At 43.3% G+C, this 72,089-nt stretch overlaps 1 protein-coding gene across 6 annotated transcripts; it reads right to left on the bottom strand.

The window, feature by feature from the left end:
• Positions 1 to 15,391: 15,391 nt before the first annotated feature.
• VRK1 (VRK serine/threonine kinase 1) lies at positions 15,392 to 57,166 on the bottom strand. Of its 6 annotated transcripts, none has more exons than XM_083438251.1 (14): positions 56,822 to 57,166; positions 47,884 to 48,042; positions 46,169 to 46,224; positions 43,727 to 43,796; positions 41,860 to 41,947; positions 39,498 to 39,606; positions 39,271 to 39,363; positions 36,166 to 36,298; positions 33,832 to 33,952; positions 31,870 to 31,928; positions 30,800 to 30,978; positions 22,594 to 22,705; positions 22,231 to 22,318; positions 15,392 to 15,756 (listed from the first exon to the last, which is right to left on the bottom strand). In XM_083438251.1, exons 2-14 carry the CDS (start codon positions 48,032 to 48,034, stop codon positions 15,657 to 15,659), a joined length of 1,359 nt encoding a protein of 452 aa, XP_083294377.1. In that variant the 5' UTR covers positions 48,035 to 48,042; positions 56,822 to 57,166; the 3' UTR covers positions 15,392 to 15,656. The 6 variants fall into 6 exon arrangements, with proteins under 6 accessions (XP_083294377.1, XP_083294379.1, XP_083294378.1 ...); XM_083438253.1 differs by having other exon boundaries at positions 47,884 to 48,037; positions 56,822 to 57,060; XM_083438252.1 differs by having other exon boundaries at positions 56,847 to 57,055.
• Positions 57,167 to 72,089: the final 14,923 nt, after the last annotated feature.

The following is a 72,089-nucleotide window of genomic DNA, read 5'->3' as shown; positions in this document are numbered from 1 at the left end:
GCGCGCTGAGCTCAGCGCGTCCAGGCTTCGCGGACCTCTCCGCCAGCAGCGGGAGCGCTCCCGCTGCTGGCGGAGGGGTGCCTGCATGCTGAAGCCTGCGCGCGCTGAGCTCAGCGCGTCCAGGCTTCGCGGACCTGTCCGCTAGCAGCGGGAGCGCTCCCGCTGCTGGCGGAGGGGTGCCTGCATGCTGGAGCCTGCGCGCGCTGAGCTCAGCGCGTCCAGGCTTCGCGGACCTCTCCGCCAGCAGCGGGAGCGCTCCCGCTGCTGGCGGAGGGGTGCCTGCATGCTGAAGCCTGCGCGCGCTGAGCTCAGCGCGTCCAGGCTTCGCGGACCTCTCCGCCAGCAGCGGGAGCGCTCCCGCTGCTGGCGGAGGGGTGCCTGCATGCTGAAGCCTGCGCGCGCTCCCGCTGCTGGCGGAGGGGTGCCTGCATGCTGAAGCCTGCGCGCGCTGAGCTCAGCGCGTCCAGGCTTCGCGGACCTCTCCGCCAGCAGCGGGAGCGCTCCCGCTGCTGGCGGAGGGGTGCCTGCATGCTGAAGCCTGCGCGCGCTGAGCTCAGCGCGTCCAGGCTTCGCGGACCTCTCCGCTAGCAGCGGGAGCCAGCACTGGGCTCCCACGGCTTGCAGAGAGCTGCCTGTTTGGGGGCTGGGGTCGGGGGAAGCTCGGGCTTCCCCAACCCCGCGCCTGGGGGGGAAATAATTTTTTTCCTTTATTTCCCCCCAAAAAAACTAGGTGCGCCTTATGGGACGGTGCGTCCTATAGGGCGAAAAATACGGTACTTGTTCACGGTTGAACTATGAAAGTCATGGAAATATATATATATATATATATATATATATATATATATAATGTCCAGTAGCACCTTAGAGACTAACTAAGTTTGTTCTGGGTATAAGCTTTCGTGTGCATGCACACTTCTTCAGATACACTGAAACAGAAGTCACTAGACTTTTATATACAGTGGGAGGGTGGGGCGGGGTTTTTCTCAGAAGGGTAGTGGGAGATAGGTGATTGACTCAATGGGTATGGTAAACCTGTGGATGACTGTTAATGACTGCAATTAGTCCTACAGGAAAAAGCAAGAGATAGTATGCAGATGATTAGCATATGCAATGAGACAGGAATCCAATACAGTGGTACCTCGGGTTAAGTACTTAATTTGTTCCGGAGGTCCATTCTTAACCTGAAACTGTACTTAACCTGAAGCACCACTTTAGCTAATGGGGCCTCCTGCTGCCGCCTCCAGAAAAGGGGACACAACAGTGGTTTGCAGAGGGTCACAGCTCAGAGGCAGAAGAGGGGCAACGCTGGGAAATAATGGGAGAAGCAGAGCAGGAACGGCTGGTTGACATGTTATCACTAGAGAGCATTCCAGACCCCCCTCCCCTTCTCACAGAACATGGCAAGCAATGAAAGTAGGAAAGCAGAGAGCCCAGAGGCAATTGTCTCTAAGAAGACACCATAAGGGGTGTGTGGGCTGTTGTTGACTGTGAAGGGATGGGGGAGGAGAACAACGCCATTACCCGAGAGGTGATATTTCTACATCTCTCTCTCTCTCTGTGAATATTGAATAAAAGACATTGGTAAGAGCTGCTTGTTGTTCCATTACTAGCAGCCTGCTGTGAGGGAAGGGGATCGGGTTCCCTGAAGCCTGACACTAATGGGGAGAGTCGTGTTGCATTCAGGTCCTGTTTGTGGACTTCCCATAGGCATCTGGTTGGCCACTGTGTGAACAAGATGCTGTGCTAGATAGTGTATGCTACAACAGCAGCAAGAATACTCATCGCGAAGTATTGGAAGACACAAGAATTACCCACTTTGGAAGAATGGCAGATGAAGGTAATGGACTATATGGAATTGGCGGAAATGACCAGCAGAATCCGAAACCAGGGAGAAGAGTTGGTGGAGGAAGATTGGAAGAAATTTAAAGACTATTTACAGAAATATTATAAAATTAATGGATGTTAGAATGATGTTGGATTGAGGTTAAGGGGTTTTTAGTAACAACGGTACGAAGGAATATGCAAAAATGGAATGTTAACAGGTGAAAATTTAAAGGTATAATATATTAAGATCAAGATAAGGATAAAGTAAAGAGGGAAAGGATTTGCTGAATAAATAAATTGAATTGGAATACAAGGAGGGGAGGTGTGGGGAGGTCCGGGAAACAAGCAAATGCAAGATCCGTTACGAAAAATTGAATTGTTTTTAACTGTTTTTTCTTTATTCTTTTTTGTATTTTTTTTCTTTTTGGAAAGTTATGGAAAATCTTAATAAAAATATTATAAAAAAAAAATAGATAGATCCGTCTGATTTCTTTACTCCTATTCCAGCGCACATGGAGTCGTTTGGAATCCTGATTTTCCAGGGTTTCAAAATACATGAAAACCTCCTCTATGAATACAGAAGGCTTCCTTGCTACTGACATTCTCGCTTGCATTTGTGCCTGTTCAGCTGAGCCACATCACAATGTCTGAACAAGACTTTGGTTGATGTATCAGCTTCTATGAAAGAAAGAGTTCGAAGACACCCTTGCTAGCAACAAGCAACTACTGCCTTTAAAGAGATCAGTTCCACTTTATGATCCATTCAAAGTCCTTTTGTATCTGTGTTCTTGGATGAAATTTTTAAAAATAGGCCATATATTCGGATCATCTGTTTAACAAGTTCCGGAAGGAATAAGGTTTAACTTTCAGATGCTTGAGAAATGTTTTGTTATGTAAAGGGATGGCTAAGGGGGGCGGGGACGAATGCCTCACACCAAGATTTGTATGACAGAACATTTGCTTTTCATTCAACAGTAGAGAAAGGGAATAAAACTGTTCAGTTCCTTTCCCCCCCCCAAAAAAAAAACCAGGGGTGGGGAACCAGTGGCCCTCCAGATAGAAGTGACAACTTCTCGAGAAAATGGGGGGGGGGGCATGCAATGCCCTGACATCACGTGTGCAATTTCCTGATGTTGCATGCGCAACATTGCGAGGAGCCAGGGTGCGGAGCCAAATGCCCTCTGAACATTGAAGGAGCGTAGCCCCCTTAAAGAAGAAAACATTTTGGGTTGCTTTGGTCCCCAGGAAGAAGAACAGTTTGGATTTGATATCCCGCCTTTCACTCCCTTTAAGGAGTCTCAAAGCGGCTAACATTCTCCTTTCCCTTCCTCCCCCACAACAAACACTCTGTGAGGTGAGTGGGGCTGAGAAACTTCAGAGAAGTGTGACTGGCCCAAGGTCACCCAGCAGCTGCGTGTGGAGGAGCGGAGACACGAACCCGGTTCCCCAGATTACAAGACTACCGCTCTCAACCACTACACCACACTGGCTCTCAATTCCTCCAGATGTTGCTGGATTAGTTTCCATAATCCCTGCCCTAAAAGCATTACTGTACTGTCCAAACATGCACAATGTGAATCTGTTTCCCATGGTGGACCTCGCCTGTTTCATACTACAAGTCTCCTTTTGAATTTTGCCAACACTTCTTTTAACCTTGCTGTACTATATGACAAGGGACACAGGTGGCGCTGTGGGTTAAACCACAGAGCCTAGGACTTGCCAATCAGAAGATTGGCGGTTCGAATCCCCGTGACGGGGTGAGCTCCCATTGCTCGGTCCCTGCTCCTACCAACCAAGCAGTTCAAAAGCATGTCAAAGTGCAAGTAGATAAATAGGTACCACTCTGGTGGGAAGGTAAACGCCATTTCCGTGCTCTGCCAGAAGCGGCTTAGTCATGCTGACCACATGACCCGCAAGCTGTACGCCGCCTCCCTTGGCCAATAAAGCGAGATGAGTGCTGCAACCCCAGAGTCGGTCACGACTGGACCTAATGGTCAGGGGTCCTTTACTATATGACAATGCAAAAGACAGTGTTAAGAGCAAATTAGCTGGACATTTGGGGATGAAATCTTAAAGAGGGATAAATAGCTTTATTTGTTTCTTGAAATAGTTCAACCACAAAATTTATATCAAAATCTTTATTTGCAAGTGGTCCAGGATAAAGGGGGGGGGGTAGGAATCCATCACCACCTGAAAACGAACAATGTTTCATTCATATTCAGATATAAAAACTCTAAAGTTGCTAGGCTATCCGTTCCATTTAGACAAGCTAAGAAGGAAATAAAAGAGACCTACTTTTTATATCTTTGTTTTTTAACCTGCAGAATTAGAGGTGACTAGATGGTATTCAATATATAGAATGGCTTGTCTGGCAGCTGAATGGAGGCTCTTGTTACCTTTAATCTTGAACTTCGACTTGACCTAAGCCAGTATCAAGTGATACCAGTTTACCATCTGTCCTTGGTCAGCCCGATGGAAGACTTCAAAGGGTAGATTTAATAGCATATAGCTTGGCCTTGATGTAGAGGCTGTATCTGTTCTTACTTACTGAACAATAAAACCCTGTATTTAGTTTCCCATCAACAGATGGAAGGCCAGCCCCTCACTCCATTTCGTTGCCCCATCTGGATGCCTTAGAAGTAACAGAAAATGGAAGTCGAGGCCACTGAAATGCCCTGGTCAAATCCAGAGAGTGAGAAGGGGAACACCAAGGAGACTGAGGGCTGTGCTGGGTCATGGCAAATTAAATACATTCCAGGCAGCCCTAAGCAATTGTCAAAACTAAATCAATATTGGCTCCAGGATAATGGCAGCGAAATCAGATGATGTATTGATGGGAATGCCCTGAAAAGCATTTTGCCACGATCCAGGTGCACCACCATTTTAAATTGGTCGAAACTCTCCCGTAAGGCACAATATTTATTTCTCTCAAAAGAAGGACACAGCTCTCAGGAGACACAATACCTCAAGGACTGTCTCTCCCTATATAAACTGACTCTGCGTCCATCATCTGAGGCCCTTCTTCATGTGCCTCCTCTATATGAGGTCCAGAGGGTGGCAACACGGCCTTCTCTGTAGTGGCTCCCCGCTTGTGGAATGCTCTCCTCAGGGAGGTTCGCCTGGTGCCTTCATTATATATCTTTAGACACCAAGCAAAAATGTTCACCTTCAACCAGGCCTTGGGCTGATGAATATTTTACAGCCTTTCAATATTCTGATGAATATTCCACAGCCTTTTAAATGTGATTGTGGGAAAGGGTGTTATTGTTTTGTTGCTTCTGATTTGACCATGTATTTGTGATTTTATCCTGTGATTTTCATCTTGTGAACTACCCTGATATCTTTTTGATGAAGTGCAGTATCTAAAACCTAATAAATATACAGTGGCACCTCGAGTTAAGAACTTAATTCGTTCTGGAGGTCCGTTCTTAACCTGAAACTGTTCTTAACCTGAGGTACCACTTTAGCTAATGGGGCCTCCCGCTTCCGCCGCACGATTTCTGTTCTCATCCTGAAGCAAAGTTCTTAACCCGAGGTACTATTTCTGGGTTAGCGGAGTCTGTAACCTGAAGCGTATGTAACCTGAAGCACCTGTAACCCGAGGTACCACTGTACATATTTATAAATCGGTGTTTGACTAAATTTTAAAATCAGCCTCTCCCTCTCTTCTGAACTTGCTGTTTTTGACACCAGTGCTGTTTTTCTAGAAAAAGAGGTGCCGGAACTCACCATGAATGCCTCCCTTGTTCTCCTATAATGGCAATGGCACCCAGTTGAGAGGTGCCAGAACTGAGTTCCAGCAAGTTCCGGCTGGGGAAAAAAATCCCTGCCCATACCTATTGCATGATTACCTGGTGGGAGTTCTCTGGCACAAGAGGTGATGATGGTGCTAAGAAAGGGCTTGAAATCTACTTGTAGTCTCAGTGGCTTTGCGGAACATTAATGGTCAGAGGCAACATGCCACTGAGTGCCATTCGCTGGAGAGAGATAGAGGGAGAGGGCTTTGGCATTCAAGCCCTCCTTGTGAGTTTATTAGAGGCATCTGATTGGCCACTAGTTTAGGATGCTAAACTACATGGATCTCAGACTGATCCAGTGGGGCTCTTTTTGCGTCCGCATCCCATGCCAACCTTCTGGCTCCACCTCTCATTAGCCACAGCCAGCATGCCTAGTGGTCAGCAACCATTGTGGGAGTTGCAGTCCAACACCATCTGCAGAATGACAGGCTCCCCATCCCTGCACTAGCTGGGATGCCCTGGTTATCTCCCGCTTGGACTACTAGAATGTGCTCTATGTGGGGCTACCTTTGAAGGCGACTTGGAAACTACAACTAATCCAGAATGCGGCAGCCAGACTGCTGACTGGGAGCTGCTGCCGGGACCACAAAACACCGGTCCTGAAAGACCTACAGTGGCTCCCAGTACGTTTCTGAGCAGAATTCAAAGTGTTGGTGCTGACCTTTAAAGGTGCATCTCTATCCCCATTGTTCAGCTTAGACACTGAAATTCATCTCTGAGTGGTTCCCTCACTGCAAGAAGTGAAGCTACAGGGAACCAGGCAGAAGGCCTTCTCAGTAGCCCACTCTGTGGAACGCCCTCCCACCAGATGTCAAGGAGATGAGTAACTATATAACTAGATACCTGAATGCAGCCCTGTAAAGGGAAGCTTTTTAAAATGTTTTATTATGTTTTTCATATATGTTCGAAGCCGCCCAGAGTGGCTGGGGCAACCCGGTCAGATGGGTGGGGTACAAATAATAAATTACAGTGGTACCCCGCAAGACGAATGCCTCGGAAGACGAAAAACCCGCTAGACGAAAGGGTTTTTCATTTTCTGAGGTGCTTCGCAAGACAGATTTTCAGCCCTGCCTCTCCTGTCATGGCGACAGTTGCAAACTCGCTTCCCCGCTCCTCCGGCTCCCTCCCACCTTCCTGCTGACGGCTCCTCTGGCTCCCTCCCACCTTCCAGCCGACCTTCCGACCTTCCGGCTGCCTCGCGCAGCTGCCCACCGCCCTCGCGCGCTCCTCTGAGAGAGCCATTGCCACCAGCAGCCAGCGCTGCAGCCGGAGTCGCGCTCCTGAGCCCCGCCGCCCTCCAGCAGCCGCGCCGCGCGGTGGCCACAAGGCGCGGGTGAGTCCAAGGACCGGCTGCGGCAACTGCCCTGCTTCTCTCCACCCCTCCCCGCCGTGGTGCTTCGCAAGACGAAAAAAGCTCTATGAAAAAACTCGCGGAACGAATTAATTTCGTCTTGCGAGGCACCACTGTATTATTATTACTAGTACTACTAGCTGGAGTTCCTGCAGGCACTGAGTACGAAATAGCCACCTGGAGCCCTGTCTTTCTCGAGCTGTGTAGGCAAAGCAGTTTTGCACAACGTACAACAATGCTTTGCTTCCGCAACCAACGGAGGAATGTTTTCCATGTGAAACAATATTTAAGATTAAGAAAAAAATCACAATAATAAAACACAGGCCAATGACAACAAGGTCAACTTTATTATCCTCTGCAGCAGAAAGCAATGGAAAGGTAAAGATGGAACACTTTACCATGCATAGCAATTATTCGGCTTGATTACCTCCTGCCCACCAGCACGGAATGTACACTTCCAGAGGTTACGTTTAACGTTGATAGATCTAGAAATGCTGGATATTGCCGTTCCCTTCCCTCAAAATGCTGCTACATCTGTGGGAAGCTATTTGCCAGCAATCTAATTTCCCCCCCGCAATTTGAAGAAATGTAGCACAATATTTATTTTTGTTTCCTCTCAAAAGAAAGGAGAGAGAGAGAGAGAAAGTAGAGTACAGCTATTTTATTAGCATTGAAAACAAAGCACCTTCCATTTGAAACCTAACTTAGATAAACAGCTGAAAAACGTTGTGCTTTTATATGCTATTATGCTCAATAATATTATTGGTTATGCCTTTTTTATATTTTTTTGTAATATATTGAGGAACTTGCCGATGTTTGTTCTCTCTCTTTGCCCAGACAAATGAATTCCTCGCAGCCATAATAATACTTCAAAAAGCTGCCAAATGAAGAACTGGTTGGGTGTAGTGTAGTGGTTACAGACTGCTGGACTAGGTACAAGGTAAAAGGTAAAGGACCCCTGGACGGTTAAGTCCAGTCAAAGGCGACTATGCAGTTGCGGCGCTCATCTAGCTTTTCAGGCCAAGGGAGCTGGCGTTTGTCCTGGTCATGTGGCCAACATGACTAAACCGCTTCTGGCACAACAGGACACCGTGACAGAAGCCAGAGAGAACAGAAACGCCATTTACCTTCCCTCTGCAGTGGTACCTATTTATCTACTTGCACTGGTGTGCTTTCAATCTGCTCGGTTGGCAGAAGCTGGGGCAGAACAATGGTAGTTCACCCCATCGCGGAGATTCGAACCACCGACCTTCCGATCGGCAAGCCTTAGAGACTCAGTGGTTTGGACCACAGCAAATCCCCAGTCACTGCCTCTCAGCCTAACCTACCTCACAAGGTGGTTGTAGGATAACACTGGGGAGTGTAAGTCACCTGGAGCTCCTTGGAGGAAAAGTAGGATATAATAACAATTAAAAAACAACAGCAAATTAAATGATTGAATGGGAAGGAAACAACACACCTCCCTACCTACCCAGGCTTGCTCTACCTGACTGACATCTGATGCCCTTTTAAATGTGTTGTGGGAGGGGCGTTATTGGTTTGTTGTTGTTCCTGTCTCTATTATGTATGTTGTATTTTTTTATCTTGTATTTTTATGTTACTAACTGCTCTGAGATCTACAGTGTTACCTCAGGTTAAGTACTCAATTTGTTCCGGAGGTCCGTACTTAACCTGAAACTGTTCTTAACCTGAAGCACCACTTTAGCTAATGGGGCCTTCTGCTGCCGCCGCGCTGCTGGAGCACGATTTCTGTTCTCATCCTGAAGCAAAGTTCTTAACCTGAAGCACTATTTCTGGGTTAGCAGAGTCTGTAACCTGAAGCGTATGTAACCTGAAGCGTATGTAACCTGAGGTGCCACTGTACGGATGAAGGGCGGCATACAAATTGAATAAATAATAGAGAGGAGCAGCCAGTTTTTTCCAGGGCTGCCTCTACCAATATTGAATACCGATGGCTGAGGAGCAAAGAAGGAGAGTGAACCATTAGGCAGACTGAGGCAGGTGCTGGGTGTTGAACACAGCAGTGAGATGGTACAAGACAGAGCAACGTTGGCCAAGTGGCCTCCACTGTGCTCCCCAATCTAATCTGCTGCCTTCAAGTACCCCCCTAACGGATGCTGGGTCCTCACTGGTGTCGAAGTAAGATTCAGCTGCCAGCTTGGTTGGCTTCTCTATACAGAACAGTGGCCAATGTCTTGAGATGACCTAGATTCCTATTTTGGACATTCAACAAGGTTTCAAAAGCTCGGGAGCCCCTATCCAGGCCAGCCTTGTTTACCATCAAGGTGTAAGTCGCTTTGGAAGGGGGGGCTCCCAACTTCTGCAGGCTCTGCGCACATCTCATATGCAAGACCCACACCCCAGCTGACGCTTTAATTCAAATGAGAGGACCCTGGAGTCTTCAAATGCATCTATTGGCAACCCAGGGAATTTCTCTTTCTCCACCCCCCGCCCCCACTCCCTCTCTCTCAGTACATCACACTTCAAGCCAATTGCAGAGTTTAAGCTTGATTGCAGAGTTTAAAGCTATCTGGAACAGGCATTCCCAAGTGATTCCGGGCACTTTGCAATCGGTGACACGAGGAGTATCAAAGCAAGGCACGAACATCAGGCCAGGAGACTGACTGCTTCAAATGACACTCCAGCCTCCCAACAGGAGCGAGTAGGCAATGCTATGGAAATGTAGCTAATTGCAGCTTTTGTCATTTGCCAGTCCCCTTTTAGCCCGCAATAGTTTCATTTCAGTAATTGACTTCCACGCGCTACTTACAAATGCTCGTGTTTGCAGGTGGAATCTCAGAGTGATAGGAGCACGTGACGCAGCCTGGTCACGCATAGAGTTAGGAAGAGATTTCCAGCATTTCAATATTCAGGCAGTATTAACCCAAAGCGATCCGTCCATGCAAGGGAAAGCGGGCATGAAGCCAGACACTGTGTAGGGCTACGTGAGATGAAAATAAGGCATCCTAAGTCAACAGGAAAGCAAAACCCCAAATACTGACAGCCTGGAATGTTTAGTCAAACTTGCATTGGTCGATTTTAATAAAGAATAAAATAATTTCAAGATGTAACCCACAAATCAGACCTATGCTGTGTGAGTTCCCCCAATGAGTTTGCATTCAAACTGGCCAGAACAAGATTCTAGTAGTTTCTGGCTTTCTTTCATTGAGCAATTTGGTGAAAATGTTGCCTGTATATTTTGGGGTGTGTGGGGCATTAGGGGAGGAGGAGTACCTCTGGTGGGGGATGCATCATGCTCCTTCTGGGGTAGTTTCTCCACCTTTGGTCTGCATCCTGCCCTCAGATCTCACCTGCGGCTCCTAAAAGCTGTCAGCATGCGACAGCAGCCACACCCCAGGATCAGCTTCGACTGGCCAGCTAAACCAGGTGAAGGTAGCTGATGGGTCTCAAACCCTTAGAGCGTTAGGGACTTCCCCTGTATATGAAGATAGGCTACAGTGGATTGGGCAAACGAGACCGATAGTGGTTCCAGCTGTCAAGATGGCAGTTTCTGCACATGCTGTAGAGGGATGTGAGGGCCACACGGAGCCCACCATCAGCCCATCTAGGAGAAGAAAAACTCTGATCCTAAACCTCCACCGCCTTGCAGGCTATCCCCAGGAGAAGAAAAGGCTAAGGAGGAAACCCTACACAAATCCAGAGCCGAGTCCCTAAGACAGTTGGATTGTGACATGTACACCTCCTTCAAGCAACACCTGCAGCCAAGCTCTGCTTTCCTTTGGACCACATTAGAGAGGCCAAGAAGCAGGTCTTGTCATCTGGGCAGCCAAGAACCTCCATACACATTGCCCAGGCTAATGCATCTGTTTGACTTCACCCCCTGGTCACCCACTGTGAGAAGAAATGGATGAACAGGTGGTTGATTGGCCTGATCCAGTAGGCTCTTATGTTCATATGAGCTAAGGACAGAATATTTCTTCTTTCAAGAAAACAAAAAAGGCAAGGAAGGGGCAAATAAAATAGCAGATGAAGATGGGGACCCCTTTCCTTCCCCCCCCCCTCTCTCGCACAGGGCATTTGAAATGGGTCAGTCCTAGGATCATGAACATAAACATATTTACTGGGGCATAAATTCTATTGATTAAGATTGCACTGATTTCCAATCCATTTCTCCCATGTCATTAGCAGTGGATGAAGGAGGGGAGAAAAGACTGTGAAGCAGGAGTGCGTGAACTGTGGCCCTCCAGATGTTGTTGGACTCCTGCTCCCATCGATCGCAGCCAGCAGGGCCATCAGTCACACATAATGGCAGTTGCAGCACAACATCTGCAGGGCCTCAGGTTCCCCTACCCTGTTGCAAAGGAACGGCCTCCAGAACAAAACCCAAATGCTCTGGTCTGCCAAAGCGGCAGCCATGTGCAGAAGGGCTTCTGGGCACAGCTGAAAAAGACGCTGCATTATGATGCACATCCATGCACCGCTGAACTGGCTGGATGCACCCATTGTCTGGAGTTGTCTCAGTTGGGACAGAGGTCTTTAATTAAGGAAGTTGCATCCGCTGACTGCAAGCTGGTATAAGCTTCCTCTTTGGCTTCCTGGCAGGGTGTTTCGCAAAGTAATCTCTGCAAGATTTACCGTCCCACCAGAAGGTGCTTCGGATGTTTGTGCTAACCGTTTTGATCAACTAGATGAAACAGAGGGAAAACCATCATTCCTCCGATTAAAAAATAAATAATAAAATCAAAACAAGACTCCAAGTGGAGAATTAGCTAGTAGAGCCTTGACACCTCCACCTCAGCTGCTGCCCCCCTCTCTCCCCCTCCCTCCATCCCTCCCCCCATCTCTGAACATCTTTGGTTTCCAAAACTAACAGTGCAATCTTTTGCATGCTTATACTTGCAAAGGGACACAGGTGGTGCTGTGGTCTAAACCACTGAGCCTCTTAGGCTTGCTGATCAGAAGGTCGGCTGTTCGAATCCCCGCAATGGGGTGAGCTCCCGTTGCTCTGTTCCAGCTCCTGCCAACCTAGCAGTTCGAAAGCATGCCAATGCAAGTAGATAAATAGGTACCACTGCAGCGGAAAGGTAAACGTTTTCGTGTGCTCTGGCATGCACCAGAAGCGGTTTAGTCATGCTGGCCACATGACTTGGAAAGCTGTCTGTGGACAAACGCCAGCTCCCTCGGCCTAAAAGCGAGATGAGTCGCCTTTGACTAGACTTAACCGTCCAGGGGTCCTTTACCTTTGCCTTTTTACCTTATATGACAAGGTCTTCTCCATTCACTTCTCCATGCAATCCTTTGCATGCTTATACTTGCAAGCAAGTTCCACTGTGTTTATTGGGACTTACTCCCAGGTACATATGCATGGGATTACAGACTAAGCCTGTGGACTCTCTGGCCACATCTGCACCATATATTTAAAGCACTATTATACCTCTTTAACAATCATGGCCTTCCTGCAAAGAATTCTTGGAACTGTAGTTTGTTAAGGATGCAGAGAGTTGGTAGAGAACGCTATTCCCCTCACAGAGCTACAATTCCCAGGGTGGTTTAACGATCAAGCCCTCCTACCAGGGAACTGTAGCTCTGTGATCTACTAAAAACTTTCAGGACCCTCAGCCAACCATCGTTCCCAGGATTTTCTGGTGAAAACCATGACTGCTTAAAATGGTATAATAGTGCTTTAGACATGTGGTGAGAATTTGGCCTCTATGCGTTTCCCACTCAGAGCAACGTGGAAGGCATCCCTTCCAAAATTTCTACTGAAGTCTGGCATTGCGAGAGCTGCAAACATAAGCACTGGCTGCCATATATTGCCTTTTTGCTTTAATAGCCTTTTAACCAACTTTCTTAATGGACTGAATACAATTTAGATATGGAACTTGGCTAAAACGTAGCTTCAATTGGCTATTAAAATTTAAGAGCCAACTAAGACAGCTAATTACAAAAAAAAAATAAGAGAGAGAAAGAAAAAGAGCTCCGGTGATAATGCTAAGCAGAATTAGTAATAGCAAATGACAGTCTGTCTAGTCTTATTCCCAAAGGGAAGCGGAATTCTTAACTGAGAAGTCAAGCAAACAATGTGAAAACCCCTCCCCACTACCACTACCACCAAAAAAACCCCATCCCTTAATTATATTACTGGTGTTATGGCATCCCAAATCTGGCAGCTTTTTGGGGCAAACCATGTTAGCATATCGGCAGGGGTGGGCTGCCAAAGCTATTCAATTCTGGGCTGTCAGATTCTTAAGAGATTAGATATACACACACTCATTTAAGAATTATTACTGGGGGAATGGGAGCAAAGAGAGATTAAAATGAAACCATCAGACCAGCAGAGTATTGGGTGTGTGTGTGTGTTTTAAGAGAGAGAGATGGAAAGGACAGAACCCAACTCCTTATGCCTATAATTAAATCAAAGTCTCCCCTCCAGATATTTTAGAGAGGGAGGGGACCAAAGTACACGAGGATCTGCCTGCTGAATGTTTTGGCACCACGAAGCGTTGTACGATTCATTATCAATACCCTCATTACACCATCAGCTGAAGTGCATACTAGTTCTCCTGTGAAGATTTATCATGTATGGTGGCTACTTTGAAAGGGGTGGGGGAAGAGAAGATGGGGGAGGGGGAACCCCACGTAGGTAGTGGAGTCTTTAACATTCCCGACTCAAGTGTCTCCCTGCTGTGCCTGTAAATGTCAGTCCGGTTTTTTCACGGCTGTGCGCACAGATTAGAAACAGCAGGAGAGCTCGGGAGTATGACTACAATACCGGTAAGGACTCTTGTCTTCATGGCAGTGCTCAAGTGATTCTTGGAATGCAGGACCCTGCTGTTTTCTAATATTTACACACAACTGGAGTCATCAAGAGCAGTAAATGCAGTCTATAAGGAAGCTTGCTTCCTTTGTGTAAGGGACTTTACATTCAAATCAGGACGCCCCAAGTGCTGCCGCCCTCCTTCAGCTCCCTCCCACCCTACAGACAACAGGACAGGGCAATACTTTTTAACCATGTCGTCATAGCAATGCGCTTCCTATCTTCTCCCTGGTTCTTTAAAACACCAGGCAGCAGTTCCTAAGGAACACCTCTCCTTAACGCCGTGGGGTTTTCGTTGGGCAAACAAACTTCTTGCTTTCCAACACCCCCCCCCCCCAATTGTCTTATCTCCCTCCATCTCTCCACTCTTGGATCTGAGGACATTTTTGGAAACTTGGTCAGTTCTGCCATCCTCAAGTCACTGCAAGCCCTGCTCCCGAATGTCAGTCCTCACTCTCTTGCTGCCCCTTTGGCCTGGAACTGCTTCCCAGAGACACTTTCATGCAAACAAGCTCCATTAATTCCTTCAGCTCCGTTCCTGGACTTTCCAGGGACGCATAGGAAGAACCAATACCAAAATGGACCAAACTAAAGTGCCTGGGATTAAAATGACTGCATATCCTTCCTGTTCGTTCTGGCCTTGGTCTGCTCCCCACCCCACAAACTTCTTCTGTGGCTTAAACTGTAAACTCCTTCGGCACAGATTTGTCAAACCTGCTGCTAGTATACCCCTAGCCATGTAAGTATGTACATCAGGCACAGGGAACCTTTCTGAGACTGCGCACTGCATTACCACCTGAGTAATCTTCCAGGGGCCACATGCCAGTGTTGTGCAGGGCCAGAGGTAAAAATGGCAGAAGAGCTGAGAATTTTTTCTTTGCCCAGTAGGCTTGTTTAGACACACACACAGGAAACCCCGAGGCACCAACGGAGATCAAGGGCACATTCCAGCCAGGAGAAAACACCCAAGGAGAATAAGAGCTGGGGAAGGGTTAAAATCAGAGGGCCAGAATCAGAGTTCCCTTGCAAGAGGGATTGACTCCTAAACCACCTTGAGAACTGTTTTTCTGTGAGGGGAATAGGGGTCTGCTAACCACTCTCAGCCCCCATAACTGCAGTGTCCAGCGTCTTGTAGTGGCAGCCATAACCACTAAATGTGGTATGATACTGCTTTAAATGTATAGTGCAGATGGGGCCTTAGTGGGACATTGTTGTTGTTTTTGTTGTTGTACCACCCTTCGTCAGAGGAACATGGGGCAGTTTACAATATAAAAACCACAAAACATAACAAGCCAAACAATAACTCCTCCTCCAAAAATAAATTTATCAGTTCTTCCAATTATTATTTTTTAGTTTGTTTTGGTTTTTTACCGTGCGTGGGAGGTGCTAGTTGGTGCTTCTATTTGTTTTACGGGTTGCAGCTTTGACCTCTGTATTTTTGTTCTTGTTTTCTGTGAACAGCAGCACATAAGTTACCCTAAATAAATGCATATTGCCAGTCTTTTCTTGAGCTAGCAATTGCAATCGCACCCCAGTCGGAAGCACATTTATCTTGCATGTACAGCACCTGGATCCCAACACAGCTTGCACCCGAACACACTTCCACTTCAGCCTCAGGTTTCATTTAAACAGAGACCAGAATTGGGACTTTATTTTTATTCAAGTTTGACATAAACTAAACAGTTAAATGAGCAGGTGCAAAAACAGCCATTCAAGATTTTTGAAAACTTCTGTACTAGTATTAAAACTGTACATAAAAAAACTTAAAAATACCCCTTTTCCAGTTTCAGCTACAAAATGCAGTGCCGCATTGTGACTGCCTATAGGCTAAACACATACAGAAAAAGGGAAAAGCCCATGATTACTGGAAAAAGAAGAGTAACTAGTAAAAAGCAGCAAGCACTCATCATTTAGACTTTCCTATTTCTGGGTCCTCTTCCTGGGGGTCAAGGTTTTCTTGGCTTTGGGAGCGGTCTTCAGTGCCTTGGGTTTCGTGGCTCCTGCCTCTACAGTTGTTAAAAACAAAAACAATTTAGAGGTTAGCAATAACGACTACGGTAAGGTGGTCAGGATACAATCAGAACGTTTTATATTAACAAAGGAAAATCCACGTGAATTTGCTACTCATTTAGACCAGACATTTAAAAAAGAAAAAAGGAAAGGAAACCCAACCTGCTCACATCAGCTTTAGGACACTCTTGAACCCCACAAAATTAATTTATAGCAGTAAAAATCGTATAAGTAGTTTATAGTATTTTGAGCTATACAAACTAACTAGTCTGAAATGGCAGCCTATGGGCAGTACCTAGTCCTCTATGCGATTTCATCTGGCCCCTGTTAAGATTCCTGGATAGTGATCCCTGTGTGTCTACACTGCCAAAGGAGAGGACTATGTGAAGGCAGCTCTTAGGCACACAATGGGTCCTTTCCTCTATTCCTGAGTCCAGTGTTTGGGGAGCATTCACTTCCTACAGTCCTGACACCAAGAGCATTTCCCCAAGCATCCACAGGAGCTGCCAAGGCCCCGGGGTTAGGGAGGGGAAGGATAAAAAGGTGGGAAAGAAATATATTCCGGCTTCAAGTGAGGAGGGAGGTGCCTCAGGTTAGCCCCCTATCTTTGCATGAACCCCACCTCTAAAATGAATACTTTCCATGTATGCTCCTGTACTGTAATATTGGTGATAACACTGTAAATGCATGTAGAATGGTCTCACAGCAGATCCACAGCCACGGACCTGCAGCTGTATAGATAGGTGTTCACACACAGAGTTCTTTATTTGCTGTTGTTGCAGCACCCCTTCCCTCCCAGCCGCTCGTCTTATGTCTTCAGAGATCAATAAAAATACCCCACGACTGTTTAGAAATCTGAGTTGCAGGTAGGGCAGGGAGAAAAGAGGTGTTTGGCTAACGACAATGAATCCTCAATATATATTTGCAAGCGTGTAAGTCCCTCTCTGTGAGAAATTGATGCTCCAGCGAGGGAAATACATTTGGGGTAAAGCAAGGGCAGTTTTGGATAGTGGTGCCTTAGCAGGTAAAGAAGGAGCAGAGGTGATTCTTGCATTGGTTGTTCTCGCTGATATTCCATTGTCTAAATCACTTTGAAAACACAGAGATCTCTCACCTTGCCTGCTGTCAGATCTGATCTGTGTATTCCAAGACTTTTCAGGGCACAAATATGACTGCAAATGAGATCCATGTGCCAGTTAAGTAGAGTGCAGTCAGTTCTCCCTTCTGCTACTCCTATCATCCTCATATCCAAACTTGCTCGAAAATGAGCAAATCAGCTTCACATCCAACAGTGAAACTTAAACAAGGGAAATGAATTGGGGAGATTTCATATTTCTAAGGAGGACACAGAAGGCAAGGTCCAGAAACAACTAATGTTTCTCAGTACAAAAAAAAAAAAGATAAAAGAAGCATACAAACACTCATGCAGCTTTAACTAGGGAGCAGTAGGCAAACATCTCTAGTATCTAGTAAGAGCTGGAACGGTCTCCCTCAGACTCTTCTTCCTTGGAGTTTTTTAAGCAAAGGTTGGATGGCCATCTGTCATGGATGCTTTAGCTGAGATTCCTGCATTGCAGGGGGTTGGACTAGATGACCCTTGGAATCTCTTCTAACTCTACAATTCTACAATCTCAATGATTTATTATTTTTTTATATGTGTTGTAAGCCACCCAGAGTGGCTGAGGAAACCGAGCTAGATGGGTGGGGTATAAATAATAAAACTACAATGGTACCTCTGGTTACGAATGCTTCTGGTTGCATATGTCTCGGGTTATGAGCTCCGCTAACCTGGAAGTAGCTGCTCCTGGTTGCGACCTTTGCCCCAGGATGCAAGTGGAAATTGTGCACAAGAGGCACGCATGCAACGGGACGCCCCATTGCTGAAAGTGTGCCTCAGGTTAAGAACAGTTACCGGTTACGAACGGACGTCCAGAACGGATTTAGTTCGTAACCGGAGGTGGTGTTGTTGTTTAGTCGTTTAGTCATGTCCGACTCTTCGTGACCCCATGGACCAGAGCACGCCAGGCACTCCTGTCTTCCACTGCCTCCCGCAGTTTGGCCAAACTCATGCTGGTAGCTTCGAGAACACTGTCCAACCATCTCTTCCTCTGTCGTCCCCTTCTCCTTGTGCCCTCCATCTTTCCCAACATCAGGGGCTTTTCCAGGGAGTCTTCTCTTCTCATGAGGTGGCCAAAGTACTGGAGCCTCAGCTTCATGATCTGTCCTTCCAGTGAGCACTCAGGACTGATTTCCTTAAGAATGGATAGGTTTGATCTTCTTGCAGTCCATGGGACTCTCAAGAGTCTCCTCCAGCACCATAATTCAAAAGCATCAATTATTTGGCCTTATTTATGGTCCAAACCTACACTCAATATGCCAGCAAGTTTGGAAAACTCAGCAGTGGCCAGAAGATTGGAGAAGGTCAGTCTACATCCCAATCCCAAAGAAGGGCAGTGCTAAAGAATGCTCCAACTACCGCACAATTGCACTCATTTCACACGCTAGCAAGGTTATGCTTAAAATTCTTCAAGGAAGGCTCAAGCAGTATGTGGATCGAGAACTCCCAGAAGTGCAAGCTGGATTTAGAAGAGGCAGGGGAACCAGAGACCAAATTGCAAACATGCGCTGGATTATGGAGAAAGCTAGAGAGTTCCAGAAAGACATCTACTTCTGCTTCATTGACTATGCAAAAGCCTTTGACTGTGTCGATCACAGCAAACTATGGCAAGTTCTTAAAGAAATGGGAGTGCCTGATCACCTCATCTGTCTCCTGAGAAATCTCTATGTGGGACAAGAAGCTACAGTTAGAACTGGATATGGAACAACTGATTGGTTCAAAATTGGGAAAGGAGTACGACAAGGCTGTATTTTGTCTCCCTGCTTATTTAACTTATATGCAGAATTCATCATGCGAAAGGCCGGGCTGGATGAATCCCTAGCCGGAATTAAGATTGCTGGAAGAAATATCAACAACCTCAGATATGCAGATGACACAACCTTGATGGCAGAAAGTGAGGAGGAATTAAAAAACCTTTTATTGAGGGTGAAAGAGGAGAGCACAAAATATGGTCTGAAGCTCAACATCAAAAAAACAAAGATCATGGCCACTGGTCCCATCACCTCCTGGCAAATAGAAGGGGAGGAAATGGAGGCAGTGAGAGATTTTACTTTCTTGGGCTCCATGATCACTGCAGATGGTGACAGCAGCCACGAAATTAAGAGACGCCTGCTACTTGGGAGGAAAGCAATGGTAAACCTAGATAGCATTTTAAAAAGTAGAGACATCACCTTGCCAACAAAGGTCCGTATAGTAAAAGCTATGGTTTTCCCAGTAGTGATGTATGGAAGTGAGAGCTGGACCATAAAGAAGGCTGATCGCCGAAGAATTGACGCTTTTGAATTATGGTGCTGGAGGAGACTCTTGAGAGTCCCATGGACTGCAAGAAGATCAAACGCATCCATTCTTAAGGAAATCAGCCCTGAGTGCTCACTGGAAGGACAGATTGTGAAGCTGAGGCTCCAATACTTTGGCCACCTCATGAGAAGAGAAGACTCACTGGAAAAGACCCTGATGTTGGGAAAGATGGAGGGCACAAGGAGAAGAGGACGACAGAGGACGAGATGGTTAGACAGTGTTCTCGAAGCTACAAACATGAATCTGACCAAACTGCAGGTGGCAGTGGAAGACAGGAGTGCCTGGCGTGCTCTGGTCCATGGGGTCACGAAGAGTCGGACACGACTGAACGACTAAACAACAACAACAACATGGTCCAAACCGGAGGTACCACTGTATTATTATTATTATTATTATTATTATTATTATTATTATTGACACATAAAACATGCACTATGAAAAGTCAAAATCTTATACTTCCCACTAACAATTGCCTCCACCTCAATTGAAGGCCAAGCTCACATATATTAACAGCAAACTCCTTATCCTGATGTTGGATCCTCATGTCGCCAAAAGGACACCATCCACACAAAATTACGAGACATCGGCAGGCTTGGAGTAACTCCAAGGTGTTCAGAAGGACAAAAAATAATAATAATCTGGGAGATCTCAAATGCAGGAGCCCAGTGATGACTGACTTTGCTTGGTAGACAAGGAATGCCAATTGGCTCTTGGGAGTGAGGGAATGGAAATTGAGGGGAAAGCGAAATGGGACACAGCATCCTGGAATAAGGAGAGCTGGACCTGAGAAGGAGCACCACACACTTTTATGTTGAAATTCCCACTGCAACCTCAGACATCTGAAAAGGATACATGGGAGAAATGCCAGCCATATTTCAAGAAATTTAAAACAGGAGATGGGGTACCAAGACCAATTCTCAACACCACGTGATTGGTTTGTTACTGGGAACAGAAAATAAAGAAATTGCAGCTGTGCAAAGTTGTATTGCTGGAGAAACACCATGGAAAATATACGTCATATGGCTGGGAAATCCTACACTGAGAGATTAGCCAACAGCTTAACAGGGAAAAAAACAGACCAGATAGTGTGTGGGGTCTCTAACTGAAAAAGGCTCATAATGGATTAGAGGCCCTGGACACCGAGGGCCCAATTCAGGCTTGAAAAGCGGAATGGCGCTGAAAGAACGTGCGCTCAGGGCCATAAAAATGGAAAACTTGCAAGTTAAGACTTCAGTGCTGGGCAAACTGGATACAAGCCGCTGCATGTATGGATGAGCAGTATATGCTAACAAAAAGGCTGCATCCGTTATGTAGAGAAGCAAGTTTCACATAGTTTCAAGTACTGTACATCGTGTGGACAAGGGTAATCTAGTGGAAGACATACTTGGAAATTCCCTCCCCATCTAAATTCTCCTCTCCCCTGCCCCATTACCACCACTCCAAAGTAGTAAAAGGAGGACGCCAGTCACTTTGAGAGACATCTTTACATTTACCAGCTCAAGAGGGCCATATCACTACACTAACCATGCAAAAGCATTTTTCTTTCACAAAGGTTTTCGCTGCGTTAGACCCCTTTTCTCTGCAACCTATACCTTGTACTGTCTCTACCTTCTACACTGCTAAAGAACCTCTCTAAACCCCTCTCTGTTAATTCTCTCTCTACCCCAGAGCATACATATTCTTCCTTTTGCATGTCACCTCTCTGTTTCTCCTTTTTCCTCATTAATTCTCTTCCTTCTTGCTTACTTCTTCCAGGGTCCAGAGGCACAAGCTCATGAATCTTTCGCTCTGCTAGCCATTCACACACATGCGGAACTTCAAGGCCAAGACATTGTTATTAATGGATTTGTTTATACACCGCTTAATTGTAAAGGGGGAAAATGCTGAAGCCACACACTCTTCACACTGATTTCCCATAAAGCAGGACAAGTGGGGTGGCTGTTTAAAGCACATCAGGAGCAGGGTGGAGAGGAATGTCAAATCCTTCCCTTGCCTATGTTTCACACCCTAAACAACTTCACTTCACACACTTGATGGCGCCCTCCCATCAGATGTCAAGGAAATAAACAACTACCTGACTTTTAGAAGGCATCTGAAGGCAGCCCTGTTTAGGGAAGTTTTTAATGTCTGATGTTTCATTGTGTTTTTAATATTCTGTTGGGAGCCGCCCAGAGTGGCTGAGGAAACCCTGCCAGATGGGCAGGCTATAAATAATATGATTTGTTGTTGTTGTTGTTGTTGTTGTTGTTGTTGTTGTTGTTATTCCACCAACAGGGATCCATTGCAGAAAAGGCCCGTTCTCATGTTGCCACCCTCTGGACCTCTCATGGAGGAGGCACACGAGAAAGGACCTCAGACGACCATCACAGAGTCTGGGTCAGTTTATATGGGGATTGAGGAATTCCATTCCTCTGAAGTACCTCCTCCACCCCAAAAATAACCAAGCAGAAAGTTTTTGAAAGCTTTTTTTTTTTAAAAAAAAAACCCCACTTCTCTGACCCACCCACCCCCAAACTAAGCTAAACAATCCACAACTTAATTATAATAGTTTCATGTTTAACAGAAGGTGACAGATTCATTTTAAAGCTGGGTTTTCCTCTTAACACGTTTCCACGTGTTAATAAAAGCTCAAAATAAATAAAAAGTTCCAAACAATTTTTTTAAAAAACCCAAACACACACAAAAACCAAGCAATGGATTTCATCCGTCCCAGAGCAGGCGATACCAGGCTGGATAAGAGTAACAGACTGGGTGGAAGTCGAGTCCATTGAGTTATGCATACACCATGCATCTTCACTTGGAAATGGTATCACCTGCACCGATGCCTGTCTCTTAAGGATAGGCTCAGTAGCGGAAGGTGTGTGGGCTCTGAAATCTAACCTCTGGCATTTCCTGCTAAAAAGATCTTGGTTGACAGGGCTGGCAAGTCTTGCTTTCAAAAGTTCTGCTGCTGCACGTAGCCTGGGTCGTAAGCTACCAATTATGCCAAAGCAGCACCAAGGTTCTTTTTCAGTCTATCTGGATAACTCCCTTTTCTTAAAGTAGCTCCACTCACTGTTGAATACGCTGGTGGCTGCGGCGGCTGCTGCTAGCCTCTGGCTGTAACCTGCTGTGATGAATTGGTCCTGGGGAGCGAGCACTTCCTGACAGTGAATTGGACAAGATAGGGGAGGATGAAAATGAGAACAGAGAGGAAAATAAAAGGCGGGGAAAGGGGCTGGGGACTACAACCAACCACAACCATCCGTTTTATATGCTGGGCCAAAAGCATATTTCGCGTTTGCTGCAGATAGACAACTGACAACCTTACATTCCCCAGGCTGCCCAGTATAAAAGAGTGACATTTATTGCAAAACTTAATGCTTTTTTATTTTCAGCAAAATGAAAGATCTATGACAAATACCAATGGGGTACTTACTAGAGGTAGCACGTCTTCTGCTTTTGATGTTTTTCGCATCTTCTACAGCTGTTTTGTCGTTGTCTTCATCAGCAGAGGCTGGCCCTGATGCAGCAGCTGCTTTTCTTTTCGTCTATCCCCGAACAAAACAAGAAACAAAGCCACACTTTATACAAAGCAGAAAAGTGCATGCAGACAAGTTAAATCACAAAATGATGGTGCACTGTAGTAAACTGTTTGGCATGTTTCTCCATCTTTGCCCTTGTGTGAGTAACCAGATCAAAAGCCCGTAAGAGGGATAGTATTTTGTCATAATTAACACACCATGGTTTTCATTCCCTCATTTTGAAAGTTTTTGGGGTTTTTTAAATGAGCTTCCTATGCAAACCCATAGTCTGTTGGAGAACAAGGTTGTAGTCGCAATACATCAAATGCTGTATCATTAAAATGCATGTGGATTGCATTCAGAGACAAGGGTATTCCGCCAGCCACAGACTAGAAAATGAACTTTGCGGGATTCCTGAGTAACTGAGCTCAAATGTTTATTTTAAAGTTTCTTGTCTTTGAGATCACAGGGGACAAACTACACAATTTTTACAATACGTGGACAGCGTCAGCTAGGAATGCACAAGAACTCTGATTTTTGCAAACTGCTATACAAAATGAGCAGACCTGCACCTCTCGGACCAATACAGTATGTGCATTGGAACTTTGCTATGCACCTGAATTCACATTTCTCCAAATGGCACGACACAGTTCTCAGCTAATTCAAAGTATGTGTTATGAACACGTTTTGAGAGAAAATGCATACGTTTAATATTTGTAAGGATTTCTTTCTTTCTTTTCTTTTTAAATGCAAATTAATGCAGAAAGAGAACTTAATCGTGTGGGGAACATGTTCAAGTGACACGGATCAGAAAGAGACAGATTCCTTCCTTCCTCATCATGGGAACTGAGCCTGAAAAAATGTCTCTCCTTTATCTCTCCCCACCCCCTTGCCACATCACCCTATGGGAAGACCTGGTTCTCAACCAAAGATACATCAGGTTAGACATATTCTAAAAACAACAGAGCATGCAAAATACTTTAAAATAAATCGGGTGTCTCTCTTTTCCCATCACCCCCCCTTTTTTTTGCAATGAATGTCGACAAGCCAATACGTTTTGCCAGACACACAAACACATCTTCACCCATAAGCATAAAAATAACTGCGAAAGTTCAGCCTGCTTTTGGGGGGTAAGTTTGACAAACGTGTAGCTTTACTGAAATAGCTGCTGAAGTGCTTGCAACCTCACATAGCTGATGAGAGAAGGGGAGAGTGCATTACATCTTTCCAAAGTGTTGCTTCATGATTACCATCTAAACCCTGCTGGGCTGAACAGATTGGTTCGATAATTACATACAATAACTGCAGTGGGCAGGTAACCCTCAGCTGGCACAGGGCAGCTCCCCTGTGAGAACTTCCATATGCAAACTGCACTGATGGAGTGCATTAGGTACATCTTTCCTGCCGGTGCACAGGCCTGATTAACGCCAACCAAGACTCCAAGGTTAGCATGTCAGCAGATTTGTGATGCATTAGGCAGGAATAAACACAGACACTTTTGTTCGTTCTGACCAAAATTAAGGAGGAATATTTCACCACTGTATTGCTTTTATATTCAGGATATAAACGCATTCCTCCTGGTTGCACCGAGGAGAGATTTTTAAAAGGCTCATTGTGAAAACAGATATCCAATACTTCCCACACAAAAAGCAAAAGGACATTTATCTTGTTTCCAAGCTTATTCAATAAAAAAAGGGATTTCTTAATCTTGATGCAGGTGAGTTACATGGCAAGAGAAGTCAGGCATCATTCTCTGACAGAGGCAACACCCATGTTTGATGCAGAGTGCAAGGCAAACTATGAATCACTAATTCATATTTATTTCACTTCAAATGTTTCCTAACAGTTATCGAGTGCCATCAATGGGCCCATCACCGAGCATAAGACATGCCCCACGGCTTGAGTAGTTTACAGGAACAATAATGGATGCTTTCACTGCGCCACAATGAGGATAACTTCTCTTTCAGCAGGAGCTAACGGAACCCATGCAAATATTAAAGTAACATCATCCATTACATATGAAAGTGAATTAGATTCAAGCCAAGTTGGAAACAATGGCTCATTAATAAATCGCAGAACTAGAATCATTTTAAAATTTATAGTAGAGGAGAAAATGTAGATCTCTTAGCGCGAAAGAATTTCAATTAAGGTAGGCGGCAGATGTTGCCGCTGTTTCACAATACTGGCCATTCTGATATGTCATATATACCCTAGCACAAACTGGATTAAAGTTCACCCAACAGTTTAACATTTGAGAAGCCTACCATGCTATATGCATACTTACTCAAGATGCAGGTCCCACTGTGATCAGTGCAGCCTACTCCCTAATAAGTGTGTTTAGGATGCAAATTATGAAATAGCAGAAGAGGAGTCTACACATTTAAATATAGTTCTCAACTGAATTTCATTTTTAGGAAGGGATAACAACAGCTCATCTTAGAGTTGTCTGAGGTCCAATTAATATGCAAGACTGTCTCATCTTCTAATCAAAGTTAGATTGAAAGTGCTTATTAACTTCACACACTCCTCCCTCTTTCAATCTAGCAATAGGTCCAACTTTGGGTTTGGAGCAAACCATGCTTAGCATAAAATAGTGCCATGCAAGGAAGCCCGAGGTGATACTTTTAGAAGCCACTTTGACACTCAGGACTTGCATGCAATTCGACACCATGCTGAGGAAGCATACAAAGTACCATCTGGTCCAACTAAATTGGATCAATTTCAATTACTACAGCCCACGAATATCCTTGCAGGAGTCTGAGTGACCACACATGGCTCATCAGGGGGATTGATGGGACAAGAGGGATTAACATCAAGACTTTGGAAACTTAGCGTTATGCGATGTTAGCTGCTTCCAACACTTTCTCCTCTATTCTAAAAATAGTCATGCATTACCAAAGATTCCTGCATTGCAGGGGGTTGAACTAGTTGACTCTCAGGGTCCCTTCCAACTCTATAATTCTTCGATTGCTTTTTAAAAAAAGTGCTGTTAGATTTATCAATCCTTCCTTCCCCTGACGCGCATAACAGTCTGTCTCATCTGAAAAGTAGTCTTATAACAATAAGCAAAGTGTATTTTCCCACCTATAAATGCTGTTTGACTTGATAATGACAAGTGTTTACTGGAAGTACTTCATAATTCAGAATACCATGATCATTTCTTCAGATTAACTGAAAGTTATTTTTTACCAGTCAGAAACAGGACAATTTTTCTTCTAGGAATTTTTCTTCTAGGAAACTAAGCTTCTGAGAGAGAGCTTATCCACGCTTATCTTTTGCCCTGCTCTTTCCAGCCACACTTCCGCACTTTAAAGCTCGCTGTCCGAGCACCCTTTTTCTTTGCTCTGGATCTTCCCCCATGAAAACACAGTATTTAAAGCTGAATTGGAACAAACGTTAATTGGGGTTTTTGTGGGGAGGGCTCCGGAGCAAAAAAAAAAAAAAGTGGGGATGCTCAGACATGAAGCTATAAAATGCAGACTGTGCCTGGAAAGAGCAGAGAAAAGGTGTGTGTGGATAGACCCCAGAATGGGAAGTGTAAAAATCAGTGCTGAGCTAGGAACAAAATCCAGATCAAGCTGCACTTTGAAATCCAGTCGAGACAACTGCTAAATGCTGAAAGTCCCTTCGTACACTGTCCTTTACAAGGATCATGTCGATCTCACACGCCAATCATAAGTAAACTAATAAATCAATTATGAAATGGCTAACACAGCCTGCAGGCATAATAGTGTGATCATGTGATCAGCAGGCTCTTTGAGAATATGAGTTTTCACTCAGAAAAAGAGGTTCTAGTTCTTAGGATGGCAAGGCTGCGTGCCAAGATGTTGATCCTATAAATTCTCAAAAAGGAGAGCAAGGAAAGAAAAGGTGCAAAGCAAACTATGTTACTAACCAACTTTTTATTTATAGCTACGAGTCTTAGTTTTGTAATAAAGTTGGCAGCCTGGCAAAGCGTGAATGGAAAGTATTTTTTGCCTAACTTGTTACATCCTGTTGGTTCTTGACCTCTGAAATGGCATTCTTCTGGATAAGCTATCTGAGTTTGGGACAAGTTTATGGAGATGTAAGGCTCATAGTCATGATGGCTGTGTTCTACCTCCAGCACTATTAACTGGGACTGAGAGCTGTGATCACATTACAACTGTACTTTGCCAGCTACACAGTGGTGTCTTCCTGTTTTAGTTTTAATGTCATATGACCTTTCCGTAAGCCATCTTGGGAATTTGATGATCAGCACGGTACAAATCTCTAAAAGTGAATAAATATTCATCAGCTCTTCAAGAGATTATCTCTATTTTTTAACCCAGTGCTGCTGTGAAGCATGGCACATCTATTCTAAAATGAGTTAGGAAGAAAAAAAAGTTTTGGATTTGTGTATATATTTATATTCATTCATTCATTCATTCATTACATTTAGATCCTGCATTTTCTCCGCGAGTTTTTCCTCCTCCCCTCTTTTTCATCTTCACAACAATCTTGTGAGGTGGGTTAGGCTGGAAGACAGTCACTGGCAAGTGGGGATTTGTACCCTGATCGTCAAGATCCTAGTTCAAAACTAACCATTATACTATGAACGGTCCTAGTCCAAAACTAACAGCTAGACTATGAATCCGTTCAACTACATTATGTGCAATTCTCCCACCCGCTTACGGATACGTTACCATACCAAACAAGTGAATGCTGATTGGATTCACGATTCCCACCAAGCTAAATGCCAAGATAAACCAATTGAACAATTCTAGAGAGAGTAGGGTTGAGTGCATTAATATATTAATTGGTTCAATTAACTAAAGTGTGGCTTTTTTACCTGAATTGTAAATCAGAGCACTTCCCTTTCAAAGATCCTCAGCACAGAGAACGCTTTTTAAATCTATATACAGCTCTCGATTCAGGCAAGGCATTTGAAGATTATCTTTCAGAATACAATTTCCCAGTTTGGGGAAAGGAAAAGGAAACTTACAAATAGCATACAACCATCACCTGTATTTAAAGTCAACTTAGACGGAAAGATCAACAACATGATCCCAAAGATATTTACTTGGATGCAAGACCAATTATTTCAGTGCAACTTATAGCTTCAATTAACTAAACATCAATAGGCTAACAACCTGAATCATAGACAAAAATCAATTGCCAGGGTGGGGGTTGAGGGGGATGAGAAGAGAGTCACCAGCTAAGATTAATTATTGTTTGATTGAGGCTTTATTCTCCAACTGCCTGTTTCAATGCAAGAGCAATCACATCAATTTACACTGAAGGAGGCACAAAAAGTGATGGGTCCCAGATATTTATTTAGGTAGATTTATATCCCACCCTTCTGTTGCAGGAAATTGGTAGTATCAGATGAAAAGGGTCTTACAGCACTGCTACAAGATGGGCTGTGCACAACTGCTGCATTAGTGCAGCAAAACATCCAGTGCAGTTAAGTCAGGGCCACGCAAATCCAAATGCAGTATTTGCTTTCAACATTTTAATGCATTTCATAGAGATCTGCTAGTGTATAGCTTCTGCTATTGTTTGGCTCAGGCAACAGAAGCCAATTGATTGCCTGTCCTTAGCAATATTCCCTTGAAGTCTCTGGAATAATGATTTCTTGTTCCGGAACATACGTTATGTGAACGGAATGGAAAGATAACAGCTTCTTCTCTAAACTATCCATTTTTTAGTCCACTTCAAATTTCTCTCCTCTTCGTTAAAATATGGTTCAACTGAAAGATTAAGAAACTCTAGCTTTTAAACATATAGGCTACACCAGTCAACATGTCAAGCACGATCTATTAATTTCAAGTATGCTAATGAACATTGTAGACAGTGCTTCCTGGTGACAGGACTTCAGTATACAATACTGTTAATTCCACAATTACTGCTATGACTATTCCCATATATATTTCAGGCTGTACTAGCCGACAAATCAATATTGTTTTGCAGTAAACCCCTGGATGGTTTAGTCCAGTCAAACCTGGCTATGGGGTGTGGTGCTCATCTCGCTTCAGGCTGAGGGAGCCAGCGTTTGTCCACAGACAGCTTTCCGGGTCATGTGGCCAGCATGACTAAACTGCTTCTGGCACAACGGGACACCGTGATGGAAACCAGAGTGCACAGAAACACCATTTACCTTCCCACTGCAGCGGTACCTATTTATCTACTCGCGCTGGTATGCTTTCGAACTGCTATGTTGGCAGAAGCTGGCAGGGTGTATGGGGTGTTAGAGGAGGAGGAGTACTTCTGGTAGCAGACACATCATGCTCCTTCTGTTATAGGTTGTTGACTTTTGGTCCCTACCCTGCACTCAGCTCCCACTTGTGGCTCCTAGTAGCTGTCAGCTCATGACAGCAGCCACACCCTGAGAAATGGCACACCCGAACCATCATCCTATTGGCACATCCCATTGGTTGAAGCATTCCAGCGCTCAGTCTAGTACTATCACTTCATCCTTCTCTTCAGTCGGTTGCTCTGAGCGCAGCCATTTGGTGCCAATGCTTTCCTTCTTATCCAACTTCCTTTTACAGCTCTTGCTTTCTGGGTCATCAGCATTAGCTGAAAAACCTTCCTCAGTCTCAACTATCAGTACATCATCATCTTGAGCTGTGGGTGCTGATTCCTGTATATACACAGCAGCCTTCAAATAAATCTTACACTTGAATCATAAATAATGTGATTTCATGACATCTCTGTCAATACATATATTCGCTGAAGGTTTTTCCTGTTTATGAATAACAAAGCAGTCAAATATGCTTTTGCAAAGAGATGGACTCTAAAGAGGAAAAGAAGAAAGTGACCTCTCTTTCTTTCTCTGCCTCTGCCTCTGCCTCTCTCTCTCTCTCTCTCTCTCACACACACACACACACACACACACAAACACACACTTGTAGATAAGAGTTCTGTTCAGAACTACAGGCATTAAAATCAGCATTTATACAGAGTTCATATGAAAAATATTGAAATACACACATTTGGTGCATCAATGTTTTACCCATGGGATACAACCAAGTAAATATCCATCACAGAAATGTATCACTACGACAAACCCAAAATCCCACTTCTAATCTTTTTAATTACTGTTCATGAACAGCATTATGCTAGTACTCAGTAATTATATTCTGATCAAATAGCCTGGTGTCCAATACCATGCTTATGGATAAAATTCTGGTAAGTAAAATATTGGATATTATATAGAAGTACAGTGGTACCTCGGGTTACATACGCTTCAGGTTACAGACTCCGCTAACCCAGAAATAGTACCTTGGGTTAAGAACTTTGCTTCAGGATGAGAACAGAAATCGTGCGGCGGCAGCGGGAGGCCCCATTAGCTAAAGTGGTGCTTCAGGTTAAGAACAGTTTCAGGTTAAGAACGGACCTCCAGAACGAATTAAGTTCTTAACCCGAGGTACCACTGTAGACTGAATGCTTGGTTTACATGCCATTACAGGAGTAACACATCTGGTGGTTTATCTGTAGAACAGTCTCTCTCGCTGTTCAGCTATCACGTCAATTAAATATTTGATAGCCTACAGCAGGGATGGGGAATTTGTAGCCTTCTGGATGCCCCAAACAGTACAGTCTACATTCAGAGATAGTGAGAGCTGTAGTCAGCATTATCTGCGGGACCACAGGTTCTCCATACCTGAGCCACACAAGGACTTCCTGCGTGAAAACTGTATCTACCATGTTGAAATGCACAAAAAAAGAAAACCTTCTGGGTAGACACCAGCCAAGATCCAAATAGCTTTTTCCTAGCTTTCACATGAGTTCCAAGGAGACTTGGGTGGATGTGTGTTTTTCCACTTCAGCCCCTTACACTGTGTGAAGTGGCATTTCAACAGCAGTTTGTGATGTGGCACAGAGGTCTCCATAAAAGAGAAGGAAAAAAACCTCCCAGTGGCGCACGTGTAAGCTCTTGGGCAAGGCTAAAGTAGCTCTTTGGACTCAGGCCAGTGACAATAAGATGGAACAAGCCTTTTGCTCATGAAATATAGTCAAGTCTCAAGTGTGCATTTGTTCCCTTTCGTCTTCCAGTCTGGATTTCACCTACGTGACACCCATTTCCAACAGCACTCACTCGCTTTCCAACTGAAAAGAAGAGGCATTAAATACTGATCTGAATTAAAAAATAAAGACCTTAAGTGCAGGCTTTGCTGGAATGTCTCCATTCTCTGAAACATCCAAGTCCAGTATACCATCATCCTTCTGACCAATGTCCTTGAGACCCCGAAGAAGTATTTCCCGTAGCTGCTCGTATGGTGGTTTCTCAGCATAAGTCAGAGACATCACCGTTTCCATGTATTTGGCTATTTCATCTGAAATAAACAATAGGTGTCTATCTAAGGAGATTGAATTATACTGCAAAGACATTCTAAAGTGATTCACCTAGAAAATTCACACAATTCTATGCTACCGCTCAGCCATGGCTATTGTGCAGAATCTGATTTCAAGGGTTTACTCGGAGTAGGACTTACGCTGAATATCACCCTTCGTCATGAAAAAGCCATCCTAGCATTTCAGTAAGAAAGCACTACAAACAACCCTGCAATTTTACTTTGGAAGGAGGCGTTTACAAAATACACTAGTCTTGCTCAGGAGTGTTTATTTCAATGAAAATAGACTTCAGCCCAATGACTTACACTTTCTAAGTTCAATTCGTTCAGGAGTTTTTAAACTTCCCGGAAATTATATCACATTTTCCAGTATTTTAGACATAAAGTGCTTGTTTTGTCTGCAGGCACAAATACACACATCTCTCCAGCAAGCAAAAATTGTCATGATCTGAAAGCCAGACATGTTTCATGTGTGTTGCACGCTATGACTGAAGAATCTGCATCCTTCTGGCATCCCAAATCCCGCTGGTGGTCTATATGGGAACGCTAAATGATCTTAATAGCTGTGAATTTTGCCCCCCTGCATTTAAAAGAAAAAATATTTCCTTGCAAGCCAATCCTTTCATCCTGCAATTTCATGACAACCTCAACTATATTTCCAAAATGCAAAATGTACAAATATGTAGCAAGTTGTTCAAGGGTTTGTTTTAACTTTGTTTGGAAAATGAGTACCAGAAGCTCTTCAAAAACAAGCAGATCCTGGACACTTTTTGTTTCAACAAAACCCCTTTGAATTCTTTTTTTATAATTCTTGTAAAAAATTTTTTTACAAAAGTTTCATTATGGGTTAATATGAAAATTGAATCTTCTTACCTGGTTTATCTTTTTTAGAGAAACACTCACTCATCAAGTCGGCAATATTATCTGTATACCTGACGGGGGGGGGGGGGGAAGCAGACAAGTTATGTTTAAGAGATCAGCAGCTAGTATTTTTGGTGAATTTTCTCCCTTAGGTAAATAAGTGTGTATCAACACAATGATGAGAGTAAAAATGGGGCAAATCCGTTAAATTTTAAAATTGTACTTCAGTACTGAATAAAATATCTCATTTTCTAATATAGTACAATCTCATTTAGTAACGTTTGCTCAAAATATACAGGCAATCAAAACTGTGGATGAATGAAAAGATTATTGCATTATATTTTTGATGGATGTGTTACTATATCATGAAATTCCCAGAGAATCATGCATGTATATCAAACAGGAAAGCCAGGGCCTTTAATTAGACCAACCTGTGTTGGGAAATTAGAGAAAGTCAGAACTTTCAAACAGAAATAATAGGCAAATTGAAATTACACTGACGTGAGAGGCTGGAAACATTTTCAGAGCTGAGGGCCACATTTCCCCAGCGGAATGCTGTGAAGAGGCCCCACACCAGCAGATCTTCTTCCAGAGGATGGACTTGCAACCACACACTTTGCACAACAGCTAAGCCCCTTTCCCTCCCCACAGATGGTTGAGACAGGACCCAGAGAGCTAGATGAAATCTGGCTGTGGGTTGCAGCCAACCCACAGGTTCCTCATTCCAGCTATGCAGAACTGTAATTCACGAAAGCTAGGGCTAAGCTGCTGCTAGCAAATGAGGAACACTGTGGTAATGATTTAGCATCTAGGTTATTTCAGGGCAGCTTGTTCAAAAACAGATCTGAGCCCAACGTTAATAAAACTATGGTCATGCTAATCACGTCAGGAATCTGTTGCAAACTAAGAGAGATGTGGAATGAGTAGGTAGTATGTACTCATTGCCTAGAAATTTTCAGCAGTAACAGATTATACTACTGTGCCCTTGTTTGCAGTTTCTGGCTACCAAGGCCCCATCAGACTATTGCAAAAAGAAGAAGAAGAAGAAGAGTTTGGATTTGATATCCCGCCTTTCACTCCCTTTAAGGAGTCTCAAAGCGGCTAACATTCTCCTTTCCCTTCCTCCCCCACAACAAACACTCTGTGAGGTGAGTGGGGCTGAGAGACTGTGACTGGCCCAAGGTCACCCAGCAGCTGCAGGTGGAGGAGCGGAGACGCGAACCCGGTTACCCAGATTACGTGACTACCGCTCTTAACCACTACACCACAAAAAAACAGCAGTGCACAGGTGGGTGCATTTAATGAGATTCCTAAGTTTGGATGATATGTGCAATGAGAATGATGAAAAGTGGATGGTGAGCTACTTGTTCAACAGCTACACTTTCCATTTGCTGCATGTTCAGTATGTTCACCTGTCAGGGTTGGCCCGCCCATAAGGCGGATGCCTCAGGGCAGCAGGCTCCTGTGGGGGGCGGTGCCGCTGTGCACCTGCTGCTCACTGCTGCCAGATGCTCGGCACCTCCTCCTGCTCCTTTGCCACTGCAGCCACGTGCCACTGTCTTGGCCACACCCCTGCAGCCTGCCCGCTGCTGCACCTCCTTGACCACCACCCAGGGAAGCCTCAGTGCGCTGGCAGAAGCGAGGGGCTGTGGAAGAGGAGGGGGGTGGGGAGTAGACAGGAGGGGTTGCCTCAAGTGGCAAAATGTCCTGGGCCAGCCCTGTCATCTGTTTTCTTTTATGTAAAATGAGGAATACCATAATCAATGTGAATACCTTATCGTATTATTTAAAGAAGGGCTTTTCATTCAGTTAGGTGAGTATTGGAAAATAGAGTAATCTCATTCCTTTTGGGTAGTCAAGCCGAAACATCTGACTAAAATTTTGAATTTGGGGGCCTCGCTATCAGCCGAGCTGAAAGATTACTATTTTGAATAAGACAAAATTGTTTTTGAAAATTAAAAATAAAAGTTTTACCTAATTTTTGAGTCTTTGACATAATTGGGGTCTTTCAGATTGTCTTCCCAAGGGAGTTTACCACAAAGCCAACAGATCATACAATAACCCAGAATTTCCAAGTCACCACGCCTTGATGGAGCTGCAAACAAAACAGAGCATTAACTTCACAGTTATGTTTTATAGTCAATTTAAAGATATACAGATGATTTATAAATCATCTGATTTATAAATTTATAAATCAAGTTTGGGAACTATAAAATATTTTCTTAAGAATCGAAAAGGAGCCATCAATGTACTGTCACAGGGTCATTCAAAACTGATGGACGGGATCTCTTTGGAATGTGTGGAACATCGGCAAAGATTTGGCATGGTACTATTGGTCACAGGCCTACAGGCGCTCATAGTTCAGGGTCTTCTAAGGGTGGATCATTATTCCAGTGTCATCAGTGAATAGAGAGGTGAGGTATGGAGAGTCCCCAGTTGCGGTTCTGCCTGGTTGGAGATTAAATGGTGCAGGGAGAAGAGGTGTGTAATTGATGAGGTTTCTAAGTGGTGTCAGAGATTACTATGGCTGGGATCCAAACAGCTACTTTAGTGGTACCCAAGGATTTGCACCTGTCCAGTGGGGTTTCTTTTAGAACAGAAAATCCCATGCTGTCTCACAAATTGCTTTTGAGACTATCCTCAGCAGCATGACAAGAATGGGGAGCCACTCATTGCATTAGCACAAGTCCAAAACCTCTTTGGGTTCAACATTTTCAAGATCCTGAACCTAGTAAACTTAGAAGAGGCACAGTGACCCATGCCACACTTCCTGATGGGGCCCTTTTTAGTTTTAATTATTATTATTTTTACCATTGATCTCTGACTGTGGACAGCACGAGAATGACACCAACCCCCGGAATTGTACTTTTAAAACTTCTGTCTTACGAGAAGAAATGCAACAATGTGCCATTGCTCTCACCACTGTAACGTACCAATGCAACTCATCATCTGAAAATCAATCAAGATTGCTTTAAAAAGCCTGGATCTAAAGAACATATATGCATGCATGGAAGAATGGAAAGCAATGCCTCCAAGGCAGTTTTCCACCATATGCACCTTCCCAGACACTGAGATCATCCTCGTGTGCCTGCTCCACGAGACGTCTGGAAGGTGGCAACACGAGAACAGGCATTTTCTGCAAGGGCTCCTCAGTTGTGCTCTCCCCAGGGAGGTTCGGCTGGCACCTTCCTTACACACCTTTAGGCGCCAGGTGAAAACATGCCTCTTTAACCAGGCTTTTGGCTGACTGACATCCAATTCCCCTTTAAATGTGTTGTGGAAAGGGCGGGGAATTATTGGTTTGTTTTCGTTCTTACTTTTATTAAGGATTTTGTTTTTCGTATATTGTGATTTTATGTTGTGAACCGCCCTGAGGTCTACAGGTATAGGAAGGCATACACATTGTAATAATAATAATAATAGTAAGCAAGAGCTTTGCTTTTATCCATTGTTTTCAGCAGCAGTACCCACCTGAAGCCGAAAGCTTGTGAATTTAAAAACAGCTAACCTCTTCTGTACTTAGAAATCCTGCTTAGAAAAAAAGGAGCGCCCTGGCTATGTGAAAGTAGCTGGGTTCAGAATGTGCTTCGCATGCAGAGAGTCCTGGGTTCAAATCCTACCATTTCCAGACAGGGTTGGAAAAAGACTCCTGCATGAAACCCTGGGAATGCCCTGTCAGTCAGTATAGCCAACACTAAGCTAGATGGACCAACAGTCTGAATCACCATAAGGCTGCTTCCTCTCTCATCTTTGAATGTACATTCATCCATTCTTTACCATCTAAGATCTAAACATATTTTTTAAGAGCTAATATGTAAAAAAAAAAAAAAAGTAGTCTTGTTTTATATACTTGGCAATATGATAAAATATATTAATATTTGATTGGCCAAGTAAGACAATCTGTACAAAGATTTCAGCATGCAGATGTCCCGTTTGCAGACAATTTTGGTACAGTGGTACCTCCAGTTGTGGACAGGATCCGTTCCAGAGCTCCGGTCGAATCCCGAGGTTTCCGCAACCAGAGGGGCCGCTTCTGTGCATGCATGCATGGCTAAACACTTCTGGGTTTGCCGCTTTCGCAACCCGAAGTTTACATTACTACTACAATCTGGCTTGTAACATTGTTTCAAGTTATTCTGCTAATTATTCACAGCTTTGTTCCTACTGTGGGATTCTAAATTAATTTTTGATATGTAAGTGGGCTACTTTAGACCAGTATTTCAACATGGCCACATTTTCAAGCTCGTTACCTTGCATTCACAGCAACCACAAGAAACGTTATGCAAGAAGCAAAGCAAAACTACTTACCCACCCCCTTGTGAGCATCAATACTAGTAAATTCAAGAGTTCCATCATGACACCTCTTGGGATTCTCTTTATAATCTTTGTGGTTACCTTCCGGACAGTATCGATAGGCGAGGCCATAATCCACCAAGTACACCTATTAAAATTCCAATGCACCAAGACAAGCGTCATCCAAGAATTTATAAAGATGCTTTTACAATAATTTCAAAAATTCTCTTATCCTTCAGACTTCAAATGCTTAGGTTATACTTGAACAAACATCTACAAACTATTCATTTTTACTTATTGCTTTATTAAAGTCATTTATATACTGTCATTTATATATTTATATATTTATATACTGTCATTTACATATTTCTAAGCAATCCACATAAACATAAACCATGCAGAATATAAAATAATAAAAAATCATCATAAAACGGAACACTAGCTTCTACTGCCATGCATGTAAAGTTCAGCAAGGAGGTGCCTGTCTAATCTCAGTTGGGAGGAGAGCTCCATAGGTTTGGGCCCACAGCTCTGAACACATGGCTTCTAGCAGTTATGAGCCATGCCACCTGAGCTACAGGGGATCGCCAACAGAGACGTCACAAAAGATCTCAGTGATCAAGCTGGGATAGAAGGGATCAAGTGGTCCTTTGGATACTCTGGACCCATGTTGTTAAAGGCCTTGTAAATTAATACAAGAACCTTGAACCTGGCTGGGTAACATATGGGCAGCCGGTGCAAGTTTTTAAGCACCAGGGTTATGTGCAGGTTGCAATGGAACCACTGTAAATCAGTGCCTCCAATACCTATCCCAGAAAGCCACCCTTGTCAATTGTATCAAAAGTTGCAGGTGGTTTGAGATGCAGGAACAAAAGATGCATCCCGCCGTCCCTCAATCAATCCAGGTCATCTATCAGGGTGACCAAGGTTGGTTCAGTCAAAAATCCTAACCTGAACCCAGAATGAAATTGATCTAGCTAGTCCACATCTTCCAGGAATTTCTCCAATTGCTCTCTCCACTACCTTGCCTACGGAAGGGGCATTCATGACTGGGTGTGACTAATCATTGATTCCACGTACTCCAATATAACACAATCCCTAGTGAGATACTTGCTTTTTGTTGTTGTTTAAATAAAGGAAGAAACCAAGTTAAAGCAAGTCTACCTGTATGCTGTGTTTCTATCTAGAGCAGGGATGGGAAGACCAGTGGATTAAAACAACCTTGCAAATAAACCCACAAAAGTTACTAGCCTGCAACAACTTTTTGCTATCCTGCTGGGGACTGGCACAGGAAACTCTGTCTCTGCTGCAGCAGCCCGCTGTATTTCTATGATGGGCATGGAAGAGGGTTTTTTTCTCTTCTGGCAGCCTGCTTGGTTTCTATGGACACAAGGCAGGGAAGGAGCACTCCATCTCTCCTCCAACAGTCTGTTTGCTCACCTGTATGCAATTCTTTGTCACTTATGGCTACCAGGCTACTGCTTAAATGCAAGGCTGGGATTCCACTCCCAACATCTCTGGCCGTGCTGGCTGGGACTGATAGGAGTTAAAGTCCAACAACAATGGGAAGGCCACAGATTCCTGGTCTCTAATCTACAGCAATCCAATACAAGCTTTAAAACAACAGTGGGGGGGGGGGGGATATTTTAAACTATATAGGTAAATACTATATTGTCTTATAATCCTTGAAAAAGAAACATTTGGTTGGCTGCATGGATCTGACCAAATTGCTCCAGGTGAGCTGGTGGAGACCCGAAGGCTCCGATTTGCGTCAAGTCACCAAGATAAGTTTGATCTATAATTTCTTTTTTAAACCTATCACGAATGATCAGTAAGATGGTAAGTGCTTTCACTCAGTTACAGAAGACTCCTGCTCATTTTTTAACAAACCAGACACTACCCACTCAGATGGCAGAGGATGGTTTGCATCTGTTTGAGACTCACTAACTGGCACAGTGACTCCAGTCAGTATCAGTGCCATCTTCTTCCTTATAGCTTAAATGGAGAATGCTCTCCCTTCCTCCAATAGGACCAAGAGTTTTCTGCCCACTGGTTGAATACTTAATTTGATATTAAAGGATTTAACAAATTATTCAACCGTTTTTAATAATTATATTTTCATCCTACCTTTCGGACAAAAATATTGTCTCCCAAAGCAGCTCACATCAATGAAAAATTCAATACAGTCCTGGTGGGAGGCACTGTACATAAATTAAAATGAGACACAGGCCTTGACCTCAGGCTGGCAGACTAAAAAACACAAGACATCCAAGGGAAGAGAAGGGAGGGAATAGGTAGAGGATGGAGATCAGTTCGGCAATGCCAGAACAGCAGTGAACTTTAAATGGGTATGTTTATTAGATGAGGGCAGGAGCTGATCTTTCCTTGCTGACACTCTTGCTTGGGTATATATAAAAAAATATGCAATTGCCCAGTGACATTTAGACCTCTGGCCAGTTTAGTTCATATACATGTGGGTAGCAGACTAGTAAAGCTTTTTTAATTTTTTTTGTAGACTAGTAAGTGTCACAAATTCATTTGCATGGCTAGTTGGGCCACTTTAAAAAAAGTATAACATTCGCTTATTCCCTCCAAGATAAGCGCTCAAACAAGGGGAAATTATGGACTTTGTATGTGCATTTGCCAAACACTAAAGATGTAAAATAATAATAATAATAAAATTAGACAGCTACAGATATTTCTGTAAACCAATTGATTTGAACAATCAACATGTTAAAAATCAGGTTTTCCAAGTAACAGAACACTTATGCTTGATGGATTCTTCAAACAAAGGAAATAAAAAATTGACAAAGCAGACAGGCAAATGTAATTCACCGGTGTACTATATAATTTTAAACTTCCACCCCCAAATAGCTATTTGAAATTCATTTTGTATCGCAAGCATTCTCCTGAATATTATTCAGGGCAGAATAGCCAATTTGATCAACTGCCAGCAAAGTGAATAAAAAATGTACAACATTAACTAGATATAAATGTCAAGCAGAAATATTAATGCTGTACACATTCATAAAGGCAAGATTTCTGCTGAGGTTCACAGCAGCTCCATTAAAAAAAAAACAATAGGTTAAACAATGAAGAAAGAAAAAACCTGGAAGTTACCTGATGTGGAGCCTTGTAGCCCAGGAGAAGATTTGAGGCCTTGATGTCTCCATGCACATATTCATGTTCATGAATGTATTCTAAAACATCAAGCTAATAAAGACATAACAGAACAATTTCAGCATATATAAACCACACACAGCAGAGGGCAACTACTCTTTATAGGTTAACTTTAAAGCAAAGAAACTACATTAGATAGCATTAATAATACTTAATTTTCAACTTACTATTCTCAAGCCCAACAGTAATACTGTTTTGCGGGTAAAGTGCTTTCCTCTCTCTTCAAAAATCTTCTGGAGATCTTTCCCAAATCTGTCCATTACCATAAATCTGTAGCTTGTTTCAGAAAAAGAAAACATAGCCTTTAAGAAAATGCATACGAGATACCTTAATATATATATACCTTTTTAGTGCAAGTATTTTAAATTTTAGGTTGCTTTCCAGCAAGGGGGGGGGGGAGCCCCAAAGCAAAGTACAAAATGAATAAACATGCACATTTAACAACAGAAATTTAATATCTACTGTAGATACGTTAAATGTATTTATTTAAATTATGTAGCAACAAAAGATACACACAATAAGCCACTGAGAAGTCTAAACAGGAGGACAAATGGAACAGTGAAGGACTGTCAGAATAAGAAGAGCTAAGCGAGTTTCCTAAGGATGAACAGGGACAAGACTAGAGTGTTCCAGGGTCTGGTCTCCTGTCCCATGATAGCGGGTGAAAGAGATGCTGGTGGGGCAGAGGTCTGGGCCTCACCAAAATATCTTAGGAGGCAGGAATGATTGTGTGGAAGCAGATCGTCCATAAATACTATGATCTCAAACTGAAAATGTAATTCTTTCAAGCTGTGGACGTTGATCTGTTACAGCCAGTGGGGCACTGCCCCACCAAACTCAGCAAGATTCAATTGCAGAAACAGGAAGCTGTTGACTAAATGGGAAGGATCCTGCTCTGTGTCAAATGACAAGGCTGGGTCAGGCTGCTTCTCTCTCCTCTTCTACTTTTTTATTTAATAATTTGATGAATGGCTATTTCATAATTTCCATTTCTACGTACCATTCCTTCTATATTTTTGAATTGCTCACTTTAAAAACAAAAAACTGAAGGAGTTGAAAAAGCAAATCATGGTGGTGTTGAGCTGCTTTTCCAAAAAAATGCCCTATAATGCTTGTGAATATTCCATGCTCTGAGCAAAAGCTGGCTGTACAGGAAGCAATACATAATTGACTCATTTTTATTTTGCTTTGGGTCTGGCTGGTGCTAATGCCATGCAACGAGGTCAGAATGCCCTGATCCCACCGAGGACTCTATCTGGTTCACAGCCATCGAAAATGCACTTTTAACAGATTGCTTTAGTTTTCATTGCTTTTGAGCAGCAGGATACGGCATTTCAACGTTTTATTAAAAATGAAAACACCACTACGGAACGCACAGCACCCACCCACCCTTTCAGGGTGGTACTCATAACAAGCTGCTGCTGAAAGCTGAGGAACATTCAAGCAACTATTCCAAGGAAAGGAGTACTGGTCAGAAACCAGAAAGCAAAATTACGGAAAGCGTGGAGTGCACATGGGGGGGGGGGGGGCTTTTGTGACTCACACAGAAATAGAAGCTGTATTAGTTGACTGTGAAAAGTTGCTCCTAGAATCATAGAGATGGAAGGGACCACAAGAGTAATCTAGTCCAACCCCCTGCAATGCGGGAATCTCACCCAATGTGGGGCTCAAACAACATGACCCTGAGATTAAGAGTATCATGCTCTAATGACTGAGCTATATGTAAGGGTGTATCTTCAGAAGCCCTTGGGTTGGTTTTTTTAAAAAAAGAGCCACAAAAGATAGAGGGTTATAGACAAATTCAGTCTCTCCCTAAACATAAGGGCTCTTTGATCATGTAGAATCTTCTGTGAGCTGTCTGGGTGGGTGGTTTTTTTTTTCTTTTTCAAATGCCCCCTTTCTCCTGCAGCCTCTTGTGCTACTTCCCCAACCCTCTGGAGAAGACTTTGGGAGGTGCAGGAGGTTCTAGAAAGGAAGGGAGAATCAGATAAAATTGTATTTCCAGTAGTGACATAAGCTTCTACTCAGCGCCTTTTTTCTTAAAAAAAATGTTTCGGGGTACTCTCATTTTCCTACTCATATTGGCCTCAATGAGGCCAAACTTAGATTCACAAAAGGTTTAGGGGTATGCATACCCCTGCATCCCCCCAGAAAAAAAACCCAATGCTGCTACTACATTCAAGAGTTTCCCATCAAGTAGAGGGACACAACCGGATACAATTCAGGGAAAAAGTTCTAAAATTCATCTAACAATGGCTTTTGCATGCATCTGTCCGTACATATTTCCAATAACATTGATCTGTTCATCAGTAACATTAATTTAACTGAGTTTTAATTCTCTATATAGAATTTTTTCTCACATGGCAATTCCTCTGATATTTTCACATTGATCAACTTTTAAGTCTGAATGCTGACACAACACCAAAGGCCATCAGTTACTGAGATGTGCTAAGAATGTGAGAAACTCACACAGGGGGAGCAGTGGCTATGAAAAATCCTATAAACTCAAAAATAAGAAATGGTTTGTACCTTTTGCCGTTCTTTTGATGCAAGCCAGAACCCCAGTACTTGGGTACACCTAAGTATTTCAGTTTGTGAGAAGAAATCCATTTCTTAACTGAAACAAGAAAAAAGTTTCCAAATATGAATTGTTACAGCTTTCTGCAAAGCAATTATTGCCATATTTGTGTAAGGATGTGATTAGTTAAATCAGACAGAAGACAAAATTATGAACGCCTATGGATAAGTACTAAACATTTACTACTAACTCACTAAGGGGGCAATCTTATGGCAAGATCTGCCTAGTTGAAAAGATTAGGATGCAGCGGATCTCTGGCTCAACCAGTGCTAAGTCCCCAATCATGGATCAACTAAGGATATGCTCATATAACTTGCTCATCCCAGCTCGGCTAGCAGAGCCAAGGTCAGTATACCCAAAAAAGTGGCATTCTGGGGGCTGTACCAGACTGGGGGATGAGGGACTTAGGAGGGCTCCTAAGCCAAATCAGTTTGGTCATGTGACCTGGCGACCCAGAACAGAACACCTTTTTTGAGGCCTGTTTTCCATCTGCCAGGCTTAGGCAAAGCAGCAGCCCTGCCGCTGAATGGAGCTTGGATTTGGTATAACTTTAACTTGCACCAGCTTGCCTTATGCCAACCTTTTGGTGCATAGGATTGCTCCCTTAGTTACTAAGCATGTGATCTAATCAACACTAAGCATTTTAAGGCTCAACAGAATCATAGACTTGGAAGGGTGACTGGGAGCGGCCGCTGAGACCACATAACACCAGTCTTGACAGACCTACACTGGCTCCCAGTATGTTTCCAAGCACAATTCAAAGTGTTGGTGCTAACCTTTAAAGCCCTAAATGGCCTCGGCCCAGTATACCTGAAGAAACGTCCCCACCCCCATTGTTCTGCCCGGACACTGAGGTCCAGTGCCGAGGGCCTTCTGGCAGTTCCCTCGCTGTAAAAAGCCAAGTTACAGGCAGAGGTCCTTCTCGGTAGTGGCACCCACCCTGTGGAACACCCTCCCACCAGATGTCAAAGAGAAAAACAACTACCAGACTTTTAGAAGACATCTGAAGGCAGCCCTGTTTAGGGAAGCTTTTAATGTTTGACAGACTATTGTATTTTAATATTTTGCTGGAAGCCGCCCAGAGTGGCTGGGGAAACCCAGCCAGATGGGTGGGGTATAAATAATAAATTATTATTATTATTATTATTATTATTATTAACCACAAGGGTCATCTAGTCCAACCCGCTGCAGTGCAGAAGTCTTTTACGCAATGTGGGCCTCGTTCCCATGACCCTGAGATTAAGAGTCTCATGCTCTAACAACTGAGTTAGGCATGTGCTTAGGTCTCTCTCACTGAAATTAGTGGGATTTAAAAGGGCTCAACTTAGGAACTATCATTTATGCGTTCCACGAGTTTCTTTCCGCCTTCTTGGCAATTTTAATACAGCAAACATCTCGTCTCCTAGCAAATCCAAGCATATTATTTAATTAAAATTGCTTATGCTTTCTCCCCCCTTTGAACAGCCACCTTGCGCTACGAAAATTCCACTTTCCCCTTGGAAATTAGTGGCTGCAGCCTCAATGGGCTGTGACCTTCGAGCATAAAAAAGGACAAGAGAAAGTGTTCCAGTTCAGTAGGCCCTGTTTATAAACAATTACCTTCAATAACTATCCAACGCTGCACCATTATGAAGAAACATCCAGTTGTAATTAGGTATGCCCTTAAAGTTACCATTCAGAGTCCTCTGAGAACTATGGTTTTCGTTGCCCATGAATCATTAAATATATGATTACACCTCTTCCAACGTCTCACGTTAGGATATTCAAAAAGGTTTAAAGAAATTGTTTTGTTGATTCAAACACCAGTAGATTACTTACTTAGGTCAGGTTTAGCTGTCCGCGTGTAGAAACTCAGTTCTGTAAAGAGTGGTCCATTGTCACTGGGTTCCTTTAAAAAACACATTTTTTTTCATTTTAAAAAAAGTGAAAGCTTTCAAATCTGTTGGGTACTCTCCTCTCTCTAGTAAATACTTTTTAACAGATAAAGCTTTCTTCCCCGGTCCTATGCAGAATTCTAACAACCTAACCACTGTAAATTCTCTTCCTTTTTCTTTCCTTTTTCTTTACATTTCTTTACATTTCTTTACATTACTGTTACATAATGCAAAAAAGCATTCAATTAAAAAAGGAACATTTTTGTAGATTTCAATGCTGGGAGCAGGGATTAACTTAATATGGTGACTGAAAACTTAAGTGATATTCTGCATTTCAGTAATATTGTGGTATGCAGAAACAGCAAATTACTAATATATACATTTTTGCTTGACCCCCTCTTAGAGCAAATATGTGTTTGTAACAATGGAATATACCCTCTAACAGGTCAGATCACTAGTCCATCTAGCCCCAAACTGTCTATTCTAACTGTCCATATCTCCCAAAGATCTCAAGCAGAGATCTTACCCATCACCTGTTCCCTGATATTTTTGGTTGAGGACACCAGGAATAGAACCTGGGACTATATGCATGCAAAGCATGGACTCTGTTACTGAGCTATGGTCCCTCCAATATGTACAAGGGATACTTTTTTATAATAGAATCATAGAGTTGAAAGGGACCCCGAGGATCATCTAGTTCAACCCCCTGCAATGCAGGAATATGCAACTGTCCCATAGGGGGATCAAACCTGCAACCTTGGCGTCATCAGCATCATGCTCTAACCAACTGAGCTATATTGAATCAGTTCCTATGACAACAAAGGCTCAGATACTAAAGAGCACAGATCATTTACCACAAATGGCAGTGAATGAGCTTATGCACACCAAAGCCTAGTAGGCATGGGTGATTAATGTTGGTCAGAAATGTTCATGTTAGTTCAGCCACATCCTGCTGAGATCTGAAGCAAGTTGAATGTTATGGTAGGCTTTCCCTTGCCAAGAAACCCATCTCAACCTTGTTTTCTTCTCTCCGAAGTACAAACTTTGCCCATGTCATATACCACATTATTTTGTCCACATGAAGTTGACTTAAGCAACTCAATCTTGATCCAGGGTAAACTCAAATGTACACAAGTACTTCACAAATCTACATCTGGGGTCATACGTCCCCATCTCTAAAAGACATTTATGTTTTCAAGCTGTCTATTCTACGTAGTCAGAGGCATTCATTTATTAACACAATTTGTCTCCATTATGGTTACACACTAAAGCAAGCTACAAAGTACTGATATTCTGTATAAATAAAATGTTTATATCAGCATCCTCTTAAAACCACACATACATCACCGGCATGAACTACGCATTAATGCTTTTCAATACATTTAGTAGTCAGGGGCATGATGTATAGACTATTTTTACAAACATAAACTTAATCGATTCATAGTGTCTATAACTCTATAAATAACAGGCAGCCCGATACAGGCAAATTCACGGCACTAGGTTACTGCTACCAGGCAATAATACTTGCAACTATGCTAAATGGAAACTTAACAATTTGGCATAAATAAATAAATAAATAAATAAACAAACAAACAAGCTTCCCTCTTCCTGTTAAAATGGGCAATAGTCTCAAGATAGGTAAATAGCAAGCAGGGTTTCAGCAAATAGGGCCAAATCCTATTTGTTTCAAGGGGTGCCATCTCCCCCGCCCTCCAACTTTCCAGGCATGCCACATCCACTCCTTCTCAAGGGTACAGTTGGACAGCAGGGTCCAGACAGAGGAAAAAATGATCTGGCCCTCCACTGTGTAAAATGGCTTGTAGCCAAAATGAGTTGCCAAATAAGGAATTATAGCTAAACACCTCTAATACCATAAGGACATATACCAAAAGTTTTAAGCCTGTACTCCAGCTCCAATCTGTCACAGCATTAGTAACTGTCCATTTCTTATGCGATTGATAAATATTTCAGGGAATCTTAAAGCAGAAAAACAATCCCAGCAGATGAATGCAGTAGTGTAATTTGAGACTATAACCGTGCAGTTATAGGAATGTAGGTCAGTATGTGTTCAGTTATTTCAGCAACAGGACAATGTTTGCATTTTTTAAATGTATTATGTATTTATTTATTTCCATTTATGAATGTTCATATGAAGTGGTTTAGCAATGCATAAGGAATGCTAATGGCAGAAAAGAATAAAAAGATTTTAAAGTAAGGCTTCAACTTATCTAAACTTATTTCAACCTACTTGTAATTCATGGGACATTGGGTGCCTAAGGATTTTCTCTCCACAAAATTCCACATACCTACTGAAAGAGTCTTTCTAGTTTTCATAGGATGTTCTGTGCATGCAACTGAAAATGGACTACTTCAAATATATACTTACCACTTTTATAACATAGGGTGCATCACTGGTGACTGATTTTGAAGAATTAACATCAGCTGTTAAAATATGAAGAGTTTCTTATCAACATGGTGAAAGAACTATTTGCTTAATATAGTTAGTAGTAACAAATAAGTATGTTGAACACTTAAAGTTAAGTCTTCAACTTGTTTCATAACCAGTGGTTTGATGCTGGCTTGTTTTGTAACTGACCAGATTTTGTGATAAATCACAGTTCCTGGTTTTCACACAATGACAAGGCAGGATTAGAGGAAACTGAAAATAAATGCTGATGAAGTTCTCCTCCTGGCAGAAGGAGATGGCAGCACACAAGACTGATGTTTTGTTCAGGCTCATTGCAGCTCCTGGACCCAACGCCAAACCATGGTTTAGTGTGGCATGCGGACATGGCCTGAGTGCATTATATAATAATACTGGTGAAATCCTTCTCCCATTAACACTGAAGGAGGAAAGAATAGGCGACTTCGATTAGACTCATTCCAGCTCATACACATTGCGCTAAACCATAGTGATAAACATGTGCTTGTTACACTTAACATTTTAATTTTCCGTGCACATGTTAAATTGTACCATGAAGTGCCTCTCCGGGAATTGCTTGTCACTTCCAGCAGGCACTTAGCTTCTGCAAGTGACGAAGATAGTGACATTAGCCTGTCTAACTCTTGCAAGCCAGAAAGGGACGGTGCCCTCTGCATTCCAATTATTGCTAGTCCAAACAGAGCAAGATCAGTACAGACAGCACAGTAACGGTACCACTGAAGAGCCACAATTGCATCAATTGCTTAAACTAGAAACTACACTGTCTTTGAGGTACTTCTTGTTGCAGGTCTTGTATCAATACTCTGATCACCGCAGAAGCGAGTTACCATCAAATGTGCTCTTATAACACAGAAAGGCTACTTTTTATATTAAGACTCTGCTCATTCATATTTCAGCTCATAAAGGAATCCTGTGGCTGAGATGTTTAGAAAAAGCAAAATATATATGCAGGGATTAGAAAGTAAGAGCCTCTGGCTTCAACATGGCAGGAAACAAGTCTTGAGACAGAAACCCCTCCCTCTTCTTTACACTATGGCCATCCATTTCAGCTTTCTGTTCCTAAGCCAGATTACATATTTATACACACACACACACACACAAAGAAGAAAACTCATTAGGCAGTGATGGGTAGGTTTTACATCATAAGAAATCTGAGACACAAACTCCAGGTATTACTCTGGAAATCTCTAGCTGAAATGCATTATTCATTTTTACAAGCCATGCCCAGCCAACAGCCAACTGTGTCCAAACTTCCACATAACAAAGGACATAAGAACTGCCTAGCTTAATCAGACTAGGGTCTGTCAAGTCCAGCATCCTCTTTCCAAACAGCAGCCAGCCAGGTGCGTCTGGGAAGCTTCCAAGCAGGGCATGGAAGGTGATGAATAAAATCCGGATCAGCAGCAGAAACTTAGTAAGCTAAGCAAATGAATAATCTAAACAATGCAGAATGTTAAGTGTGTCTTTGGGCTCATCAGGTGATCATTTTGAAGGAAAGGAGGGAAATCAAGCTGCCATTCTCTAGCCAAATTGTGCCCATGATAAATTGATTTCACTGTTCCCATGTTTTCGGATTATATATTCCCCACACCACCACCCCTGGCCTAAAGAAAGGAATGCAGTGCTCCAACTTTAACAGGCTTCTTTCTCAGTCTTACCAAGATAGAGGCAGCCAAAACCACCTTTGCCTATAACCGGACCAAGCTTCCAATCTTTCTTTGTTAGGTCAGTAAAAACTTCTCCTGGAGGAAATTCTTCTGCAAGTTTCCGTTTTGCAGGGCCTCTTTTCCCAGCTGCTTTCTTAGGCATATTCTAAACTAAAACAAACAAAAAACAAAAATCAACACACCTGTTAAAGAGGTAGGTTATTCCACACTGTCACTTGCTTTTAGTTATTTAATATACCAGTTCTCTTTCTTCAACATATGCTGCCTCCAACAAAACCCAAGTACTAAAATAAGAACCAAACAAATTCTCACTCCAGAATGAAGATACTTGAAGTGCTGTTTTCTCCCCCTTTTGGGACAAAATTGCCTTCTCCTAATTGAATCTTAAAACCATATTTCCACATGAACAACAATAAGAATTCTTTAGTTTGTAAATGGTATATGTATCAGCGACCAAGCTCTCAAACACTCATTATGACCATACAGGTTATTTTAAAACACTTTTACCCTGCTCTTGAGCTGAAAAGACTTCCAGATCCATTTAAAATAGCGCGCGCACACACACACACACACACACACACACACACACACACCAATCCCTGCCCCCAGGCTTACAATATAAAAGCCTCAACACGAAAGGAAAAGGGGACGAGAAAGTGGAAAAAAGCAAACTCAGGTATTGTTATCATTTTAAATTACAGTTTTTATAATGATGAGCTGGGATGAAAATTGCTCAGGTACCCTGATGGAATGGGAGATAAGGGAGAGCCAAAGGCAGCTGATCTCTCAGTACAGCCAGGTGAAGATCCATACTTCCTTTCTTCCTTTCTGCTTCAACTTGATGGCTACTGCTAGGTGACAGCTGAGGGACAGCCAAAGGCAGCTGGTCTTAAAAAGGGGATTGGACAAATTCATGGAAGATAAGGCTATCAATGGCTACTAGTCATGCTGACTATGTTCTGTGTCTACTGCTGGAGGCCGTATGCCTCTGAATGCCAGTTTCTGGGAATGGCAAATGGGGAGAGGGTTGTTGCACTCAAATCCGGTTTGCAGGTTTCCTGGAGGCATCTATCTCTTGCCCTGCTGTGAGAACAGGATGCTGGACTAGATGGGCTTTTGGCCTGAATTTAATCAGCAGTTCTCAATCCTTCATAAGTACATCTGAACAACCAGTTTCCACACTTCTACGTGAGCAAAGTTCTTTATGCATCCCTGTTATAGACATTAATTGTCTTGTGCTGTAAAAGGTTTCTTAATTATCTATCCTAACCATAACACAGAGACATCACCTTGCCAACAAAGGTCCATATAGTTAAAGCTATGGTAGTGATGTATGGAAGTGAAAGCTGGACTATAAAGAGGGCTGATCGCCGAAGAATTGATGCTTTTGAAATATGGTGCTGGAGGAGACTCTTGAGAGCCCCATGGACTGCAAGAAGATCAAACGTATCCATTCTTAAGGAAATCAGCCCTGAGTGCTCACTGGAAGGACAGATTGTGAAGTGGAGGCTCCAGTACTTTGGCCACCTCATGAGAAGATAAGACTCCCTGGAAAAGACCCTGATGCTGGAAAACATGGAGGGCACAAGGAGAAGGGGACTACAGAGGACGAGATGGTTGGATAGTGCTCTCGAAGCTACCAGCATGAGTTTGACCAAACTGCAAGAGGCAGTGGAAGACAGGTGTGCCTGGCGTGCTCTGGTCCATGGGGTCACGAAGAGTCAGACACGACTAAACGACTAAACAACAACAACCATAACTATGACCTCACTATCCAGTACTACAGATGGAAATGGCAACAGAGCAATGGGAGATGTTGAACCAGGGGGGAGGAGAGGGCTGTGTGGATGGCCAAACAACAGTTACAATTGTATCCAGAGTTTCTGCACCTCATCCTCATGAGTGCAGGGAGAAATAACCTACAAGTCACAGCAGCAGCCAGGCAAGCCTCGATGGCAAGCCTACTTTACATGTGGCAACATATTATATTGCCTTGTTTCACAAACATGGGCAGAAGGAGCAAGGTAACCTGGCTGGAAGGGTGGTATACAATTACTTGTAATAAATAAATGTTCTTGTACAACGTATTCTCAATTGGAAGGGAAGCGCTACACAGTTATAAATGCTTACTTGCAATGCACATGAAGGGAGACTCCTTAACTATGAAAACTAAAAGCAAGACTCTTTCTAGGAATCCTACTGTTATGCTAACTGCACAGGCTCCATTTCCTGGCCGAGAATGCCCACATCCATCTGCTTATGATGGCACTGTGCCTATTTGCAAGGTGGCCAAACTATTACTAGGGCATTGATGCCAAGCAATGAGTCTGAATGGGCAGAACACAAATTTCACAGTATTCATTCACTTCCAGACAACCTGCTCTTTGTGGAGATATCAAATCTTGCACAACCCTACTTATGACCACCCCTACAGCTCAAATGTAACTCACTGCAAACATCCTTTAACCTGCCCCCAGACTCAGGAAAAGGTACTTCTGTCCATTGGGATTTAAGATACAACAGAGGCAATTTTGTGCAGGTATCTATGCACATGTTTCCATCCTATTTTGCTACTGAAAAGTCAGGTTAGATATCTAAATAAATATGTATATGCATGAATGACTTGGGGATGTTAGCATGTGCAGTTTCACGGATGGCATACTGACAACAGCGAGCAGCAGACTGTCAGATAACACAAATAGCAGCAACTAGTTTTATTTTTCAAATGGCTTAACTACCATGTGAATTAGAAATACAGGAAGCAGCCTTAAGCTGGGTCAGACTATTTGTCCATCAAGCCGAGCAAACACTATTCCCATTGGAAGCAGCTCTCCAGGGCCTCGGGTCTTTACCATCAGCTGCTTTCTAAGTAAAGATGCCCAGGGATTGAACCAGGCACCTTCTGCATGCAATGGATGTGCTCTGCCACTGAACTATACCACCTCAGAAATGCGCTGGATGAAAAGATATAGCTGATACAGTCAGCTATTGGCTATTATATTTGACAAGACCTCACAAACAGGGTTCTCCTCTTTTTGCCCCTTGAAAATAAACTGTTCTGTTCATTAACAAACTATCACCCCTTGCTTTTAGAAATGTGCAAATATATATATATATATATATATACACACACACACACACACACACACACATACATACACACACACACAGTGGTACCTCGGGTTACATATGCTTCAGGTTACATACGCTTCAGGTTACAGACTCTGCTAACCCAGAAATAGTACCTCGGGTTAAGAAGTTTGCTTCAGGATGAGAACAGAAATCGTGCTCCGGCGGCGCAGTGGCAGCAGGAGGTCCCATTAGCTAAAGTGGTGCTTCAGGTTAAGAACAGTTTCAGGTTAAGAACAGACCTCCGGAACGAATTAAGTTCTTAATCCGAGTTACCACTATATGTGTGTGTGTGTGTGTGTGTGTGTGCGTGTGTGTATGTGTATAGTGGTCTGCAAGGTGCAAAAGTTTAGGAAAATGAGCTACAGCAGTTCTCTTTGTGCATTCTGGCATACCTAGTTTTTATCCCCACTTTTGTACACTGCCCAGGCATCTTCTGATGAAAGGTGATTAACAAATGAATAAATAACATGGAGAAGGGAGGCAGTGGAACTGTGCTGGTGGTCCTGACAACCTACAATACCAATACTAGAATAGGCTCATTATGAAAGCATAAGAACCACAATTCTAATTATTTTATTTGTTTATAAAAATATCCTTGTCTTTCCATAAAATGCTCCCGGCAGTTTACAATGACAAAATCAAAACAAACTAATGTTAAATAGAAACATAAAAGAAAAAGCAGTAACCGCAGTCATAAATAAATTACATAGGCCACTTTAAAGCATTACAGTTTCTTCTGAGAAACTACATTTTGGCCACAGAACAAAAGTTCAGCATTATGAAAAGGGCCCATCATTTGTTCCCATCCACCATACTCCATATGGTGAAAGAAAGATCACCGGGAGAGCCTCAGTTATCAAAGTTCAAGGACACTTGGGGTAAGATCTCACAGTGAGAAAAAATAAAAGAGAAGGGAGTCCAAGATGGATGGGAGTTTCTTAAAGCACCCCCTTGGTAGGTGTAGGTCACAAGGCTTCTGACTTGCTTTCTAGCCGACCTGACACTTGCATGGAGTTTGTATTCTGAAAGCAGCCTTGCTTCTTCATCTTATTTAAGTGAAGGGGTCAGGGAAGAGAGGCAAGTTAAGTAGTCCTCGTGATTTTGTGAGAAGAGTCTGAAGATGTGTGAGCTACAGAGGAACTAGGTCATGACTTTGTTGCCCAGGGTCTGTAACTTTGCGAACTAAAATAGATTCTTCTCTAGTGAAAAAACAAATTCTGAACACAGAAAAAGTATGCAAACTACGGTAATTTATGATATATTCTACCCTGAAAATGGAGGGAAGGAATGGCATAGAAACTAGACTTTAAGAATGCTGATTTCAAGAAGCTTAAGGAACTACTGGGTGAAATCCCATGGTCAGAAATACTCAAAGAGAAAGGAGTCCAAGACGGATGGGAGTTTCTTAAAGGTGAAATACTAAGGTAGACAATTCCAACAAAAAAGAAAAGTGGGAGGCACCTAAATAAACCAGTGTGACTGCATAAGGAGCTTACAGATGAACTGAGATGTAAGGAGAGAAGGTATAAGAAATAGAAAGGAGAAATCACAAAGTAAAAGTATATATGAGTAGCCAAGAGTTGCAAGGAGAAGGTCAGGTGGGCCAAAGCTCAGAATGAACTCAGGCTTGCAAGAGAGGTTTAAAAAAATAATAAATCTTTCTTTGGCTATGTTTGAAGCAAGAAGAACAAGCAAATAGTATGGGCAAGTATTATAGTTGAAATAATGTTCAGGTGGCGCACTTGGAACACCTCTCACTAGGCAACAGTCATTTTTGCTCCATTATATTCCTCAACAGTGTGTTACAATGATCTAACTTAGACATAACTAGGGCATGAATGACTGTTCAGTGTCATTGCATCTGCCATTAATTTTTCTCCCCCCTCCCTCCCTGCACACTTCGTTTCTTAGCAGCCATTTCCTATTATATGTTTCCATCCCTGCTGAACAGAACTAAAATGAACATGCCTCTAATTTATTTTGAACACAAAGTTTCTGCTGTGTGGGAACACAGAATGATTCAACAGCTGATGTCCTTCCTCATTTGGTAGTGCTCTAATCCACCACAAACTGCTGTTTATTTCAGCAAGGTTGCTTCCTTTTAGTGATCAGGCAGTGCCACTAAGTTTGTAAGTACTGCATAGATGAAATTTTCTAAGAAAACCCAAGGAACAGGGGACATACAACACCCACGTTCAACCTCAAAAATAAAGAAATTAATTCTCCTCTTATTTAAATGAGGGGGCACTGTTTATCAAATAGGAGAAAGGGGAAAAAATGAGTATGGATACTTTAGTAATTTACAAATGGCTGGAACCAAAAAAGTATGAGTACTTTGCCCAGGCAGCCAGGCTTCCTGCCTCTTTCCTGCTTAAGACATGTGTACCCAGAAGCTCTTATAAAGTGCTAGGGACAGCAGGCAATAGATGTGACATGAAGGCTGGGAACATCAACCCTGCTATGTTGCAATCCCTTGCAGACTACCACAGAACCTGGAGACAGGCAGGCAGGTCGTGCATTCAGCAGTGACCAGAGGAGGAATGACCACTGGAAAGAGCACAGAGAAGAAATGCCATAGCACATCTGCAGCAGCACAACTGGATGCCTTCATCTGCCCCAGCTGCAACAAAACACATCTCTTCCGCATCAGTCTCTACAGCCACAGCCAGCGCTGCAACCTTCCAACCGTTTGACTTCACTCCCAAAGGAGCACTCCTCCAATGACAGATGGATGCCAACCAGAGTTGAAACAGATAATTTCCAAAGCAATTAACATCTTATTATTTATTAAATTTATATACCGCCCTTCATCATAAGATCTCAGGGTGGTACACAGAATAAAATTCTTCTCAGGCCTTTAGTACACTTTTTTTTGGGGGGGGGAGTTACCAGAAGATGACATGCAATGTCAGGTTCTGTGGGTTTATGTGCCACAAACCCCATAATAATATATGAGAAATCCTTATTTAGAACTCATTAACAAAACTCCCATTAAGCTATTTCACCTCCTCTTTATTAAAAACAGTTAAATGGAAGTACAAAACAAAGTCCACTCACATTTTTACATGGGACAAATTGCTTTTGAGATTCTCTTAGGCATTTTATGTGAATGTGCAAAAGCAAAATAATAATAATGCAGAAATACAAAAGAAATGCATGCAGAAGGTCCCAGGTTCAAGTCCTGACATTTCCAGTTTCAAAGAATATCAGGCAGCAGAAAAAGAGTCCTGCCAGTCAGAGTAGACAGTCCTCTGGGCTAGAGATGAATCAGTGGTGTGACAACACTAATCATTCAGAGCACTAGAACTACCAAGTGAGACCTATAGAGGATATTGACTTCTAAAAATATCTTCTACCTGGTTATAGTAAGACACTTTATTATATGAATGCATATAAATAATACATAATTTAATTCCACTTTTCCACAGCTACGGCATACTGGGTTGACCTTTTCACATTCAAGTATCTACAACTCCTAAAATCTCCTTCCTTGTCAGTCACTCGTCAGTGCAGATCCCATAAGCATATATTCTCAAATTGTTTATATTTAACTTAATTTATTCAGTTACATGACTTCATTGTTGCTATTCTAGCCTCACAGCAAGTCTGCAAGATAGGTTAGCAGGAAGACAGCAATTTATTAGAAGAGCCCTCTGTACTTCATGGATAGAAATGTGAACCTAGATTTCCAAGACCCAAGAATATAGGATAGTTTACAATTTTTTAAAATGGCTTGCAAGATAATAGGGACAATATAAATCAATTATGGCATAATAAGCTGTTGTGGACTACAGTTCACTTCATCAGATCAACACTAGCCCACAAAATATTGCCCTGTAATAAACATGAACCTTTAAGATGCCAAACATTGCTTGTGTGGCAAAAGCCAAACATAGATCCCACTCTGGAATAGATTAAGCTACAATCCTAAACAGTCTCACTAAAGAGGAAGACCTTTTGAACACTACAGAACTTCCTTGTGAGAGCATTGTACTGTCCATCATGATGGCTAAATGGAACATCGAAGTTCAGGGGCAGTGTACCTTCCAAATAGCTGATACCAAGGTCAAACAATGGGACAAATTACAAGATGACATCTCACTGCCCACTGTGAAAAGCAGAGTGCCAAAGTGTGTGCATCTTTTTGGACAGATTCAGCATGGCTCTCTTACATTTCTGTTGATACATGACAGCTCTCAAAACTCTGCCACTATGATGCCTTTGTTTTGCATTAAAACTTGTTGACCTGGAGTATCCTGAGCTGTGTATGTGTGAAAATAAACCAGGAATACAACCTGCCACATTGGGCTTCAATACAAAGTGAGGTAATGAAAAGGCCTCCAGCCTTTTCAATACAAAGTGAGGTAATGAAAAGGCCTCTCCAGTGAGATAAAGTGTGCAATAATAATAATACTAATAATTTGTTATTTATACCCCGCCCATCTGGCTGGGCCTCCCTAGCCACTCTGGGCGGCTTCCATAGAAACCAAAAATACAGTAAAATATCACACGTTAAAAACTTCCCTGAACAGGGCTGCCTTAAGATGTCTTCTGAATGTCAGGCAGTTGTTTATCGCTTTGACATCTGCTGGAAGGGCGTTCCACAGGGCGGGCGCCACTATCGAGAAGGCCCTCTGTCTGGTTCCCTGTAGCAAGAGCACACAACCCCCTTCCCCCATCTCCAAAGCCAGCACGGTGCAGTGGCTGGTGCAGTTTTGGCTGATTGTCACCTGCAGCCTTCAAGATGTGTCGGATTGCCACTCCCATCAGCTCAATGCCGTGGTCAGCGGTGATGGGAACCGTAGTCCATAAATATTTGGAGGGCCAGAGGCTCCCCATCCCCAGGTGAACATCCCCACTTGCAGTGCAGCCCTAACCACATCTATTTAGTTGCAAAGTTGCTTTGGGTTTCCCTGGGCAAGACAAAATGACAAGAAATGTAATAGATAATAAGAAACCTTACTGAATTCCACGGGGCTTATACCCAGGCCAAGTGGGGTTAGGGTTGCACCCAGCCACACACTGAGCGGCCTTGAGCCCTGTTTAGGGAAGTTTTTAATGTTTGATGTTTTATTGTATTTTTATTTTTTTGTTGGAAGGCGCCCTAGAGTGGCTGGGGAAACCCAGCCAGATGGGCAGGGTATAAATAAATTATTATTATTATTATTATTACTCCCTGCCTCTCTCCTGAACATGCCTCCCTCCAAATGGTTCGCGTGAGGACAAAATGGGCGGCAGAGAAACACAGCCACCTAAGCTGCCTCCAGCACCTCCAAGGATAATGAGAGCAGCTATGATTTTAAGGAATCTCAATAATGGGGAGGAGGGCAAGGAGTGGAATAACATGCAGACACACTTTCTTCTCCCCGTTTGTATATGATAAGTGACTCTAGCCCACTCTCTATTAATAATAATTAGTAATAATAATGTGCCACAAAACTCCCTACTTTCTTCTGCAAACACCCCTCGGGAAATCCTCACAGAAAAGTCCCCTCCCGAGTTGCTCCGCCTACCCCGCAACCTGCCAACCCACGTGTAGAACCGGGATGGGCACATCAAGGGTCATCTAGTCGAACCCCGCCTCACTTCGCCTCAGCAGCGTTGCCCTCCCAGCCCTACCCTGGAGGCTGCTGTTATTATTATTATTGTCATCGTTATTTACACTGTGCAGCTGGGAATGCTGAGGGGGGGGGCGAAGAGAGGAGCGAGCAGCCTGGGCCCGCGGCGGCCTAAGCTCGCCTCGCCCCCCTCACAGGCGCCTGCCTCCCCTCAGGCTGCAGCAACGGCCTTTCCTTACTTTTGTTTTTACTTCTGTAATATACCTCCCTGCTTCCCTCCTCTGCTCGCTCGCTTCCTTCTGCCCGCTCTGAAATTCCCGCCGCGAGTCTCTCGCTCTCTCCGCTTCCCTGTCAAAGTCCAGCGCTCGGCTTCCTCTCTTTCCCGCCCCCGCGCGACGCGGCACCTCATTGGTTAATTAATCCACGCGCCCTCCCTCCCGAAAGTGACGAGGCTTCTTTTTTTTGTAACGTTTGCCCCTCCTCGGCCGCCGTCGCAAGGCAAACAGCCTTGTTTCTCTCTCTCTCTCTTTCTCTCTCTCCCCCCCCCCGACGCCACCCGCGTGCTGCGATGCATTCTGGGAAGTGTAGTTTTATTCCTGCGTAGGAACGGCGCGGCGCCGTTTCTCGCTTCTTCCCACCCCGCCCACTCCTCTCGCGCATGCGCGTTTGAAGAGGGGAGCCGGTGCTAAGTTTGAATGTACAGTTCTGTACATGCACTGATAGATGTCATGTCCAGTATGTTGAACTGTGGTTGTTGTTGTTTTAATGATTCCCCCTGCGCCTCGTTTATGTCATAGTGGGTCTTTTCCCCCCCTGTAAGCCGCCTTGAGTCCCCTCAGAAGAAAAGGTGGGGTATTAATAATAATAATAATAATAATAATAATACTTAATAGGCCAGTACCCCAGTTCTGGGTGACCTATTATGCAAATCATGGGATGGGTTGGGAAAGGGCTAGTTTAGGATTAGCTGCCTTTTGCATTTTTTTCAAAATAAAAAAAATGCAATAGTAGGTTGACGAGAGCTTCATGCAAAATAAGTAGAATGCATATTCATGGAATGAGCTTGTTCATATTTTCTAGGTAGGCAGAACTGCGCGCAAACTCATTTCAGTCAGTGCAAAATGGGAGAAAGTGCATCAGTGGTCAGCGAACATCTATTAGAAAAGCAAATCTGTTAGAAAAGAACAAAAACTTATAGTGCAACCATAAGGAAAATACTACTGCAGCATTTGGGACTTTGGTTTAGAGAAAAGGTGAGTAACATGGTAGACGTTTTTTAAAATTATGCAGGACATGGAGAAAGCGGATAGAGGAGAAATGTCCCTCTCTCTTTCAATATTTTAATGTTGTATTTTAATTTTGTTTTTAAGTTGTGTTCATTCAACTTATTTTTGTTATTGCTAGCCTTGGCTGGGGAGGGCGGGGTATAAATAAAAATTATTATTATTATTATTATTATTATTATTATTACACTTGAACTCGTGGATATCCTATGAAGCTGAACTTTGAAGATTCAGGATGGAAAAAAGAAAAGACTGCTTCACACAGCACACAGTTAAGCTATGAATCTCACTCCCCTACTTAGATGGCTTTAAAAGAGGATTTGGTACAAATTCATAGAGGAGAGGGTGGTCAGGGTCTACTAGCCATGATGGCTATGCTCAATGCTTCCGAATACTAGTTGCTGGAACCACAGAGTGCTCTTGTGCTTAGGTTCTGCTTGCTAGTTTCCCTCATGCATCTGGTTGGCCACTGTGAGAAGAGGATGCTGGACTAAATGGGCCACTGGCCTGATCCAGCAAACTCTCCTTCCATTCTTAAGTTCAATGTTAAGCGTATATAACAAAATAGTATTGTGGCACTTTAAAGTCTATCAAATTTATTCTGGCATAAGTTTTCCAGAGGTCAAGCTCACTTTGTCAGATGCATGAAGTGTTGGTGCTGTCCTTTAAAGCCCTAAAGGGCCTAAAGCCCTAAAGGTCCAGTAATCCGAAGAAGTATCTCCACCCCCATCGTTCTACCCAGATACTGAGGTCCAGCGCCGAGGGCCTTCTGGCGGTTCCCTCGCTGCGAGAAGCCAAGTTACAGGGAACCAGGCAGAGGGCCTTCTTGATAGTGGCACCCGCCCTGTGGAACGCCCTCCCATCAGATGTCAAAGAGAACAACAACTACCAGACTTTTAGAAGACATCTGAAGGCAGCCCTGTTTAGGGAAGATTTTAATATCTAAGGACTATTGTATTTTAATATTTTGTTGGAAGCCGCCCAGAGTGGCTGGGGAAGCCCAGCCAGATGGGTGGGGTATAAATGATAAATTATTATTATATTATTATATGAAATGAAATATTAGTTGGCAGGTATATGAAGCAGAAAATTATGAGATGCAAAAATTACAGCCAGTGATCACTGGGGCTTATATATAAGAGGCACACCTTAACCTTTTACAGTAGCAGACTGCTGATCATTTACTGATCATTGCGGACACCATTGTATAATTAACAGCTTATATTTTGGGAATGATTCCTGTTCTTATGTAGCTGTGTTGTTTCATACTTTCTTGATGTCCCATGATCATATTATAAAGTAGTTGTGTTCTATGTTGCAGTTCAAGGACTGCTAGGAGTTGCTTCTTTTTGTTTTCCAATGTATTTCTTACCGATAAAAAAAATTCAGTGTGGCGCGAGAAAATTTTTATTCTGAAAGTGCATATCCTCTGCCGTTTCTCTGATGAAGATAGGGACGTCCTACCATACGCTCCAACATTTCTCCATTGAAAATGAGGACATCCTAGGGAAAAGTGGGACATTTGGGGATCAAATCAGAAACCGGGACAGCTTCTGTCCTTGGAAAATAGGAACACTTGGAGGGTCTGAAAGTTTGGACCAGAGAAAAGAGTTTGAGAGCCACTGTGTCTCCTACGTCAGTGGACAACCTTTCTATTTATCTCTGCAGACTGTTGGTAAGGTGCTCTGGGGTTAATGTGAGCAGTTAGAGTGGCGACTGCCTGGCAATCACTGGAGGAGTTCCAGGAAATAAGACCCCATGTGTCAGAAGCAGAGGGCCCTCAGCAGGTGCCCAAAGTTGCCAGCTGCTGATGTGAGCCCTCTCCAAGAGGGCTTCATACATATTCCCACTTTCTGGTTTCAATACAGTCATACCTCGGGTTACAGATGCTTCAGTTTCGGCATTTTGGGGATACGGACACGCCAAAACCTGGAAGTACCGGAACGGGTTGCTTCCGGGTTTCGGCGCTTGCGCATGCACAGAACCACTAAATCCCGCTATGCGCAGAAGCGCCGAATCGTAACCCGCGCGTGCGCAGACACGGCACTGCTGGTTGCGAACGTACCTCCCGTACAGATCACGTTTGCAACCTGAGCGTCCACTTTATAACCTTTTCACACATCTGTATCCCTGGAAGTGCGGAATCGTTTGTGGGAGAGAGGGTTGAAAATATTCATTGTGGTTGCAAAAAGTTACACGGGAAGCAGGCCAACAATATTTTTCCTGGTGATATCAGGAGGCGGATGAATGATTCACTTCAGTAAGTTCAACTTGGGAGTCTCTTAAAGAGTGCCAAGCCTGGGAAATTATTTTGTTGTTGCTGAATGACATCAATCCAAATTAAAGGATTCTTGTGACTTTCAAAGTGGTTATGCTTATTTATTTTATCGCCCCAATTTTTTTGTTGATGAGAGTGCTTTTTACCCTCTTACCTGGCCCATCATTAGGCCTTCCTTCTAATCACCTTCTGGAATATAGCATACGATGCCACCCATCATGTACCTAACAGAGGCCTCCACAAACAGTACAGTCTTGCTATGGCTGTACAAAGGACTTCTGTTTATCATCAAACATTTCATGAATCCCATTACGTGTGAAAGAATTATTATCTATCCCGCTGCAGCAAAAACACTTTTCCCTATAATGGAATTTTTACTCTGGAAATTTATTTTAGTATTAAAAGGTTCCACTTTATACTGTCTACAGTTCAATCAGTGATCTAAAAGGCACTTACATGCTTTGAACGAGATACATAAAAAGCTTTTATTGCAAAAGCTTTGCAGTATCTACCAATTTTGCCATTGATCTGTTTCCATGTAAGGCAATCCTGGAAGGTGCCCAGGCTGTATAAAACCACATGGTGGGTTTTGATCTCCAGCCGGTGATTAAAGCACATTATGGAGGTTTGAAAATTTTCTTGTGGCTATTAGCATACCTCGAAACATCACTGTATTAAATGCTAGCGGTGTTCTTAATACATGCTATTTAAAAACAAGAACCCCAGAATCTATAAACTCCTTATTTATTACTCTGTTGCCGGGAGGACATAAAGCTCTTGAATGAAGTGAGTTTGGCCTTTAGTGATAGAAGCTTTGCTGATCAAAGAGTGATTTCCTGAGGTAATTAGGAACAGGCACAATGCAGTGAGGTGGAAGGTATATGTATTTTTAAATCCTCATTTGCTACTAATACTACTAATAGGCACAACCTCAGCCACTGCGGAGCTGAAAGGCTAGAGTGAATTCCTATTAGGGATGAGGAAGAAACTTGATAACTTCTACACTTAAAGGTTGAGCGTACCTAATTTGCAATTTCCAAAAATAGGCAAACCCAACGACAGCTGTCCTTCAAAATATGAAATGCTCCTAATTTTGCCACTCCGTTCTCCAGCCAGATTTGAATATATTGGGTTAAAGTGTGCATAAGAATGTATATGTTACTGAAAATAACACACACACACAAATGCATTATATTGTGGGATTGCTTTGTTAAATGTGTGCATTAGGCAAATTTGCATTAAAAATGTGTATATTGATGAGTTTTCAAGAGGGGACACACACACACACACACACACACACACACACATATATATATATATATATATACACACACACACACACAGTGGTACCTCTGGTTAAGAACTTAATTCATTCTGGAGGTCTGTTCTTAACCTGAAACTGTTCTTAACCTGAGGTACCACTTTAGCTAATGGGGCCTCCTGCTGCCGCCGCACAATTTCTGTACTTATCCTGAAGCAAAGTTCTTAACCCGAGGTACTATTTCTGGGTTAGCGGAGTCTGTAACCTGAAGCGTCTGTAACCCGAGGTACCACTGTATATGCTAAGTGATGTGGAAAAGTGGGTGATCAAGTTGAAGACTGAAAAAATAAGAAACAGAGAAAGCTAAACTGGCAGATTTGCCCATCCTTAGTTCCTAACAGCAAGTTAGGTCTGCTGAGTTTATGACCCACCAGCCATATAAGGTGCTGCATCTGGGGCTTGCTCAATATCCTAATTTTGTTGCATCTGGAACTTTGGAAAGAGGAGAGGAACACTGAGCAGTCTATCAGGGCTGGAAGATAGGAAGCAGCATTGTACCGGGTCAGTTCAGTGATAAAGAAACTCCAAAGAGGGGAGCAGTTGCCATTTAAATTGCCCAGCAACGGCTGCTACACAGGCCAGTATTTCTATTTAAATTAGAGTGATTATTTCTAAATTTGCACCTGTTCATCATATTCCGGTTTTAACCCAATCTGTATCTTCTTTTGCTTTCTTTGTTGGTGATATATATAAGTGGCCACCCCATGCCACCAGACCATGCTGATGGAAGGATGCAACCCTGGGCAGTGTGTATGGAGGTCCTGGGCTGCCCAGACAACAAGACCCCTCTCTCAGCCTCTCTGATGTGGTCCAAAAGAAAGGAAAGCAATACATTTGGCAGCAGTTTGGCTGCCGGAGTTGCTGGAAGGAGGAGTACAAGTCGCCACCCATCCGTCTTAGAGACACCACTCTGGATTTATGTAGGGTTACTCCTTAGTGTTTTCTTTTCCTGAAGGCAGCAGAGGTTTGGAATAAGAGTTTTTCTTCTCCTAGATGGGCTACCTCCCCAAGTTTTTATATACAGTGGTGCCCCGCAAGACGAATGCCTCGCAAGATGGAAAACCCGCAAGACGAAAGGGTTTTCCGTTTGCAGAGGCGCTTCGCAGGACGAATTTCCCTATGGGCTTGCTTCGCAAGACGAAAAATGACGAAAAAAATTGATATTTTTTTTTTGCTCCAAAACCCCTTATTTTGAATCGCTAAGCTGCTAAAAGCATTTTAGCAGCAAAACCGCTAATCCCCCACCCCTTAAAAAGCCGTTTTTAGCCCTTAAATCGCCAATAGCGCAAATAGCGCTACTCCGTCAATGGGCTTGCTTCGCAAGACGAAAAAACCGCAAGACGAAAAGACTCCCGGAACGGATTCTTTTCGTCTTGCGAGGCACCACTGTATACACAAACATTTTAAAACAAACAAACAGACAATAATCAACCCTAGTGCTTTTTTTCCAGGGTACACAGTACTGGCACCTCTCTTTTTTTGTTGTTAAAAAGTGTGGCACTTAATTCGTGGTGAGTACCGACACACATTTTTCTAGGAAAAAAGCACTGAGCAACCCTATTAAAAACAGCACTGAAAACACTTAAAGCCATTTAAAAGTACATACGTACAACAGCCACCCTCAGAAGACCCTCTCAGAACAAAATACTCTATCAGAAAAAAGAAAGCAGAGAGGGGTTTAGCCTAACCTCTGGTGGAAGGGAGTTCCACAGTCTGGGAGCAGACGCCAAGAAGGCCCATGATATCCTGAAAAGTACATTGTGTCAGGAGCAATAGCAACAAGTAGAGGATGCAAGGAACTTCGTACTAGGATATTTGCCTGGTAGCTTACATGGCATATAAAGAAGGAATTTTGATTATTTATTCATTCATTCCCTGATTACCAATCTCCTTTCCTGGCTGCTTCTTTTTTATATTAAAAGGAAAAGGTAAACAAAAGACAACCAACCTCCGAAAAACTCATCATCAGATGTCCCGTTGGTTCTCCTGCACAGGCAACGCAAGCTCAAAAAGTTAACGCACTGAGAGTTAACAAAAATACTGTTAATCACCACTGACATTCTCTCATTCTTTAGACAGGCACGCTAAGAGTTTAATCACATGCATTATTGTAATCAACCTGCCAATCACGTATTGAAGTGTTTCATTTTTTTTGACAGAATTATAATACTATTTCCCGCTCCCCATCCTACTCCCACCCTAAACCTAAAGCATGGAGATGGCAAAATTGATACTGTACCACAAAAATAAAGGGAGGGGGGGAATGGATGTTTCTCTGTAGAAAAAGACCGAGAACTGCTCATTCTTTTGCCCCACAAATCGGTTGCCCTGCAGAGACTGTCAAGAACTTGGTTTATTACAATAGGAAGGTGTCTTATACGCAAGCAGACCATTGGTCTGTCTAGTCTACACTGAGCAGACCGGCATTGACTCAATAGGGTTTCAGATAGGGATTCTTTCTCCAAGCCCTACCTTGGGATGCTGGAAATTGAACTTCTACATGCAAAACAGCTGCTACAGCTACAGCCCTGTCCAAACCCAAGGTGGCTTATATATTAGGCGTCTAAATGTTATAAACATTTTGAATAATAATTATTGCGTTGCTCGAACCCTGATATATTTGCTGCCCTAGGCTCCTTTGAGAGGAAGGGTGTGATACAAACATAGTCAAGAAATAAATCTTGGATTTAAATGCAGCTTCCCATCCAAGTAGGTTGAGGTCCACTTAGCTTCAGCAATGTGCTGACCTGTATGCCCTCAAGAGCCTCAGCCCTGTATACTTGAAGAAGTGTCTCCAACCCCAGCGTTCAGCCTCAGACTCTGAGGTCCAGTTCTGAAGGCCTTCTGGCGGCCCCCTCGCTGCAAGAAGTGAAGTTACAGGGAACCAGGCAGAGGGCCTTCTCGGTAGTGGCGCCCGCCCTGTGAAACGTCCTCCCATCAGATGTCAAAGAGAACAACAACTACCAGACTTTTAGAAGACATCTGAAGGCAGCCCTGTTTAGGGAAGCTTTTAATGTTTGATGCACTACTGTATTTTAAAATTTTGTTGGAAGCCGCCCTGGGGAAGCCCAGCCAGGTGGGCGGGATATAAATAATAAATTATTATTATTATTATTATTATTTGCCTGTATATGCCACCCCTCTGACTGGGTTGCCCCAGGGACTCTTGATAGCTTCCAACTATTATAAAACCACCTGTAACTTGGCTTCTCACAATGAGGGAACCACCAGAAGGCCCTCGGTGCTGGACTGCAGTGTCTGGGTAGAACGATAGGGGTGGAGACGCTCCTTCAGATATACTGGACCTAGGCCGTTTAGGGCTTTAAAGGTCAGCACCAACACTTTATTATTATTAGTGTCCATGTCCAGAGGACACTGTCATCTTTCTCCTCTCTGAAGAGGACAAAATGGTACATGCATATGATGCAGACAGCGTGCTCACATAGTAGGGTAGCACTACCTCTCCTTGACTGCTTAGCCATTGTTGGTGTCAACACCTCTGTGGCTAGACTTGATTATATCTACCTACGCACACACGTTGGTTTGATCTCAGCAGAGCTCTTTTGCTTTAAACCTAACTGTTGAAGCATGGACAAAGGCCGCTCGCATAGTAAGAATTGTAGCCAAGATATCAAACACAGCTTTCTTCAAAGGGGTTTAATTTCTAAGGATGTTCTGTAGCAACCAAGAAGTCATGGGATGTGTATACTCAGGTTGTTGGGGTGGGGTGGAGGAGCAGCCTCCCTGGGTTTCCGACTACATCTAATTATTTCTCGGGAAAGTCTTCGTCTTTGGCTATTACAAGGCATGAAAGGTATCAAACAATGGCTCCTCAAATACAGTGAGGTGGTTTTTGTTTCGGTGTTTCTTTTTAGCACGGTATAGGACAACCTAGACAGCATCTTGGAAAGTAGAGACATCACCTTGCCAACAAAGGTCCGTATAGTTAAAGCTATGCTTTTCCCAGTAGTGATGTATGGAAGTGAGAGCTGGACCATAAAGAAGGCTGATCGTCAAAGAATTGATGCTTTTGAATTATGGTGACTCTTGAGAGTCCTATGGACTGCAAGAAGATCAAACCTATCCATTCTGAAGGAAATCAGCCCTGAGTGCTCACTGGAAGGACAGATCGTGAAGCTGAGGCTCCAATACTTTGGCCACCTCATGAGAAGAGAGGACTCCCTGGAAAATACCCTGATGTTGGGAAAGATGGAGGGCACAAGGAAAAGGGGACAACAGAGGACGAGATGGTTGGATAGTGTTCTTGAAGTTATCAGCATGAGTTTGACCAAACTGCGGGAGGCAGTGGAGGACAGGAGGGCCTGGCGTGCCCTGGTCCATGGGGTCACAAAGAGTCGGACAGGACTAAACAACAACAACAGGACAACCTTCTTTTCATGATACCTCAAGAGGAAGTCCTTCTGTGTTCCAAGGGCCTTAGAATTGGAAGGGACCCGGAGGATTATCTAGTCCAACCCCATGCAGTGCAGGAATGTGCAGCTGCCCCATACGGGGATCGAACCTGCAACCTTAGCACTATCAGCAACACACTCTAACCAACTGAGCCATCCATTACTCAATGGCAAGTATGCACAGGATCTGCAAAGGCCTTGGCTGTGCCTCTTGCTCCTACCAAGGTTATTTGAAATCCTTTTAAAAACTAATATTAATCGCAAATTTGCAAATACATCTATAGTACTATTTGTATTTGTTTGTTGTATTTAACAAGGTTTATATACTGCTTAATGATAATAAAAACCCTGAGCAGTTTACATAAACTAATATAAAATATTCATTTAAAGGTATGGATAAAATCAAACTTTATTTTTTTAAAGTAGCTATAATATGAACCATCAAGTTATGGATGAAACCAACAGTTTTAAAAGCAAATATAAGTAAGATTACATGTCTGGAGAGGTTTGCCCAAACAAAGAAGTTTTTAGCAGGTGTGGAAAAGAGGACAGTAATGTCACCTGCCTGCTATTTATATGCAGTTCCAAGGAATAGGCGCTGCCACCACACTAAAGGATCGATTTCTTGCAAGAGCAGAACAAACATGCTTTGGCATTTGCAAAAGTGGCAGTTCCGCAAATTGAAGCGGTCAAATGGGCACATATGCGATAAGGCGATCCGTCAAGCAAACTGGTCCCGAGCTGTGGAGGGCTTTATATGCTAGTAGCAACACCATGAAATTGGTCTGGTAACAAAGCAGCCGCAAACAGAGGTCTTCGAACAGGGGTGTAATATGCTGACAGGGTCTCACTCCTGTCAGCAATTGTGCCGCAGCATTCTGTACTAACTACAGCTTACTAAAGATGTCCTGCATATACACACATCTATCTATCTACAGTGGTACCTCAGGTTACATACGCTTCAGGTTACAGACGCTTCAGATTACAAACTCCGCTAACCCAGAAATAGTACCTCGGGTTAAGAACTTTGCTTCAGGATGAGATCAAAAATCATGCGGTAGCAGCGCAGCGGCAGAGGGAAGCCCCATTAGCTAAAGTTGTACCTCAGGTTAAGAACAGTTTCAGGTTAAGAACAGACCTCCAGAATGAATTAAGTTCTTAACCTGAGGTACCACTCTATCTATCTATCATCTATCTATATCTATCATTTATCTATCTAAATACTGATAAAACCTTGTGTCTACTAATGCTCAGATATATAATTCATGTGTGTGAGAACACAAGTGCTAGATCATTTCACGGTTTTCAATGTTTGTTGGGGGGGCAGTTAATGTGGTTGAGAACTTTTAACTAAGAGGTGGGGGGGGTCAAACTATTTAAATAAATAAATATGCCCTTCCCTATCAAACCTGAAGTGCCCTCTGGAATAAGAATTTATTGGTTCAGGGTGGCAACTGTTAATAGCTTCTGAAAGGACTTTCAGAATCCACGATCATGAAAGCAAATCTGTACCACAGAATTCACATCCAGAACACGAACAAATGCAGAGGGGTTTTTTTGGGGGGGGTGTATGTGTGCGTTAATGGTGGAATTTATGGTATAGCATATTTTTATGCATTTACTCATGGCTGTACTTCATAATAGATGAAAAACATAGAGAAGCAAGATACTGTTGACAGCTATCCATCTGTCAGTGAAGAGAAAGCTTTTCCTGTTCGTGAAATATAACTTTGCTATGACAACTTTATAGAGGACAGAACTTTCTCCACACTGTAGCAGGGCAATGGGTCACATCAGAACTAAGCCAATAATAGGAAGGACTTATTATATTGCTATCAGATGACCACCTCCGTGGCCTGCAGGATATAATTTCGTCATCCCACTCCAGATTTCTCTGTAGACAGATGTCCCCTCTCACATAAACAACTGTCGCAATTGGCATCAGTGTGCTTGTTGGCAGCCCCAACACCAGTCCCCACAAAGCAGCCTGGGTACTGAACGGATTGGAGAAGATCAAATTACATCCCACGCCTCTAATTCACAAGGGCTGGCATTTGCTGTGCCAATAGCTGGGGCAAAACCTATAGAGGATCTGCAGAGTCATAGCCTCCTCCGAAACTGTCGCAATTTCCCCCACTTTCATTTCTGTGTTTTAATGATCTTATAGGGTTTAAAAGGCAATTAATAAATCCAAGACAAAGATGAGATTTGGTTGTTTGAAAATATTTCCAGATGTTTTGAATGGCTTTTCTTCTTCTTCTTGGTATCATTTTGTTGTCTGCTGCCCTGGGCTTGCTTTGGGAAGAAGGGCAGCATAGAAATTTAATAATTTAAAAAAATGTCCACAGGTTTGCAATTAAATCTTGGGATGGCCAGCAGTCCTACACATCGCAGAGAGGCAACCAGAGTTTGGCATTGGCTACACTCAACGGGGGGGGGGGCATCTGCCCGTCATCAGAGTGACCCTCATGGTATGTGGGTTGGTCACATTCAAACTTTGCATGCTCAGATGTGCAGATTTCTTAGATATGCACCAAATCGTCTTAATCCCAGCGGCTCATAATGCTTGCTTCAGATATGAGGCAACCACAGTGGCCCGATCATCAGCCCAATACAGTTTGCCGCTAATGGAGGACCAACATTTCCCACCTGGCTGCAACTCCCACTGCCTCGGCATCTTCCACTAACACCCACCCACGCAACACCTGTGGACTTACAGTCCCTGATGCTCACTGTTCCACCTCCCCTTATTCTTCCCAGCCTGGATGGTGCAGCCACCTCATATGCAAACAAGATTGCCTTGGAGAACCCCTTGCATTCCCAGTTTCTCTCTTGGATAGGGGCTATGCAGGCGGTCTACAGCAATGGGGCCTGCAAGGAGCCGTCAGCTGCAGGGGCAGGAGGAGATTAGCTGCTGTGGGCAGCCAACGGAAGCAGCACTGGAGTGGATGAGATTTGCAACTCCTCTTGACCCACCTGAGGCTCTTCTTGGCTTGACTAGCCCTGATAAATCTCAGCTTGAGCAGAAGCAAAGCCCTTCCTCTCATCTACTCTCTTCCTTCCTTTGCTGTTCCCACTGTCACTGCCAGTGCCAGGGAGAAAAATAAGGAAGCCTCTCTTCTTTTCTCTTTGGCGTTTGCAAGCCTGGCAACTTGGATGCTCTGACAAGCGCCGAAGGGATTGACGGAGGGTGGGTTCCCATCTCGCTCCCATTGACATCAACCAGGGTCTGATGAGGTCCAACCTGATCAATACGATACGGTACGATAATCTTTATTGTCATTGTCCCATACAGAACAACGAAATTGAAAAAATCTACATCAGACATTCAAAAACCAACAAGCCTGCTATCCAATCTATCCCAGCCAAGATCGCATTTGGATAGAAACTGTTTCTCTTTTTTCCCCCCCAATAATTTTTATTAACAGGCCAATCAAATCACATTAATTCCAAATCACATTAGTTCCAAATTATACAGCCAGATTTTTAAAATTTTATTGGGGGTACCCATACTTCAAGCTCCAAAAGGGATCCAAACATCACTCTTGTTGCTGCTTTAATTACACAGTTCTGTCCAGTTCTGTCCAGATAGTCTGTTATTTTCCTCATCTTCCTGTTATTACCATATATTCCTTTCTTTGTGATCTCTGATAATCTTCACAAGCGGGTTGAAAACAAACATATCCTGTGTGGGTTTTACACTCTCCAAGAGCCATATCACATAAAGGACAGACGCCATTTCCACACCTCCACAAAAAACATTCCCACAGTCTTTCCATTGATTTTCACAGGCCTGCAAAACTGTATCTCAGGGGGCCCTCCCTGGTCAAATCCACATTCCGATAACCATACATTCACATTCCAATGACCATGGTCCTCCTCCCCCTCGTCCTTCTGTGAGCAGGCCTGTCTTAACAAATCTCCATTTGAAACTGCGTCACAAAGCTTTCTGTCCATCAGACGTTCCCACCAGTCCTCTCTTTGATCAGTAATTAATTTCCACACAGTTCTTAATCTCCTGCTTGTGATTAGTAATTTGCAACGATTCTTTCTCTCTGGGAGGGAGGATTATTGGGTACTCACATAAGACAAAAAAAAGAAAAGTTTTTCCTCCCCCCCCCTTACTGTTTCGCTCCGACATACCGATCTTTTAATGATGAGTCTTCACTTGATTTATTGTCCAGCCCGTTGCTCCGCTCACAGAGATACCATTAATCAGCAGTCTTTACTCCCGATCTTCACTTGAAGTATGTGCATTTGCTTCTGTTTCCAATTATATATTTCGAGCTGATGCAAGCCAGTGTGTGATCAGAGACAGCTTCCGGGAGAGCCAGACCCACCCGAGGGCTTCGTGCCTAGTGCCCTCACCCTGTTCTTTCGAATCTGGGGGTGAATTATGGGCACAGCAAGCAAGGCAGTCCCCCCATTCCCTTGGGGGGGGCAAGGGAGGCTGCATACTCCCATAAGAGCCTCTTAATTACCTCATGTGGGTCGGAGAGATGTTATTGTCAGCCATCTTCCAATGCGCCCCATGGTGGCCCCCCTGGATAGAAACTGTTTCTCAGACGGCTAGTCCTAGTCCTTATAGCCCTGTACCTTCCCTGCTCCTGCCAACCTAGCAGTTCGAAAGCACGTCAAAATGCAAGTAGATAAATAGGTACCGCTCCAGCGGGAAGGTAAACGGCATTTCCGTGCGCTGCTTTGGTTTGCCAGAAGCGACTTAGTCATGCTGGCCACATGACCCGGAAGCTGTACACCGGCTCCCTCGGCCAATAAAGCGAGATGAGCGCCGCAACCCCAGAGTCGGCCACAACTGGACCTAATGGTCAGGAGTCCCTTTCCCTTTCCCCTTCTTCCAGAAGGCAGAAGATGAAAGAGATCATTTCCGGAGTGCACACTATCCTGCACTATATCTGCAGCTTTCTTATGACACCTGGAAGCATAGATTTGATCCAAGGTTGAAGCTGGAATAAACTGAGCTATTGACTGATTTGGGTGAGGCATCAGTGGGTGGAGGGCTATGGGGTAGGTGGGTCCACAACACTGAACCGATTCCCTGGGTGCATTTAGAGACTGGAGGGCCGCTGGTGCAAGCACTCTTCATACAGGCTGCGCTTGTAATAGGCTGTTTGGGGTAAGGAGATTTCCTTTGGTGGCAGAGACGCTGGGTGGTTTTGCAGCACATTAGCTGGCATGTACCGCTGGAGTTAATGTTCCCCTTAATGGACCGGGGAACACGCCTACTGCAATCTTTTTGTAACCATTTCTACTGCATCCTTGACATGGGATAAATAAACAGAACTGGCAATATTGCTAAAACCGTCCACTAAACATTTTTTCCTCATCTCCCTCCCCACCCCATGCAATATCAACACATGCTGAAATTTAAATATCACTTCCATCTGCGCTCTTTTCTCTGTTAATAATCAAATTGCAGCCATCAAGTCTTCATTTGGAAAAAAGGGGGGAGGGGGGAACCCTCAACTTGCACAGCCATTTGAAACCTTTCTCTCTGTGTGTGATTTTGGAATGGCATGTCAATTCTTAAAAGTGCTGAATTTGTATCGCCGCCGCCTCATCAACATATCATAATGTATATTGGCCTATTTTATCAAACAGCAAAAATAATAATGTACCGGTACTTTTAAAAAGAGGGGGAAATGTTTCTTCTGAGATATAAAGCAGGAAAGATGAAGTACTATGTGAATATGGCACTTCAGTCCTGACTTAATGGAGGCCCCCTAATACTATATCACTTGAACCAATGATGAAATGGGCAAGACTGCATTGACTGTGAGGGTTATGAGCATTTCATAATATGCCCCATGTTTCCCTCCCCCATCCCTTATCCTGGAGTTCTTACAAGAAGAAAACCTCATTTTTCTCTATGTCCCCATTCGACTTGTTAGGTATGGATGAATATGCCAATTTTGGGTTCCCTCAGTTGGTAATTTTATCAGTGTTAAGTTCAGTTGTCCCTATTTCCTCAACAGCTTGCAAATGATTTAATTATGCATTTCACCAAATATACATACAGTGGTACCTCTGGTTACAAACTTAGTTCGTTCCGGAGGTCCGTTCTTAACCTGAAACTGTTCTTAACCTGAGGTACCACTTTAGCTAATGGGGCCTCCCACTGCCATGCGATTTCTGTTCTCATCCTGGGGCAAAGTTGTTAACCTGAGGTACTACTTCTGGGTTAGCGGAGTCTGT

Source organism: Podarcis tiliguerta, assembly GCF_965153285.1.
Source record: "Podarcis tiliguerta genome assembly, chromosome: 1".
Taxonomy (NCBI): domain Eukaryota; kingdom Metazoa; phylum Chordata; class Lepidosauria; order Squamata; family Lacertidae; genus Podarcis; species Podarcis tiliguerta.
This window is presented reverse-complemented; position numbering and strand designations above follow the sequence as displayed.

Excerpts from the sequence above, each read along its gene's own strand:
- VRK1 (XM_083438251.1), bottom strand. The coding sequence starts at position 48,034 with ATGCCTAAGAAAGCAGCTGGGAAAAGAGGCCCTGCAAAACGGAAACTT. Across the intron at positions 30,979-31,869 it reads CTCTAAAAAAGATAAACCAG|ATGAAATAGCCAAATACATG; the intron begins GTAAGAAGATTC and ends TGTTTATTTCAG. Across the intron at positions 22,319-22,593 it reads CAGAAGACGTGCTACCTCTA|GAAGTGCTCGCTCCCCAGGA; the intron begins GTAAGTACCCCA and ends ATTCACTGTCAG.